We start from the raw sequence: 72,089 nt of genomic DNA, 5'->3' as shown, positions 1-72,089 counted from the left end.
ATAAACAGCTACCAGTGACAGAATAATCCTTATTGATGTGTGTCTGACTACAGGTGAGAAGACTTCAGTGTAATCAACCCCTTCCCTTTGGGTAAAGCCCTTTGCCACCAACCTTGCTTTGAATCTCTTGGGTTCAACATCAAGGATTCCATCTTTTACTTTGTAGACCCATTTACAGCCCACAACTTTCCTTCCTTCTAGTTTTTGAATCAATTTCCAGGTGCCATTTTTATATAGAGAGTCCATCTCATCTTCCATGGCCTTGATCCATTGAGCTGATTCTTTACATGCCACAGCTTCTTCATAAGTTTTTGGCTCCTCTTGATCAACCTCCTGTGCTGCTGTCAAGGCATATGCTATTAAGTCAGCATATCCCAATCTCTCTGGTGCTCTAACTTGTCTCTTCTGTCTGTCTCTGGTAAGCTGATAATCTTGTATTGAGATGTGCTCTTGAGATTGAGCACTGGTCTCATCTGAGCCTTGAGTTTCTCCAGTGTGACTTGTGTTCTTACCATCCTCAGTTTTTGATAGCTCCACCTCAAAGTGAGGTGTCTCTGCACCTGGGATTTTCTGGATTGTGCTTTGAGCAGAAGTCTGATTTTTTAGCATCTCAGACTCATTGAAAATTACATCCCTGCTTATTATGCACTTAGGTGGTTTAAAGTCTACACACCACAGCTTGTAACCCTTAGTTCCACTAGGATACCTTAGGAAGGCACATTTCAATGCCCTTGGTTCAAGCTTGCCCTGCTTGATATGTGCATAAGCAGTGCAGCAAAAAATTCTCAACTGGGTGTAGTCAGCTAATTTCCTTTACCAAACTTCATAAGATGTTTTAAGTTCTATTGCAGTTGAGGGGCATCTATTTATCAGGTAACAAGCTGTACACAAAGCTTCAGCCCATAATGTCTTTGACAGCTTTGAATGAAATAACATGCATTTAACTCTTTCCATTAGTGTTCTATTCATTCTTTCTGCCAAACCATTTTGTTGTGGTGTGCGCCTAACAGTTTTGTGTCTCTGGATTCCACTCTTTTCACACAAATCATCAAACTGTTTATTACAAAACTCAAGTCCATTATCAGTTCTAACCCTTCTGACTTTCCTATTAGTTTGAGTTTCAATCAAGGTTTTCCAGGCTTTGAATCTTTCAAAAGCCTGATCTTTGCTCATTATTGGATACACCCATACCATCCTAGAAAAGTCATCTATCATAGACAGAAAATAACAAGCTCTACCTAGAGATTCAATCTGTGCTGGTCCCCACAGATCCGAGTGAATATAATCCAAAGTACCCTTAGTATTATGCACTGCAGTTTTAAACCTGGTTCTTGAGGACTTTCCTAGGACACACTCCTCACAGAAACCAACAGTACTTATTTTATCACTCCCTAGAGCTCCCTGTTTTTCTAGTTCTTTCAGCCCACTTTCACTTACATGACCCAACCTGAAATGCCACAGTAATGTTTTATCTTGATCCTGTTTTATCACTACCCCAGCATCCCCAGTTATTGCTGTTCCCTTCAGTATGTATAAACCATGCTGCATTATACCTTTCATCAGTATCAGAGACCCTTTAATAACTTTTAAGGAGCTTGATTCAAGTATGATACAACACCCTGCCTTATCTAACATGCTTAGAGAAATTAGGTTTCTTTTAGGCTCTGGAATATGCCTTACATTATCAAGTTCTTTAATTATACCATCAGACATTTTCAATCTAACAGAGCCTATACCAATGACTTTACAGGAAGCATTGTTACCCATTAAGACTTTACCTCCTTCAAAGGGTTGATAGCTACTGAATAAGTGTTTATGGGGACACATGTGATAGGTGTATTGTGCAAATTTTATTGAATTCACAAGTGCACAAATCTATTGTAGTATAGATCAATGGTGACGAGTGTCGATCCCACGAGGAGGTGGATTTTAATTATATGTAAAATTAATTTTGTAAATGGGTGGTTGAAATTGTGGTGGAAGTGATTTAAATTATCCTAAAATTGGAATTGAGATTCTAAAATTAGAATTGCAATGGCGAGAATAAATTGAAGAGAATTCGATTGAAATGTCATACTTGGGTATCTGGATCCGTATCAACATGCATCATGGGCTAAATATTCCTTATTAATGCCAATTAAATCATGAGGGGGGAATCCACACCTCATGAACCACGCTCTAATCAATATGGTGCTAAGGGCTTATCGTGCCAAATAATAATAACCTTATACTAGAGAGCCGGTGTAACCAAGGCGGCATCTAGACAAGATTATTATTATTTGTCGACGAGAAGTCAAAACATCCACAAAAACTAGAGGGGAAGAGAAAATAAATTTACCAAATTAAGCCCATGACACATGTTGAGACTTCACATTCAACCCAAGCTTGAAAGAAAATTAGCCACTCATAATTGAACTAGGGGCAAAATAGAAATTTATTAAAATACGTAAAAAATACAAGATGGAGAGAGAATTACAAAAAATGGAGTCAAAAAATGGATTCAGAGATATCAAATTAGGGGGGGGAGGGCCCCTTTTTATAGATACATAGAGTAAATCATGGCCATCGGATTAAAAACAGTTTGGACACTCAGGATTCCGCCACGTCATCAGTCAACAGTACTCGGTTTGACCACGTGAATGAATAGTAACACGGTTTGACCCGGGTTGAACAGTAACGCGGTTTAGTTGAAAATAATCTTGTGTGATGCATGTACCGTACGCGAGATTTTTCGTCCACTAATATGTTGCCACGTCACCATCAACAGTACATAAGAATTTTAGTCCAACATGATCGTGACACCTCATCAGTCAATGCCACATCATCGGTCAATGCCACGTCATCGATCCGTCTATGTGAACAGTGTCGTGAACAGTAACGTAAACAGTACCGTACACGTGAATAGTACCGTACATGTGAATAGTGCCATTTTTCCTTTTATGCTCCTCCTAAGGTTTTCGACTATCCTGAGTTCAAAATCGATGTCCGTTTTGCCGTCTGATCTCTCTTTTATTGTGAAATGACTATAATGCCCCTAAAATACATAAAATACTTAATTAAAATAAAACGCATGTAATTAAATCACAAGAAGGTTAAATACATAAAAGTAAGGGTTGTTAGTAAGACTTGAAATGTAAAATGATGGTTTTCTCCTTTATAAATATGTATTTTCTAACATTCAACACATCTCCAAACCAGCTTATTGCTAGTCCCTAGCAAATAAAGCGAAAACAAAATTCAAATTCAAAATGATTTTTTTTTTAGAAACACTCATGTTTATTCAATCAGATTAATGATAGCAATCAAATAAAAGAATAAGCATTATCTCCAGTCTAAAGCAACATCACACCCACATCAACCATCCACATGAATCAGCCCAGTAGACTTTATTATAGCTACTTTCAAGAATGACATGTCAAACCCCAAAATCTCACTGGAAGTAGTGACACTCTCACAAAGAAATTAAAACCAATAAAAATAGTCACTCAAATGAATGGTAATTGAGAGAGAAAATAATGAAGAAGTGATATCACATGCTCTCACCAAGATGAAATAAATATGCCCTCCGCTTAGAAATAATACGATCTCAAGTCAAACAAAAATGCTAGTCAACCCAATTTATTTATCTTTTTTGTTTCTTTTATTTATTTATTTATTTTTATTATGCACCACTACATCTTTTTAGCCCATATAACTAGCTTCTACTTCAAACTATAGTTCCCTAAAATCAAGAATGACTTTTATTAGGACGTAACGTAGGCTAGGGACATGGCTAACAAAAAAGAGAAATAGGGAAAACAAAGTGTATGTTTGAGAAAAATGCAGAGAAATTTTTTTTTTTTGGAAGTTGTAAGGTAGATTTCACCTATTATTGTTATTTTTATTCTTTTGAAACAACAACTTTTGTTTTGTTTTGTTTTTTTTTGTTTTTTGCTTTTATTTGGCATAACTTCACTGAACAAAATAATTATTTACATTTTTTCAAACATAAATAGGTAATGGAACTTATAAGACATTGGGTAATACTCCAAATCGGAGTGGGTCAAGATGATAAGTTGACAAAGAAAAAGTTTTTGTTTTTTTTTTTAAGGCTCAAAAGGGTTAACTATGAATATTTAATAAAAGGGATGGCTAGAAAGGATCAAACGGATCAAAGATGGCCTTTCCATCATCTTTTAGAGCTCTAAATAATCATCCATATCTACTAGTTAGATGGGCCTCCCAATGTAGCAACACACATTTTTTTTCTTTTTCTTCTTTTTTTTATTTTACAATTTTTTTTTTTAGGGTTAACTCAAAAGAAATCTAGAGATCGTATATAAAATAATAAACTGCTAAGCTGTATAAAGAATGGGCAAAGGGTTACTCTTCAAGAAAAATGATAGGCTCAAAAACTCACTTGGCACTTATTTATGACATGTTCATTCCTTCAAGCAACTCATATTTGTCTCCGACATCAACATGTAAAGTAGCAAACATAGCGTAATATCACTTAAGACCAAAGACAATACAAATACTAAAATTTGAAATTAATCATATCATCCAATGTTAAAACAAATAACACAAATTTTTTTTTGAACAACATTCTACCCCCCAACTTATTCTAAACATGAAAGGAAAATATGCATGCAAAAATGTGAAAATGATGTAGAAAAATTAATTAGAAAAAGAAATATTTTTTTTTTAACTAAGAAGATGCGTTTCTAGAGGCACTACACTCCGTATTCAGCCATCTTCGACTCAAATATTTGAATATATTTATAAAGGAGAAATTAAAAAGAAGAAGAAAAATGAACATCAAAACTTAATAAAGAAAAAGAAAATGTCTAAAATTTTTTTTTGAATTTTTTTTTGTTGTTTTTTTTCAAGCGATGAAGATGCGTTTCTAGAGTAACTACACTCCATATTCAGTCATCTTCAACACAAAAAGTTAGCAACAGTTAGTTTCTACAATAAAAAATCAGTAAAAACTTAACCAAGATTCCACAATTGTCGACTATTCCCTCCCCACAACCAGAATGAAACATTGTCCTCAATGTTTGAAAGGAAAGAAGTAGAGTTTAGAAGACATCACCTGGCTGGTGTAACACAGAAGAAAATATTTATAGGCGGAGAGTTAAATCTAATTTGTACTTCTTACTGCGGCTACTGTTACCATCATTATTTGGACGCTCCAACACAAAGGTCCAGGGGTCTGGCTCCGGTCTATAAGCTTGTAACAGATCAAGTAGCTCATTAGCAGTGTGAGCACAAATAAAGAGTTTTTTCGCATTAGAGGGAATGAAATAGTTTTTTATTGCATGGTTAAGAAATGCGATAAAGCCATCATAAAAGTTATTGACATTTAACAAACCGATGGGTTTCTGGTGGATGTGCAGATGGGCCCAAGATGCTAGTGTGATAAGTGTCTCTAGTGTTGCAAGATCTCCTGGAAGGAAAATAAAAGCATCAGCATGATGAAGCATTTCAGTTATTCTTTCTTGCATACCTGAGACGACTAACTCTTCTCCAGTTGATGAGTCAGACGAACTGCCTAATGGTGTTAGGGCTCTTGGGATGATGCCTAACACTTGGCTGCCTCTGATAAAAGCTGCTTCAGAGACCATTTTTGATAACCCTCGGTTACCTCCTCCATACACCAAGTGTAATTTTCTCTCTGTTATACTTCGACCAAAATCGATGGCTGCCTCAACGAACTCTTTATGTTTGCCATAGGTAAATCCAGAAAGCACACAAATGTTCTTGAATTGTCTATTGGGAGTAGCTGCCATTGAGATACTTCTCAAAAAATAATTTGTGAGTGCTTGACAAAAAAAATCACATTTAAGAGTCTTGGTGATAGTGGGTCACAGTTGTGTATGAGGTAACATGTCAGTGTCAAATAACGCATAAAGCACGTAGCTCGCGAGTCAAAAAGGAAACAGTGAAAATGAAAAGCAAACAGTAATAAAATTATTAAAGACAATAATGCACACAATAAAACAATAGTGAAATAAAATAACAGTAAAGTGAAAGGATATTTACAGGTAGTTGCGATTGTGGCTCACATCTTCCTCTGGTTTTACGTCCAAAAACGGCTTGAACGCCCTCTATGGGTCGAGGATAGGCTTCTTATCCAGTTTTCTTATAAACTGGCAAACATGGTCGTTTATAGTCAGATTCCCGAGACTATATCGTGCATGCTCTTTCTGGAATAATGGCCATAACTGGAGAATCGCTTATTGCACATATCCACTGGGATGCGTTTCAAGAGACAAAAGGATATCATCCAATGACTCTTTATTCAAGCCATCCCTAATGAATTGAATCTTATCTTCCCTGTTATCAGACACCATTCCTAAAGAACATGGGTTTTTATTGCAATTCATTCTGGCACACTTATGACAAGCAACAGAAATTCTTCGAGCTCGTCGTTTTCTTGCACAATTTCCTTTACCACAACCAGGCATGTATGCAATAAATTTTGGAGATAACTCACCTGCCGATCGTACTTTAGCCTCGATTAACCAACGGATGTCAGCATGTATGTTATTCCTCATGAGCAATCGCATGCGTTCGGACCGAGCTTTATAGATTGTAAGGATGGCATTCTGAGGAAGTGAATGGAATCGCTTGTGAAGCTTCGCTAGAATCTCGTTTCTGTCCATACTTTCGCCTCAGAATATCAGTTATTATGGGAAACTGAAGTAACCGACTTGATTGTCACGGAGTACCGTTATCCGCCACGTCACCGGGATAACAAACTAAAGCAAACAAACAGAAAAATAAATTAAAACACACAAAGAAAATTAAAATCGTCCTTTTATTGAATTTACCTCAAGCTCCAACTGGATGTCGTAAACACTTCTCTCAATGTCTCTGAGTTGGCTTTCTAAACCCTCAACATAGGCTACTAACTCTGGTGGCTGTAGAGCCCAAATGCGATGTGTTTTACAAAATTGAATCTGCCTTTTGAGATGAGTTTTGACACGTTGAAGTGGTTTAAGAATGTTCAGGAGGAACAGTCTAAGTAAGGTACTCATGATTAAAAATGATAAGAGAAAACTTAATAGTTAAACAAACACACTTATGCAAAAATAATTTCAATTAGCAAAAGAATAATATAAAGAAAGAAAAAAAATCAAATCACCGAAAAAAAAATCAATTCAAATCTGGTGGGTCACTCAAATTTATTTCGGTGTCTTCTCCATGTGGTTGGTACTCTAGATATGGCTTTAATCTTTGACCATTAACTTTAAACGTGACACCGTTCTTTGGGTCCTTAATTTCAATTGCCCCATGTGGAAAAACAATATGTACAATAAATGGGCCAGACCAACGAGAGCGTAACTTACCTGGGAATAGGTGCAAGCGAGAATTGAATAAAAGCACTTTCTGACCTGGAGTGAAAGATTTTCTCATAATTTGCTTGTCATGGAAGACTTTCATTCGTTGCTTGTAAATCTTAGCATTTTCGTATGCGTCATTGCAAATTTCTTCAAGTTCTGCCAGTTGTAATCTTCTTTCTGAGTTGGCTTGTTGCATGTCAAAGTTGAATTTCTTGATTGCCCAATATCCACGATGCTCGAGTTCCGCAGGTAGGTGGCAAGCTTTTTGATACACTAGCCTGTAGGGTGACATCCCAATCGGGGTCTTGAAAGCCGTTCTATATGCCCATAATGCATCATCAAGTCTTAATGACCAATCTTTTATGTCTGGCCTCACCGTCTTTTCTAATATGTGCTTTATTTCTCAATTGGAAATCTCAACTTAGCCACTGGTTTGCGGATGATATGGGGTCGCCACTTTGTGAGTGATTGAATACTTTGTTAAAAGAGACTTGAATGTTTTGTTACAAAAGTGGGCACCGCCATCACTGATTATTGCTCGAGGGAATCTAAAGCGTGAGACAATGTTGCTTTTCAAAAATCCTATCACCACCTTGTGATCATTAGTTCTGCATGGAATTGCTTCTACCCATTTGGATACGTAGTCAACAGCAACCAATATGTATTGATGGCCAAAAGAAGGGGGAAAGGGTCCCATGAAGTCGATACCCCATACGTCAAAAATTTCAACCACTAAAATTGGATTTAGTGGCATCATGTTCCTTCTTGTAATACTTCCCATTCGTTGACACCTATCACATGAAGAACAGAAAGTGTAAGCGTCTCGAAATATAGATGGCCAATAGAAACCACATTGTAAAACTTTAGTCGCTGTTTTCTTAGCACTGAAATGGCCTCCACAAGCTTGTTCATGGCAGAATGAAAGGATATTCTGAATTTCACTTTCTGGGACACATCGTCTAACAATTTGGTCTGCACAATACTTGAACAAATACGGGTCATCCCAAAAGAAATTCTTTATCTCTGCAAAGAATTCAGCCTTGTCTTACTTGGTCCAATGCTCTGAAAGTTTACCTGTAACAAGATAATTAACGATATCAGCATACCATGGTAATACTTCCACACTCATCAATTGTTCATCTAGAAATGACTCATTCAATGGTAATGATTCTGTAATTGTGTCAAAATAGAGACGAGAGAGGTGGTCCGCCACAACATTCTCTGTGCCTTTCTTATCTTTGAATTCCAAGTCGAACTCCTGCAAAAGTAACACCCAACGAATTAGTCTAGCTTTTGCATATTTCTTTGTGAGAAGATATTTAAGAGCAGCATGATCCGTGAATACAATTATTTTACAACCAATGAGATATGATCGAAATTTTTCCAATGCAAATACTACTGCTAGCATTTCTTTTTCAGTAGTTGAATAGTTCAACTGTGCATCATTTAATGTCATACTAGCATAATAAATAACATGGAGAATTCGATCAACTCTTTGTCCTAATACTGCTCCTACTGCATAATCAGATGCATCACACATGAGCTCAAATGGTAAACTCCAGTTTGGGGCCTGAATGATGGGTGATGATGTCAACAACTGCTTTAATTTGTCAAACGCTACAAGACATGAATCATTAAAGATAAAAGGTACATCCTTGGCAAGTAAATTGCATAAGGGTCTAGAAACTTTGCTAAAATCTTTAATGAAACGTCTATAAAAACCAGCATGCCCAAGGAAAGATCTTACTTCTCTGACTGTTTTGGGTGGAGGAAGATTAGAAATGAGATCCACCTTGACTTTGTCAACCTCAATATCTTTGCTCGAAATGATGTGACCGAGAACAATATCCTGTTTTACCATAAAATGACACTTCTCCCAATTTAAGACCAAGTTCTTTTCGATACATCTCTGCAGAACTAGTGTTAAATGATGTAAACATTGATCAAATGAGTCACTAAAGACAGAAAAGTGATCCATAAAGACTTCAAGGAATCGTTCAACCATATCAGAAAAAATGCTCAATATGCATCGTTGAAATGTAGCAGGTGCATTACATAATCCAAATGGCATTTTCCTATATGCCAAAGTGCCAAAAGGGCAAGTGAAAGTGGTTTTCTCTTGATCTTTTGGTGCTATAGGAATCTGATTATATCGTGAGTAGCCATCTAGAAAGCAATAAAATTTATGGCCTGCCAATTTATCAAGTATTTGATCGATAAATGGTAAATGAAAATGGTCTTTACGTGTGACAGAATTCAACTTTCTATAATCAATGCATACACGCCATCCTGTAGTTACTCTAGTTGGTATCAATTCATTATCAGCATTCGTAACTACTGTGACTCCTGACTTTTTGGGGATAACTTGTACAGGACTGACCCATGAACTATCAGAAATTGGGTAAATGATACCTGCGTCTAATAGCTTAAGGACTTCTGTTCTAACAACTTCTTTCATATTATGATTTAACCGACGTTGCATTTCCTTAGTAGATTTAGCATTTTCATCAAGGTGAATGTAATGCATGCAGTCTACTGGATTTATACCTTTTATGTCTGCTATGGTCCATCCTAATGCTCCTTTGTGCTCTTTTAAAACATCCAACAACTTACCTTTTTGTTCGGCATTTAGGGATGATAAGATGATTACCGGTAGAGTACTTTCTTCTCCCAAAAATGCATATTCCAAAGTGTTGGGCAATGGTTTGAGCTCGAGTATTGGTGGTGATTCTGATGATGGGATGAGTTTCTTCTCTGATGGTGCTAGTTGTTCAACTCTTGACTTCCATTTATTAGTGTCCATGGATGGTGCTGAGTCAAGCAGGGCGTTGACCTCATCGACTGATCTGTCAATATCAAAATCCAAACCAAAGTGAGTTAAACATGTTTGTAAAGGATTATCACTGAGGTTTGAAAAAAAAGTGTCATCAACTATTGTTTCTATTAAATCCACATCAATAATTCCATCATCTGCATTGTGAGGTTGTTTGACAATGTTAAAGATGTTCAGCTCCATAGTTATATTGCCGAATGACAACTGCATATTTCCAGTCCTACATTGAATGTGAGCATCCGCAGTTGCCAAGAAAGGTCGGCCTAGAATAATGGGGATGTGCTTCCTTAAATCCTGTATTGGTTGAGTGTCAATTACAATGAAATCAACAGGAAAATAAAACTTGTCTACCTGGATAAGCACGTCCTCCACAATACCACGAGGTATTTTTCGTGGACTGATCTGCAAGCTGTAACACCACTGGAGTTGGGTGTAATTCTCCAAGTCCATGTTTCAAAAATACTGAGTAAGGCAACATATTTACACTAGCTCCTAAATCCAACAAAGCATTCTCAATTGTGTGGTTCCCTATGCTACATGAGATAGTGGGGGAGCCTGGGTCTTTACATTTTAGAGGAATTTTATGTTGGAGTAAAGAACTAACGTTTTCTATTAAAAATGCCTTCTTTTGAACATGAATGTTTCTCTTTTTAGTGCAAAGGTCTTTAAGAAACTTGGCATAAGATGAAACTTACTTTATAGCATCAAGTAAAGGGATGTTAACACTTACCTGTTTGAAGATTTCGAGAATCTCACCTGTGGATTTTCCCTTCTTTCCTTTAGCTAACCTTTGAGGAAATGGAGCTTTAGGAATGTATTCCCGTGGGTTGGTTTTTTCTTTCTCCTCCGGTGATGAGTCCTCAACATTTACAGGTACAATTCGATTTTCTTTTGTCACCGGCATCTCCACTTTGTTGTCTACTTCTTTTCCTTTTCGCAAGGTCATGACTGCTTTGACTTCTCCATGCTGCTGTGGTGAACTGGTACTTGCTTCATGCACTCCTTTAGGATTAGGCACTGGTTGACTTGGAAATTTGCCTTTCTCAACGGTCATTGCCAAGGTCTGAACTGAAGAAGCAAGTTGTCCCACCATCTTCTTAAGGCTTGAAACTGATTGAGCTTGTGAGTTAAAGCCTGCTCTCAACTCATTTCGTAGTCCATCAATGGTGCGGTTCTGTTGCTCAATCGTGGAGTGAGTAACATTCTTGAAATTCTGGAATGCATCCTCCCATGGTCTAGGTTGAGAGTGGTTCTGGTTTTGATTGTATGGTCTGAATGGCGGCTGAGAGGCTTGAGGAATTTGAGGAATTGGTGGAGCTGGAGCTGCTGGTCCATTCTGTTGGAATCCTTGAGACCATGAAAAATTAGGGTGGTCTCTCCATCCAGGGTTATATGTGTTGGAGTATGGGTTGTAATTCGATGGTTTTCTCATTACATCTATGGCATTGGCTTGATCTGAGCATGAGTCATGGTAATGTGGTTCTGTTGATTTAGCAGTCGATAACGATGCTATTTGTCGAGCAAGACCTTCAACCATCTCCTTGACTTCTTTGATTCCTGAAGTTGACTCTCCAATGTGAACCTCATTCACTCCTTTTATTCTTCTAGTATTCTTGAGTGATCGACTCCGTTGTTGGAAATTATCCGCTTGTCGCTGGAAGAATTCCCAAATCTCTGATGCACTTTTTGACATTAGCTCTCCTCCACTTGTTGCCATTAGCCATTCTTGGACATTCGGCAATAATCCCTCCAAAAAGTATTGGCATTGGTGCCATTTCTCGTACCCATGATGTGGACACTTCAAGAGTAGCCCATTGAATCGCTCCCATGTTTCGAAAAACTGCTCGTCTTCTCTTTGAGTAAACTCTTAGATGTCCCTGCGAATAGCATTGGTTTTATGCACTGGGAAATATTTATTCAAAAATTGTTACCATTTGTTCCCATGATGAAATGCTATTAGCAGGTAAAGTATTTAACCATGAACGAGTTATATCCTTTAAAGAAAATGGGAATAATCTGAGTTTAACATCATCGTCTGAAAAATTCTCATATTTAAAAATTTGACAAATGACATGAAAATCATTCAGATGATTATATGGGTCATCATTTTCTAGGCCATAGAATGTTGGGAGACAATTTAGCACACTAGGTTTTAGTTCAAAACTCCTAGCAGCTACATTTGGGTATCTTATGCATGATGTGCTCAAATTAGCTAAAGGACTGAAATAATCCTTAAATGGCCTCTCATGTGGTGCTTGTAAATCCATTCCAAATTTATTTTTAATGTCCCTGTGTGTGCGAAATGTTTTTTTCTAATTCAAGGTCTATAGGTTCAAGATTAGGTAATAATGACCTACGACCATGCATGCAAAACAAATAAAATAAAAATAAAGATGGGAACAAAACAAATAAAAATAAAGAAGAGGGAGAAATTACGATACTAACCTTATTGCGCTATTATAACCTTTCTATAAAAATACAAAAACAAATACGTGAAATAAATTAACTAAAAATTAAATTAATAAAATAAACAAAAATTACAAAGAAAAAAAATAAATTGAAAATTAAATTACATAATTTTAAAGAAGAAAAAAAGAAAAGAAATACTAACCTTTAAATGTAGATTCACTTTTTTTTTCTTTTTTTAATAATAAAAAAAATACAAGAAAACAAATAAAAGAGCCTATACCAATGACTTTACAGGAAGCATTGTTACCCATTAAGACTTTACCTCCTTCAAAGGGTTGATAGCTACTGAATAAGTGTTTATGGGGACACATGTGATAGGTGTATTGTGCAAATTTTATTGAACTCACAAGTGCACGAATCTATTGTAGTATAGATCAATGGTGACGAGTGTCGATCCCACGAGGAGGTGAATTTTAATTATATGTAAAATTAATTTTGTAAATGGGTGGTTGAAATTGTGGTGGAAGTGATTTAAATTATCCTAAAATTGGAATTGAGATTCTAAAATTAGAATTGCAATGGCGAGAATAAATTGAAGAGAATTCTATTGAAATGTCGTACTTGGGTATCTGGATCCATATCAACATGCATCATGGGCTAAATATTCCTTATTAATGCCAATTAAATCATGAGGGGGGAATCCACACCTCATGAACCACGCTCTAATCAATATGGTGCTAAGGGCTTATCGTGCCAAATAATAATAACCTTATACTGGAGAGCCGGTGTAACCAAGGCGGTATCTAGACAAGATTATTATTATTTGTCGACGAGAAGTCAAAACATCCACAAAAACTAGAGGGGAAGAGAAAATAAATTTACCAAATTAAGCCCATGACACATGTTGAGACTTCACATTCAATCCAAGCTTAAAAGAAAATTAGCCACTCATAATTGAACTAGGGGCAAAATAGAAATTTATTAAAATGTATAGAAAATACAAGATGGAGAGAGAATTACAGAAAATGGAGTCCAAAAATGGATTCAGAGATATCAAATTAGGGGTGGGAGGCCCCCTTTTTATAGATACATAGAGTAAATCATGGCCATCGGATTAAAAACAGTTTAGACGCTCAGGATTGCGCCACGTCATCAGTCAACAGTACGCGGTTTGACCACGCGAATGAACAGTAACACAGTTTGACCCGGGTTGAACAGTAACGCGGTTTAATTGAAAATAATCATGTGTGATGCACGTGCCGTACGCGAGATTTTTCGTCCACTGATATGCTGCCACGTTACCATCAACAGTACATAAGAATTTTAGTCCAACAGGATCGTGACACCTCATCAGTCAATGCCACATCATCGATCCGTCTATGTGAACAGTGTCGTAAACAGTAACGTAGACAGTACCGTACACGTGAATAGTACCGTACATGTGAATAGTGACATTTTTTCTTTTATGCTCTTCCTAAGGTTTTCGACTGTCCTGAGTTCAAAAGTATTGTCCGTTTTGCCGTCTGATCTCTCCTTTATTGTGAAATGACTATAATGCCCCTAAAATACATAAAATACTTAATTAAAATAAAACACATGTAATTAAATCACAAGAAGGTTAAATACATAAATGTAAGGGTTTTTAGTAAGACTTGAAATGTAAAATGACGATTTTCTCCTTTATAAATATGCATTTTTTAACACTCAACAAGGTGCAGCAAGAGTCAAGAACCCATTTACCTTCAGTTTCCATGTTTGAGGCTACCAGAACACCAGCAGAGTCATATCCCTCATCTGAATCTTCAGAAGAAACAGCAGCATTTCCATTTCTGTTATTAGCATCCTTAGGCTTAATGTTTCTCTCAGGGCAGTCCCTTTTGAAGTGACCTTCCTTGTGGCAGTGGAACCACTTTAAGGTCCTGTTCTTAGATTTTGATCTTCCTTTCTTTTTGCCTTTCCAGCCATCTCTCTTCTTTGATCCCCCTTTTACTGTCAACCCTTCACCATCTTTTGTTTCTGATTTCTTAGAGCTTTCTTTGGAACTCAAAGCTTCCTTGACATCCTGCATAGCCAGAGATTGTCTACCATACAAGAGAGTGTCAACAAAATGTTCATAAGAGGGTGGTAATGAAGATAACAGAATAATGGCTTTATCCTCATCTTCAATCTTCACATTAATGTCTTTTAGATCTAAAATGATCCTATTGAAGGCATCAATGTGAGTAGTTAAAGAGCTGCCTTCTTCCATCTGGAGTGTGTAGAGCCTTTTCTTTGTACTCAATCTTTTTGTCAAAGATTTCTTTGTGTACAAATCCTCTAGCTTCTTCCAAAGGCCTGCAACTGTTGTTTGGTCTCCCACTTCTCTAAGTACTCCATCTCCTAGACTTAGGATTATAGTGCTGTGAGCTTTGTCCATGGCTTCTTGCATGTCTTCATCTTTGATTTTGCTGATCTTTTTCAAGGTTCTTGAATCCTCCAGCACTTCTTCAATTCCCTGGTGAACCAGCAATGCTCTCATCTTCAGCCTCCAAAGATGGAAGTCATTTTCTCCTGTGAACTTCTCCACATCAAGCCTCTGTGTTGCCATTCTTGCTCACAAGATTCAGAGATGTGAGCTTTGACACCAAGTTTTTGGAATTAAGAGTGTGTAACCTTAATTCTTATACCCAAGAAATCACCACACACTGATCTTTGATAAGGCAAGAATGAAGTATCAATTTAGAAATCAGATTAAGAAACAAGGGTATTTAACTGAGACAGGAATTAAGAAAGAATAAAGCAAAATGAAATGCAAGAGGGGGTTATAGAGGTTCGGCTTGGTAGCCTACATCCTCTTAAGAAACAGAAGCCAGAGCTTTTCTTTATGCTTAAACAGATTACAAGTCTTAGAGTGAATGCTACAAGGAACGACTATTCTAAGTATAGCCCTCAAAGGCTTTATATACACCTTGGAAGGAATCCAGATATGTGAGCTGTACACCAGCTCTTGTTCTGGGTTTGTTTCAACAAACCCAGCAAACTCCCGCCAACCCCAACTGTCAGTAACAACTCTTTAAATTGAAACGGCATCAGCAGCTACTGTTTAACTTAAGTTTGATCGTGCAAGTCACGTGTGTAACTTAAGTCTTTTGTATGATGGGTGCTGGTTGTCGTTCAACAGTGTTATATGTGTGTTTGCTTTGTCGTTTCCTATCCAATTCCAGAAACGACAAAGTCATCTCCTTCTGAAGGTTCTGATTCAGGTTCACATTTAACACCCAAAGGAAAAAAAATGGTTGATACATTGTTGATTCTTGTTTCATCTACCTTTGAACACTATTTTCACATGAACTGATGGACATGAACGGAGGTAACCAAACTCATTAATATTATTTTAACATTATAAAACCTTATTAAACAACTCAACAATCATGATAACCACCTAATCCCAACCTTCCTTTTACAGCCAATGCTTTGAATAATTGAATTTCTTATCAACTAATTAATTAATTGTTGGTGGGTAAGTTCAAAATACTCGAGTCCCTCGTTTTCCGCTCCAATCGTGGGATGGAATCATGGGACTCATAGAAAAATAATACCTTTTAATAATTAATTATGAACATAAAAAAAATCAACAAGAACCGGATGCGGATAAGTGCTTTAATGGGACGTGCGATCGGGGCCACGTGTCACAGACCCACAAACCGTTTCAATTTCATAATTTTATCATCCGCCCATGGTTTTATACATTACTTCTATTTTTTGTTTTGTTTGTTTAAACTTTAAAGTCAAGGCAACTCATTTCTATCTGCGTCTATAATTAACAGTCCGGATCTGCCTCGAATATCTCTCAATTAGTCGCTTTCAAATCTTTCGAGTCCGACCAATTTTCGCTTATCTTCACAATTTGTTCATCATTCGGTGTCCAATCTCAATTGCTATCCAGTTTTGATACATTGTATTTGATTATCTTTTTAATTCTTTATCGTAATCTTTCACAAATTAGATCTGTTTTTGTATTTTAGAGGTAAAAATCTCATTTGGGTGTCGCTCAAATCTACCGATTTACACAAAAACAAACGTAACTTTAATCAATTCTTATTGTCCAAAATTGTGGGGTTGTTCCAAGATGGTGACAGTGAATTTGGGAATGCTTCATTATGTATTAGACCATGTATATGGTGCATTTATGCACAGAACAAAGATAAGCCCGCCATTTTTTTCAAGAGGGTGGGGTGGCTCAAAGCTTGAGCTTTTAGAGAGGTTGATCAAGCAATTGTTTCCTGAAATTGAAGGCCAAAACTGGCCTCCAAGTTTGATTCAGCCCATTTGGAGAACGATTTGGGAGACCCAAACTGCTGTTTTGAGAGAAGGTGTGTTTAGAACTCCTTGTGATGAGCAGTTGATGAGTGCATTGCCCCCTGAGAGTCACAATGCAAGGGTTGCTTTTCTTGCTCCTAAATGTGTCCCGCCCCAGAAGATGGCCTGTGTGGTTCATCTCGCAGGTATTGCCACGGTAAATGTTTTGTCCTTTGATGAGAATATAGAATTGGGCTCCCAAATTTGTTTCCATTGATCTTTGGATGCTTTGGATTTTAGTCCGAGAATTTGATTAGGTGTTTGTTGGATTCTATTTGAGATTTGATGTTGTTATAATTTGAATTATAGGCTTGTACATGGGTTGGGTTTTAAGTTGGTTAATTGTTGGATTTTATTTCATCAATGAGAAAATTATTGTAGTTAGCATTTATGTGGACCTTGAAAGCGTAGTTGGTTGAGTTTGGCTTTTAAATTTGTTCTAATTTTGGTGCCTAAATGGTAAACATTTGATTTTTACCATTGTTTGATGGATTTAGCTAGTTTGGACTGAACTTGTTGATGGGAAGAACTTCAACCATGTTAAGTAGAATAGTTAACATTTGTGCTAAGCTTGTTCCATGAACCGGGTTTTTCTGTCTGCTAGTTTGGCAAAAAATGCAGCAGGTTTAATGTTCCATTTTTAGTGATAGACAAGCAGTTGGGTTTGTGCACTTATACTTGCATATGCCTCAATTAAGTGCAATATTAAGGATTACATGTTAGCTATGCTTTGAAACAGGATTAGGGCCTTTTCACCTTTCTCAAGAACTGTGATTTATATGTTGGTAGTTCTCCCCAAATTTTGTTCAGGGGATGTTATCTACCGTGTGAAATATGCTTGTTTGCTTCATAACTGTGTGAATGATCAATTATTGGCTTGTTGGTCGAGTGTGTGCCTCATAAAAATGTTGTAAACGAATCAACCAACCCTGATTGACTGAATAATGTTTATGTTGCTGCTGGATTCCAGATTACTTGAGCAGTCACATCATTTGAAATTGCTTCCAGACTAACATGTGCCTTTTTCCTCATGTTTAAATTTTCCACACTCAGACTTCAGTTATGATTGTTTGTCTTTAACAAGCTTTCTAGTAATTTGGATGAATATTTAAGTTAGCCCAATGGGCACCTGGTTTGTTTTTTTTGTCCTACCGATTTTAGAAATTATTAATATTAATTACTAACCTATGGATGGTAATGTCAAACATTTTGATAAATTGAACCTTGTTTTCGTGATGAGTTTGACGATCAGCTTTAAAATTTTTGTAATTTGAGCTGTAATCTTTTTGCAGGCACTGGGGACCATACATTTGAACGTAGACTGCGTCTTGGTGGGCCATTGCTTAAGGAAAATATAGCTACCGTGGTTCTTGAGAGGTTAGGATCCATTCGATGTCCGCAGCTATTTTTGGAAGCCGGAATGTCAGATTCTCTTTTATTACTTCATTCTAATGATAAGATGCTGATCTGATGTAAACATGTAATTGCAGCCCTTTTTATGGTCAAAGGCGGCCTTTGCTGCAGCGTGGCGCGAAACTATTGTGTGTTAGTGACTTGCTTTTGTTAGGAAGAGCAACCATTGAAGAGGCACGCTGTCTTTTGCATTGGTTAGAGTGGGAGGCAGGGTTTGGCAAGATGGGTGTTTGTGGACTAAGCATGGGTAACCACTTGATCTGCATTTTTCTTTTATTAACAGTTGTTAGTACCTTTGCTACTTTGAGGTTCTTAGTTGTTTGAAACCAGCATATATTTTACCAACTTATTAGTACGCAGTTATCTCTCTCTCTCTGTGTGCAAAGTATCCACTCTTGAGGTGGAATACTGGCATTATTTATTTTGTTTACTTCCAAAATTTTTATGCTTCATGGCATCTAGGAGGAGTACATGCTGCAATGGTTGGATCACTGCACCCTACACCAGTTGCAACACTTCCTTTTCTCTCCCCACACTCTGCTGTTGTGGCATTCTGTGAGGGAATATTAAAGCATGGCACTGCATGGGAGGCACTGAGAGAGGAACTTGCAGCAAAGAAGGTTGCAATGACTCTCGAGGAGGTCAGAGAACGAATGCGGAATGTACTGTCTCTCACAGATGTCACACGCTTTCCGATCCCCAAAATTCCTAATGCTGTAATTTTCGTTGCTGCAACTGTAAGTACCGTATTTGACTATCACCATGAAGAGGTCTTGAAAATGGACTCCCAACATTTTTTTGCCCTCTTTTTTCTCTCTTTTTCTTTGATTTAGCATCAAAAGATATTTGCAATCAATCATGTGATAGGTCAACGAGCAAGCCAACTCCACCAATATAGTATTTTGATCTGATCATCTTAATCTATTCCTCTAAATAGGCTTTCCATGTCTGTAACAGTGTGAAGCTATACATAGCTATTAAAGATATAGATTTTCCAGCTTTATTTTTTCCATAAAAATAAAGACCCACTATGTGATAAGGTTTGAATTCCTGTTTTGCTGCTGAATCTGCAGTGAAAGAGAAAGAACTAAGGATCCATTTCTTTCTCGGATACAGATGGAATGGGAACCTTTATTTTTATTTTTTTAAACTCAACGAGTGACTGAGTGGACTATCTATGGCTTTTATTTCCCTTTACCCCCTGTGAATGGTATGTGACCGATGTGTTTTGTCCCCTTCCTATAATGGTATGTGAAACTAGGCTTCTCAACTCGGCTTGTTGGTACATGCCTCCATAGAGCTGCAAAATTAATAGAATTAAGTTGATTGACAACATTTCCATTTGACCATATAAATGCATTACACAGGTTTACTGGATAATTATTTTAGATGTTGAACCTATGAGCAGTTAGGAAAATGCTTGGTTGATATGTATCCTGGAAAATCATGTACTAAAGACACAAGCATAGTGCATCAATGTCTTTTTCTGGTGCTTGCTGTGTTTATTACTCATGTTTCTTAGATGTTTCCATGCCTCACTTATCCTTACCATCAAATTCTTTTACTGTTACTACACATTTTAGGATGATGGATACATACCAAAACACTCTGTTCTGGAGCTTCAGAAAGCATGGCCAGGTTCAGAGGTGAGATGGGTCACTGGTGGACATGTCTCATCTTTCCTTCTCCATAATGGTGAGTTCCGTAGAGCAATTGTTGACGGGCTTAACAGATTACCATGGAAGGAGTCTCCACAATGACAAGCGCCTCATGTGAAGAAGAGAGAGACTACATAGATTCATTTGGTACTCTCTTCTTCACTACTAACTCTCACTGAACTTGTCATTGGATTGTAGCTGATCTCTTAAAACACCGCTTGAAAAGAAAGGGTGTTTTGTGAATATTTAATTTCTCTTGTTGAAAATGTACTAGACTTTACCATCATTAATCAATTAGCAAGAATGAAAAGCATTTATTGTGCTTTGGAGAATTTGGGTCATCTTTACTTTTATCTCTCACTTTCCCTATATGGGAAAATGGCAAAAAGAAATCATGTTAAGAATACGCAACTGCAACCATGACCTTATAGTGGTTTAAGTTTGTGGAGTCCATATGAAATTTAAGTTATAGGGTCAAGTAAGTTCTTTTGGATTCTAAGAAGTGAGAACTAGAAAAAGAGATCTAGGGATGAATAATTGTAGCCTATCTTGAGCACTTGAGACTATTGGATATTCTCCAATGCCATGGTTACAAGCTCCTCCTATTGGAAAGCTGTTGTTTCCGAGTCAATGTTCTGCTTCTAGAAATCCCTACTCCGAAGATCATTTTTGCTATATGGATACCTAGTGCATAGCAATAAGCTATCTCTAGTTGACGAAAATCTAGAATACTTCCGTGGTATTATGTCGTCCCAACAATAATTCAGTTGCCACTTGCCTTATGGCCCAACAGTAACCCACGCTCTCAATCTAGGCTGTACTACCAATTCAATAAAGTCTAGTTGTGCGTACATTATATAGAGAAGTGTTAATTGTGTTGCTGTTATGTCTGTTGTTACCATGAGCGAATATGCCCATGCCATTGATGATAGAATTGTTACAAATTGCTTTTCTTATGTGGTCCAGATGGACAGTTAGTAAAATTTTGCATCAAGTGCCACTAGATGACTAAAACTGAAATGACTGTAGCGTGCGAAAGTAGGTCACTGTTGCAAAATCATTATCAAATTCAAGAAGTGTCCTGGGCTCCATCCTCCACATTTTAAAACTCTAAAATGTGAAATCGTACTAGATACATAAAAATTAATTTCATATATGCTTTTTTATTTTTTTTATTTTGAAGTAATCAGTAATTCTCGGTGTGCCAGCTTCTTATAATAAGTTTTTATTATTCGAATCATACATAGACTTCTTGTTACATTAAATAATGAACAATCAATAAAAGCTTCTTACCCATCCCCATGAAGCATCATCTTTGTGATACTTTTAAACACAGTATGCTGCTGATATTCAATTTATATATAAGCCTACAATACAAATACAATACACTGAAAGTGCAATTCCAGTCACTGTATTCACTTGCAGCTTTCGAAGGGCGCGCCACACAAGCACCTATTATGAAAATACTCCGTGTATCCAAAGCTCTGCAACTTTCCCCCCACGGGAATCGGCCCACACAACCTGTTGTAACTGACATTCAAGAATCCTAGATTCTCTAGCGAAGTAATTTGAGCAGGAATGCTCCCGAATATCTTGTTGTGATTCAAATCCAAATTTGTCAAGCTCTCTGGAAACTCAACCTTGGACAGATTAAATTCCAACAAGTTTCTTGAAACATCAATTCTCTGCGTCGTCTTGTTCAACCCGAACAAGAACGAAGCATCGCCTTCAAGCTTGTTCCTGGACAAGTCAATGGTGTTAAAATCCATGCTGCCTAAAGAGGCAGGGATTTTGCCAGAGAGCTGGTTATGTGACAAGTAAAGATCGGGTATACTCCCGGTGAATGTACCAAAAGACTCCGGGATTGAACCCGTAAGCTTGTTTCTGTCCAAATGAAGAGCGCCAAGCTTCTGCAGCTTCGAAAGTGAACCTGGGATCGTCCCAGAAAGATTGTTAAATGAAAGCTCCAAGAATGTTAAGTTGGTGAGTTGGCTGATAAAATCAGGAACCGGCCCAGAAATGTTAGTCCAGCTAATACGTAGCGTCTTCAGGTTTTTGAGCTTGGCAATGGCGGGTTGTATGGGGCCAGTGAGGCTGGGTAGCTTGTGAAACATTAGGGTTTCGAGGTAAGGAAGATCACCAACTTCGGGGGGGATCTGGCCGGGGAGATCTCCGGCGAAGATGGTGAGAGAATTGATGCGGTTAGTGGTGAGATCGCATGTGACGCAGTACCAGTCACAGCAGTCAGTTTTTGGGTTCCAAGAAGCTAGAACGTAAGGGTTGTTCAAAGATTTTTTGAATTTGAGAAGCACTTTCTTGTCATTTGGGTTGCAGAGGTCTGAGAGTGAAGGGGAAATGCAAAGGGACAAGAAGAAGAAGAGAGACAACAGTGACGTGTTGCTCATTTTTTGAAGAGTAGTGAAGCTGCAGCTTCTTGGTTTAGTTTGATGATAGAATTTTGGGAGAGAGTTTTGATAGTTATATAGTGTGTGGCAAATGCCAAGTTGCAAATTTTGTATTATTTCTTGAAGAAAAATGATGTATACTCTGACGGAAGCTTAACATTGGTCATAGATTGTCGAATGCCGAGTGTAAAGCAAATTAAGCGAAGAGCCAGCAAATATGTTGACTTTCTTGATTCATCATTATGCCGTTTAATAACATTCATACATTGATACGACACGTCGTTTTTCAAGACACTAACGCTAAGGATTTTGTTGTGTAGCTAAGTTGGGTGTCAGTTCGCCACTTCACTAGCTATTTACGGAAAACATGTGAGCTGTCTCTATTTATTGGACTTTGAAAGCGCATCTGACAATCACAATCGGTGACCTGGCTTCTAGATTTTCATTGCCCACGGAATTAGCCAACTTCAATAACTTTGAATGGTTAAATCTTTAACACGAGATGATTGTTTCACGTTCAAATTTTTTATCTTAAAAAATCATATTAAATGTTGCGATATTCATCAGTTACTTAATGAGATAATATTTTTAATTCATTTAATCTTACAAAGAATTATTAGTTACTTAATCAATGACACATCATTTACAATAAAATTTAAAATATCCATTATTACTATTAACACAAACGTGAATTGGAGTATTTATTTTATAAACCTACAGAAATTGCCGCAATCCGAACGTATGAACCCGTTCATGTACAAGCACATAAGTTTATGATTTGATGTTAAAAAGTTTCACTAATAGGATTGTAAACTAGAAAGTATCATATCATTATCAAAGAAGTATACTTTCCCCTCACCGCATAGAGCCTTCACCAAGTTGCTTCCTTTTGTTCTTGTGCCACACGACAGGTTTATATAAGGGACTCAAATGTTATAAATAAAGCTTAAATTATTGGATTCAATTGGCCAAAGTCATCTTAGATATAAATCACCATTTTTTTTTCAATCAAACCATCCTCCCTCTTATTGGTTAATATTCAGATTGTCAATTTCTCTTCTTCTAAAATTAATAAATACAATTTACAGCCTATAATTTTCATAATATTTCAAAACCTTTTTGGGACAAAAAAAAATTATTATAAGCAAAATATATAAAAAATAATAAAAAGTACTAGAAAAATATCTTATTATTAATTTTTTATTCACACTAAACCATGTATTTCTTATTTTTAGCACTTAAGTTTTTTTATTTTAATTTCTATTATATGATTTATTCAATTTATAATAAATACGAATAAAAATGTATTTGAAAATAAGGGGTAATACTGTAAAATTATATTGTCATAGTGATTATTAATTATTATGAAAATAATAAGGGGATAAGTGGTATATATTGTTTCAATAAGAGAGAAGCTGGCAATCTCTCTTTGTTAATGCTATTTAATTAAAATTTCATAAAACCCCCCTTTTATTTGTAGTTGGCATTTTCTTTAGTTGGATTAATTTATATTATTATTATTATTAAAGTCTTTGTTTTAGAGTTGATAATAAATACAATTAGCATAAACTTTGTGGGATCGATCCTTACTCACTCTATACTAATTGTTTATATCATTAGTAAAGTTTTAAATTTGGGGCACCCTAACGACAATACCGATTACAGTCATTGATACTTAAATGGAGATCATTGTAATGTCGAAAACTTTAGTCATGGCATATCTAGCACTAATCTCGCAATTATCAAATAAACATTCGCTTCAAGGAATGAAAACATATCACTAGTAAGATGAGAGCAATTATTTACATCAAAAACTTAATATTATGTTCATATATAAAGAGAAATAATGACTTCAGTTTGCTACTGCAGGAGCATAAATGAGCTAAAAAATATTTATACATGTCACATATTCTCTTTATATATATTCTTGATGATTTTCTCTTTATATGCATATAAAAGCAAGAAAGTCATATATGATCCTGTGTTCGATTTTTCGATGCTTGCATATTTCCTTTAAATTGTTTCAAAGAAACAAATTAGCCATTTGGACATTCAATTTTTGTTGTAAAAAATTTTAATATACTCGCAAGCGCACGAATCTAGAAATAGAATAATGGTAACGAGGTCGAACCCACAAGGATTGCTATAAATTGAAAGTCTAATTTAAATCTAAAATTAATATTAATCCTAGCCTAGTTGAGCAAATTGAGTTTCTAAGAAAATTAAACTAATTAAACTAAGAAAAGAATTAAAACAAAGGAGAAGTCAATAAGACAAAAATTACCAAGGTTTCAAAATCTATCACTGTTTAACTAGTAATTATCTAATTGTTAATTAATCCCCAATTTTATAGTGATAACTTGAAATCAATCTATGTCATCTCATGGATATAACAATTAAGCCCAAGTAATTAAATCTAATGTAGGTTCTTTTTTTGCTTAATAGTATGATATCTAAGCATCCCATGTAAGCATATTGAATAACAAAGAGTCAAAGTTTTCCTTAGCATTCTGTGTAAATAATTTAATGAAAGACACAGAATTAAAGATAATCATATATCAGTTTCATAGATCCAAGCATAAATTTAGTCAAATATTAATCTTAACAATCAATAATGCACGATAAAATTGGTGAAAATAATTTAATAACATCTAACTAATCATATAAAACAAGAACCATAAATATTAAAGCACATATATAGGAAATTAATAAAATAAAAAGATAATTATTTTATTAAATATTATTTCATCTTTAACCCCAATATAAAAAAATTAGCTAGACATACTTGAATTGGGAGCAACAAAAGAAATAAAATGAGCCATGGAGAATTAAATTGCTGACATTTTCTTCTCTAATGAATCCTCTGGTGGCTATTTTTGTGGCTATGTGTTGCCTTTATATAATGTTACTAACTTGCTTAATCCTTGTCGGATTCTAATTGCATTAATTCTTCACAACCTATCATAAGTTAAGGCCATCCATCGACTTAACAAAGCCCACTCACCAAGCCCTTTTAAAATTGTTTCCTTATTAAGGTTTGAAAGGAAAGCTAGCCACTCGTTTGACTTAAAAGCAAAAAGGTCGATTAATAATTTCTTCTTTTAGAGCCTGGCACAATGGCACATGCATTACAAATTGCCAAATATTTGCTTTCTAAATGCATGCCCACCGTTCATTATTTGAAGAGATTGACTTCAAATTTTGGTTTTCTTGACTTCCATTAATTTTTGGCTGCATTTTTGTCTTCTTTATTGCTTCTCAAATTAAACTTCTTCATACTCTTTTTATTCATAATCTCCAATTAATTTCTTATTTAATAAAATAATTTAATTAATTAAAAATAATAAATAAAAATAATTAGCAATTATGTAATTAAGAGTAAAATATGTATATATTATATGTTCATCTCCTTTAAAGAGAGAAAATAAATCACCATCTCTAATTCTATCCTTGAAAATTTCCACATATTGTGTTACTTTTCCTTCAAATTTTTTTCATACAAACAATTAGGCCTTATTTATATTTATTTTGTAACTCCTTTCGGGAGATATGAAGAAGTAAATTTGTATGACATACATGAACTCATAATATTTATTTAGTCCTTTGGGGACATGTAAAATATACACATATATAGAGAATCCTTCATGAAGAAGATGTTAGTGAATAATATCATAATTTTACAATAGTTCTTTAGTCATGTTTTGAAAGAAAAACTTCATTATATGTATTGCAATCCTTCGAGAATACATTCTTAATTTTCTTTCATTCTCTATTACAATATTCACACTTTAGGGGTGAAATTTAATATAAAAAATTACAAATCAAATTAACTTCTCCAGAATATCAATGGTAACAAAATAAAGTTAACAGGCAATTGCATAAGAATAAAAGTAATGGTGAATAAAGATATGAATTCATTATGCTAGAACATCAAGATGTCATGCGCATACAATATTAGATATGATCAAATAATATCTAGATGGTTAAATACATTAAGAAGAGAAAAATGCATACATTTGTATACATTACTGTCCAAAAGGATCATAAAAGGGAATTTACCATATAATTTCTTGTGGCTAGGGACTCGTGCTGATAACGTAATATAAATTTTCATTATATCCAAGATACATCTTGTAATTTCTCCCGTGTTCGTTTTACCTCAATTAATTAATTAATTAATTTCTTGATCGATTTTTGAACTTATGTCTTGATCTCTTTGGATTCACACAAGGAAGACTATATATACATATTTAATAATAATATCAGGTCCTTACCTAACAATTTAAACTTATTTTTTCAGTTACTGTGAACATTTTAAATACCTTGTCTACAATTAAAAAAAAAAATTGACTCGTAAGTTTTGAATTTTCTCAACTAAGTAGATGTATTGTGAATAGAATCAAAATATTTATGTTAAACCCAAAAATAAACTCAATACAAATGCGTACGTGGTTGAAGCCTTAACACAAGTCACTTGCAAGTCTCACTGAGTTTTCTCGAATAAGTACATGTATTTTGAAAATGCGTGAAAAACGCTTACGTGAAACCCAAACACAAACCCTTTACAAAAGTGTGGCTGAACCCTAAACAAGTCATCACATATGATGAACCAAGCAGAGTGTAAGTGTGTAACCAGTTAATTAAAACTATATTGATTCAGAACCCATTAGCACAAGTTCAAAGCGGGAAAGCAAATTTGAAATGGTGAAACTCTTACGTACGCCGGACAATTATATTCCTTAATTATGCCAACTATCTAATTTCTACAACGAGCTTTAATTCTTTATTCAGAACAATGATGCGGGGGGTAAAATTAAAGGTTAATTAAAATGGAGTACCAAGGGCAATTGATCAATTCCAAATTCATGAAAAGTAGAAAATCTTGATGAATCTTGTATGATCAAATGACACACATGCAAATGACATTAGCAATTAGACACATAGTTGATTACATAAGATTACAATATACGTAGCCATTTAATTGATCATTTCAAAACGCATAGTTGATCTGCAACTCATTGTAATTGATCATTTCAATTTTCCAGCTGCAAGCTGACAACAGTACATGTGTCTTAAAACATAAAAGTAAATATAACAGATGTGATAAAAGCTTTATACTGATGGTAAAGAACACTATAAAGAAGAATCACTTGATGGAGACCCCACAATTTACGGGCCCTAGCACAATATATAAATTAGACATCAGGAGAAACCCAATAATTTTTTTTAATTTTTTTAACTATTGACATTTTTTTTAGTTTTAGACTTATCGAGACTATATACTTATAAAGCATATATGTTATAACAAATTTTAAATATTTACGTCTAGAAATGTCCAAATCAATTTCCATTAATTTGAAAGAAAATATACTCCCATGATTGAATGAGGAGTTTTTTGTGAAAATACTCTCTCATTCGTTGATTTCTTATCCCCCCCCCCCCACACACACAGATATATATATATATGTACATGCATAAGGCAAAATTTAATGAGAAAATGATTTATGTAAAAAACTTTCACTAAATTTTTAATTTAAAATGTTAATAAATAGTATACCAGATGTTATAGTTTTAACTTTTTAGTCATAAATACAATTTTAGTGTGACATGTGTATTTATTTATTTTAAAATTTAATTTGTTATAAATGAAAATTTTGCTCTTATTAATTTCTTTCCTTATTATAATAAACTAACAATAAAAGAACTTCACCTTTTAAAACAAGCAGAGTAGAGTGAGCGAGGACCAGTCAAGCAATAGTAAGGTAAATAATGTGCTTTTTTATAAAATAGTAATGATACAGCCACAAACTCTTGTACAAACTTATTTTGTACAAACTGACGTGGCATTAATTCATTGGTTGAATGAAAATATAAATTAATAAAAACAAATCATGTGGGCTAAGTGATATTTAATTCAATCAATCTTATCATGCCACATCAGTTTGTACAAAATAAGTTTGTACAAGAGTTTGTGGCTGTATCATTACTCTTTATAAAATTACAAGTTCATACTGTAAAAGAAGATGGGTAAGGCATCAAAGCAACTTTTAATCTTTTCATCAAACAACTTTTCATCTCCTATAATTACCATTATCTCATAAGAAGTTATGACTAATCATATATCCACATAATCGTACACATTGGATTTTCAAGCGATTAGTTTGATTAATTAATGTCTCTATTTCAACTTGTTAAATGGAAGTTGAGAACACAAAGGATGACAACCTGATTATTGGACCTCACTATTATTACAAGGTTTGAGACTTATGCAATAGGCACCACTGCCAATATGAAATTCACCAAATAATATAAAAATGCAGAAATTAACAATCCTGTGATTGAAAGCCAACATTTTGCAAATTCTAACCGATATAAAAGATTAATTAACTTATAAGGGTGGAAATTCTTACTTTAAAAAAAAAAATCCTACTTGATTTTTTTTTTATCATAACTATAATACTATCAATATTTTACAAGAAATCTATATGGACTAGCCGACAAGGCAAAAGTGCGAAACCTTCCCTGTTGTTTAGTTGAAACCGGCCCCCTTCATTTAAAGCACATCCAAACCTCTATGAGCCTTAATTTTTTTGCTAATTTTATAATTTTACTCTTGGTGGTTGTTTGGCTTTGAGAATATGAATACTTTTAATTAATTAATTTAATAATTTTTTAATTATAGTTAATTGAAAAACTAAATGTAAAATATTAAAACAAGTCAGGAAATGGTAATAATTTTCCAATTAATTCAGAAAATTTCCAAAATTAATTGAAAAATAAAATACAAAATAGATCTACACATACTATGTTTTGGAGAATAATAACTGAGGGGGCATTTAATTTTTTAATAAACTTCTGGAAAAAAAATTCATTCGATCAACACATTTTATTTATTTATTATTACTGTTATCTTTTATTTATTTATTTATTTTTTATTTTACAATCACCTGATTTTGGTCCAGTTGATCAACTCACTTTTCTAGATCTGCATATAGCGCCCTTTCCTTCTAATTTTCTTAACCCTGGCAAACTGCCTTTCCGACTTCGTACGGCTGAAAGAGGATTAACAAAATCCTGCTCGTGTGCAGCCAGAAAAAAGAAAGAAAAAAATAATTTGATATTCGTCTCTTACGGCAGCAACTTCAGTACCGATCAAAACATACCCATCTTTAGTGTCAAGGCGGCCGGTACAAAACTTTCCTCACAATTTATGTTGTATAAAATCCGCCAAATTTAGTGCAATAACCTCTTATAAGCTCACTGCCGTCAGAGTTAAAAGCTTTCTCAGTATTTGGCCTTTAAGTTTAATTACCAAAAACAGCACCACAGTCCCAGATAAGAATAATAATGCTTATTATTAAAATATCAAAAACCCTAATTCAGAATTTAGCGTTTCTGCTGATGACGATGATGCATCGTCGTGTCTCTGTCTTTTCACAAGCGTTATCAAGCTCCAGGTATATAGAAATATATGTATGCATACTTTGAATTCTAAGTTTCGTACTCGACTCATTTTTATGAACCGTTTGCCTTTTTCTTATATAGGTCGGGTTGTGTGTTAACGGATCAAGTCTTCAAAATGAACTTAATCGGATTTCAAAAACTATTGATGCATCCACTAGAGATGGTTTCACACGTCTATTGCTGGGTAAATTAAGCTGCATTTTTGTCATCATTCTTAAAAATAGTAGCATTAATAGGAAATTGGAGAAATTTTAAAATACATTAGATAGAGATATCAGTATCACCGCAGCAACTAAAAGATATTATGTCATGTATATATTTGTTTGGAAATAAACCGCCATACTAGTAATAGTTATATCAATTAAATTCAACATTATCATGTCATACAATCATTAATTGGTTGTATTATCATTATGGGTTTTTCTTTTTATTTTTTAGCCTGAAAGCAATACATTAGCATAAAAATAGTGCATATATTATTATTTCCTTTTTTTTTTTAATGTGGATGTAGAGACAACGACTTATTTGCCTCAGCATTCTAATTGTTGGACATCCGGTTATTCATCTGTAAGTATATAAAATTAATTATTTTCTCTTAAATATATGAAGCCCTTATCCCAGCAAGATTTTCTGCCCGGATCTAACAAAAATAAAACCATACAAACCAAATAACGTTCACAATACATGCATATATAATCGTCTTCTGTGACTGGTGCTGGTTAGTTGAGTTCACGTATTTTTGTGAATGGAGCAGCAAGTGTTTTTGTTGAATTTTTGTTTCATTTTATTTCATCTTTCTATTCATTTACATCACTAACTAATTTCTTTTTTCATTTTCATTTCTATCTAATTCATCATTCTTTATCTTGGAGGTCGAGTTAATTATATGATATTTTTTGCAGCAGTGGTCGTTTTTTAGGATGAAAAGTGCAAAAAAACACTTCAATCAACTTTTACAAAATGAGCGGATCTTATTTTTATCATTATTTTTATTGTTAATAATGATAATATTAATAAAAAAAATAAAAATAATTAATAATAACTAAAATAATAAAGTTAATAAAATTTAATAATAATAATAATTATTATTATTAATGGTATTTAAAATAATAAAATTAATTGTGATTTGAATGAGGATAATTTGAGAAATATGAAAAAATTAGAGGGATACAAAAATAAACATATATTTCATTCTCATTCCCTTATTTTCATTCCCAATTTTCCATGGGAATGAGATTTTCATTCCTTATTCTCAAATTATGTGGGACCCACACATTTTATTTCCATTTCTAAATTACATTTTGCCAAGTAAACATGAGTTTCATTCTCATTCTTTCATTTTCATTTCTCATTCCATGAAATAAACACACCATTAAGTTTAAGTTAAACAAACAACACAGTACTGCTGGAAAATGAAACCACAACAATGCATCAAGTTAATTATCAGTTAACAGATACACACGTGGTGGTAAGCATCTTATTGGATATTGATTCATTATCTCACTATAATACTATTCATACAAATACTGTTTCATCTCAGGTCACAATCTTAGTTGCACTTAAGGGTCATTTTTTGCTGCTCTTGTCCCCAACATCTATTCCCACCGTAAATGTGAAGTGGGCCTCGAGGGTGCTTGGTTTCTTGTGTTTTCGGCCCCTTGCCCAAATACGGGTATTGAATATATATTGTGATGGTTTCTTTTTATTTTATAATTACTATTGTTATTTTTTTGTTCTAACTTGATTTTATAGAGCATGTCCATTGAAGACGAGGAGGAGGATGGGCTGATTATTGAAGGAGAGGACATCGATGATGGGAACAAGGTCAACATCGATTATCGGTGTTGTTTGGTGGGCAGGTTTCTGACAGATAAGGTGATTAATTTTACTGCTATGAAAAACACAATGGCTTCTCTTTGGCGGCCAGGAAAGGGTGTATGTATCAAGGATTTATCGCCTACGCTGTTTTTATTTCAATTTTTCCATGAGATTGATATAAATCGAGTACTGGAGTCAGGACCGTGGACTTTTGACCAGCACATTCTACTGGTTAAAAGGCTAGATGAGAACGAACTGCCGCAGAATGTGCCCCTGTTTCTTGTAGATTTCTGGATTCAAATGTACAACCTACCCGTTGGTTTCATGTATGAGAAAATTTTGAAGAATATCGGAGACTATGTTGGCATTTTCTTGGGCTCCGATGAGCATAATTTCATGGGAGTTTGGAGAACCTATATGCGCATTCGGGTATCCATTGATGTTAGGAAGCCCCTTAAGCGTAGGATGAAGATTAAAAAAGAGGGTGGCGAATGGATCTGCATAGATTTTAAATATGAACGCTTGAATATTTTCTGTTTCATCTGTGGATTACTGGGGCACACAGAGAAACAATGTCCGAAGTTGTATGATTGCCCGTCGAATGAGATTGTGAAGGTTTATGGTCACTGGCTGAAGGCGCCGAGCAGAAGGGGCCAGATGAATTCCGGGGAAAAGTGGCTGAGATCAATGATGCCGGAAGAGAATAATAATGGAAAAGGAAACATCGACAAGTTTGCTGGTGCAATGGTAGTTGATTTGGTCATTAACGCAAATTCTGGAGATAATATGCGTAACACAGGGGATTGTAGTATCCGTGCGGGGATTGAGGGGATCAATAAGGAAAGCAACAACTTGTTATTGACCAGGAGCCATTTGCATATCAATGAAAAGTCAACAATGGGAATCATTCATGATTTGGGCGGGGAAAAATTTTTTGATGAGGAACGGGAAGCTGGACTAATTGTTAATGAGTCAAAGAGAAGAAGATCTCAAGGTGGGCTTCGTAGTGCTGTGGGCTTTGAGGATATGGTAGCTTCTCAGGAGATGGATATTTCTGAGGAAGGAAAAAATGGAAAATCGGTGGGACTTGTGATCAAGGCCCACCGAGAACAATGAGTGTGTTAAGTTGGAACTGCCGTGGGCTAGGCCACCCACGGACAGTTCAAGTCTTGATTGATCTGGTCAAATGTAAAAAACCTGCTATTATTTTTCTCATGGAAACGTTATGTGGTAAAGATAAATTAGAGAGTATTAAGAGGAAGTTGGGGTTTGATGGGCTTTTTGTGGTTGATCGCGTGGGCCATAGTGGGGGGCTTGCTCTTCTTTGGGATGCCAATACAAATGTCTCTTTATTGAGTTATGCGAGGAATTTCATTGGTGTTCATGTGGTAGTAGCTGGGTTGGGGGATTGGAGACTAACTGGATTTTACGGGTTCCCTGAATCGAGTCGTCGTCGTCGTCGTCAATCTTGGGATTTACTTCGATTTCTTTCTTCTTCCTCAACTGCCCCATGGGTTTGTCTTGGGGATTTTAACGATTTATTGGCAGCAAGTGAGAAAAAAGGTAGACTTGAGCATCCTCAGTAGAAGTTGCAGGGATTTAAGAAGGCTATTTCTGATAGTGGTTTGTTGGATGTTGGGATGGAAGGATATCAATTTACTTGGGAGAGGTCCCGAGGATCAGTGGATTGGGTGGAAGAGCGGCTGGATAGAGTTCTAGCCTCAGCTGAATGACTTCATCGTTTTGCTCGGGTTAATGTTCTGAGCTTGGAGGCTTCTTGTTCTGACCACTTACCTATTTTTATGGATCCGAATCCTATTACTTCTACCAGTAGGCATAAGCGATTCCGTTTTGAGAATTTGTGGCTGCGCGAGCGGGATTGTGTTGAGGTTATTACGAATAGCTGGAACTCTTCTTTGGGCTGTTCAATCCAGCAAAAGATTTCGAGGTGTGGTGCTGACTTGTTCTAGTGGGGGGGTCATTTGGCTCGTGATTTTCGTAAACGTCTCTCTGATTGTAAATGTCTTATGGCTCTGTTAAGGGGGCGGTGTGACCAAGGTAGTGTGGAGGAATTTGTGGAGGCCAGGAATCGGTATAATGCTCTCCTCCATAGTCATGAAGTCTTCTGGAAGCAGAGAGCAAAATCACTTTGGCTTAAAGAGGGAGATAGGTATTCACGGTTTTTTCATGCTACGGCTTCAGCAAGGAAGCGTAGGAACTCTATTGAAAGATTGCGAAATAGGCAAGGAATTTGGAGCTCTAATCAGGAGGAGATTGATGGGATGATTGTAGATTACTTCAGTACGTTATTTCAGACTAAATGTTGCAGTAGTGATGAGGTTGTAAGATGTGTAGAGAAGAACATCACCGAGGATCAGAATATGATGCTCTTGGCTCCATTCACAGCTGTTGACGTTAAAGATGCCTTGTTTGGTATGCATCCGGATAAATCCCCAAGGCCTGATAGTATAAATCCTGCCTTTTATCAAAAATTTTATTAATAGTTGTTCCTTTCCCGTGGGACTTAATGATACATCTATTATTTTGATTCCAAAAAAGCAGCAGCCTGAGACCTTAGCTGATATGCGGCCCATTGCGCTGTGTAATGTACTGTACAAAATCATATCTAAAATGATTGCTAATAGAATGAGGGCAGTGCTTACTTTGGTTGTCTCTGCGGCCCAAAGTGCTTTTATTCCCGGCAGAGCAATCACCGATAATATAATTATCTCGGCTGAAATCCTCCATTTTTTGAAGAGGAAGAGGCAAGGGAAGCATGGCTGTGCGGCCCTTAAAATAGATATGTCTAAGGCATATGACCGTATCGAGTGGAAGTTTCTCCAAGCTATAATGCTAAAAATGGGGTTTGCTGAAAAATGGGTGGATATGATAATGCTTTATGTTTCAACAGTCCAATACAACGTGCTTCGTAATGGCAAGGAAGTAGGGCCGATTATACCTAGCAGAGGACTACGCCAAGGTGATCCGTTATCCCCGTACTTGTTTATTTTGTGTGCTGAAGGGTTGAGTTCCCTGATTCGAGTGAATGAAAAGGCTGGTTTGATTCATGGTGTGAAGGTTACTAGAAGTGCTCCAACAGTGTCCCATTTATTTTTTGCCGATGATTCCTTTCTGTTTTTCCGAGCAAACCAGCAGGAAGCAGTGCTAATGAGGAATATTCTAGCTTCATATAGTCGTGCTTCTGGACAAAAAGTAAATTTCAGCAAATCCTCGATTTCGTTTAGTGCTAATGTGCATGTTGATGATGCTAGTCAGGTGTGTGGGGAGTTGGCTGTTAATGTTACCTCTGATCATGGTGCTTACTTGGGGCTTCCTTCCTGCATTGGATGAAATAAAAAAGCTGTTTTCAGAGCATTCGAGACAAAGTTTGGCAGAAGTTGCAAATGTGGAATATAAGGATGTTATCTAGAGCAGGAAAAGAAGTTTTACTGAAAACAATGGCTCAAGCAATGCCTAACTATGTGATGAATGTCTACCTTCTTCCGCTTGATCTTTGCAAAGAGCTTGAGATTATGATGAATTCATTTTGGTGGGTGGGAAGCGTAATGGTGGGGGTGGAATGAATTGGATGAAGTGGGAACGCATGTGCAAACCGAAGGATTTTGGAGGGATGGGTTTCAAGCAAATTCATATTTTCAATGTTGCAATGTTGGGTAAACAGGTGTGGAAACTATTGACAAGCCCAACTTCTCTTGTTGCAAAGGTTCTTAAGGCTCGTTATTTCCCTCGATCCTCAGTCCTTGATGCTAAGTTGGGATTTAACTCGAGCTTTTTTTGGCGTTCCATAATGGCTGCGAAGGATGTGGTTATAAGGGGTAGCAGAATTCAGATTGGAAGCGGGCAGCAGGTTATTATTGGGAAAGATCCGTGGCTCCCTGACCTTGAGGATGGATTCACTACTTCTGAGCTACCTGAGGAAATTGTGATGGCTCCAGTGTGTAGCTTGATGGTGGCTGATGAGCGTCGGTGGGATTATGATGTTGTAACTAATTTATTTAATACCAGGGATAGAGATCTCATTCTGAAAATTCCCCTTAGTGTTCGTAGGGATCATGATTTGTGGCACTGGTTGGTTGATCCAGGGGGTGTGTTTTCAGTGCGTAGCTGTTATAAGCTGATGACTTATGATGCTAATAATTCTTCTTTGAGTTTTTGGAGACGTTTGTGGAAATTGGATGTGCCGAGCAAAGTGAAGAATTTCCTTTGGCGTGCTGCTACGAATGTGCTACCTACTTATGATAATCTACTTCGGCGTAGAGTTCAGGTACTGCCTCTTTGCGTTGTCTGCAATACTTGTAATGAATCTATTATTCATATATTGGTGGACTGTGGATTTGCCAAAGCTTGCTGGATTGCTTCTCCGATAGGATACATTGGTCACATTTCCTCCTTTATGGAATGGCTTGGCATTATATTTAACTGTTGTAGTAAAGAAGAGTGTGAGCTTGCAGCTATGGTTTGCTGGAGGATTTGGGTTCAGCGTAATGATAAAGTTTGGAACAGCAGGTGTGGTCGGGTTTATCAAATTCTTAACTCAGCTGGTCACCTTCTTCACCAGTGGCAATATTGGAGGAAACAGCTTCTGTTTGATGATGCAGTTGGGAGTAGTTTGAGTCATGGGGCTGTGTGTTGGGAAATACCTCATGATGGATGGGTTAAGTGAAACGTTGATGCTGCTGTGTTTTCATATCAGTCGAAGATTAGCTTTGGTTGTGTGGTTCGCAACTTTGAGGGCACTTTCTTGGCTGCAAAATGTGACTGTTTTGCTGGAAGTTTTGGGGCTAGAGAAGCAGAGGCGCTTGGTGTTAGGGAAGCTCTTAGCTGGTTGAAATGTTTGCACCTTCCTCGTGTGATAATTGAAGTGGACTATCTGCAGGTTTTTAAGGCTTTAACCGAGAATCTTTCAAGTCCCAATGGCTTTGGCCTCATAATTGAGGAATGCCGTTTCTTAGCTCATGAATTAGGAGAAGTGCAATTCTCTTTTGTCCGTCGATCTGCGAACGTTGCTGCCCATAGAGTCGCTAGGGTGGGGGGTTCTTTGTCAGGTCCTAACGAGTGGAGTGTTGTTCCACCTCGTTGGTTAATGAACAATTTGTAATTGAGTTTATTTAATGAATTTATCTTCAAAAAAAAAACTTGATTTTATAGATTTTGTTAATTTTACATTTATTTTATATGTTTTTTTGGCTTTCATGCATACAGGGAGTAAAAGTGCTCTTGAGCCCTCGGCAAGAAAATGAAATCCTGTCATATCAGGAGCTTCAAAAACAGTACCCACGTTTACGGGCTTTCAAAAAATAAATAGGCACATTTCGGGTCCCCAAAGTGGTTATTCTCATGTGCTATTTTTGATTTTGTTCTGTTCAATTTATTTAAGTTCAAAGTAATTATTTACATAGGCTGATTTTAGAAACTTAATTTTATATAAGTTCCAAGTAGTTATTCTCATAGGCTGCCGCTGATTCTACCAATCCGTTATTTCATTTAGAAATTAGAAGTAAGGCATTAGGAAGGGCGAAAAAAAGAAAGTTACTGGTTCTAGACTCTTCATTTCATTTAAGACTAAGATGTGAAAAAATTTTAAGCCATTTCTCCAATTTTATGGGATGTCAGAGACGATAATCTCCTAGGCAAACTGTATACCAAGACTTGAATTCCAAGTAACTAGCTAATCCGGTATTTATAGTTTCCATTCTAATTAAATAGGTTAAACCTGACGAGACAATTTTCTTGTGACTTTTTTATTAATGAAAACCTTGGACCTTTAAACTTTCCGTAGTTTGCCTAGCCCAACTCGTAGATACCTCGACTTTTATTTCCACTCGGAGATAACAATAAAACTTACATGAATTAGGAGTGTGGTTCAGGGCTAGATGTCTAATGGATGAGGCAGCATGAGCTACGGACACACGGCATGTATTCATTCAGCATGACATGATTACTTTTTGTCAAGGCATAAGACATGCACGTTGGTTGAGTTGCGTCACGCAGGCTTGAAGTATAACACAATTTAAGATGAGTTAAAGCAAAATTGTTTTGAATTATACTACTATATTATCTAAATAAACGAATTTGAATTGAACAATACCAAATTTAATAATATTTTGTTCTATTTTGATTGAATTGAATTGAAATTTAGTACTAATTAATGTTATATTATTTTAAATTATACATTAATTTTAAGTGATTAATCAAATTTGAATTGAATTTTTGTTATCATTTGGTGTAATATTATTTGTTAAATTTTCTAATTATTGTTGGTTTTATGTTATCTAAATGTAATAATGTTTTAAAATTATATTTCCCCCCATGACTTCAGAATGGGTATAGTTGAGGACTACTTGAGCTAATGATAGAGGCAAAAACACCTTCCAGGCAAGCCTTACTATAACCAACCTCATAGATCCCACTCGATCTTTTACATTCATGTATCATACTCTCTTGACTAGTTCATCGTAAGAAAATACTGTTAAATCTTTCCAAAGTGAGAGAAGGGGAGAAGGCGCACTAGAGCTAACATAATAGCCAACAAAAAATTTTAGTTAGCTAGGCTAAGGTGTTTTTTCTTTTTGGGGTCTGAGATCTAAATAGAATTCAATTAATCTGAATTTTGAATAGAGCTGAATGTCTGAATCTAAATGATATGTTTTTTTTTCTAAATTACTAAAAATAAATATTAAGTTGTTTATTTTGTTAACTTAAACAATCTGAAAATTAGTATTTTTACGTTTGTACACTTACAAATTATAAACGTTGACAAATAATAAGTATTTCAAAGAAAATAAATAAGATAATATATTATCATAACATAAATCATGTTACCCTTTAATATTCTAAATTAGTATATGTTAATCGATTTTATTGTAGTTTACGATTTTTTTATAAAAATATTCATAAAAAATTATAAAGATAAATAAAGCTAATTTGAAGAAAACAAAAAGATAAAAATAGTAATAGTCTTACAACTGTATTATCACGAGTTATGGAGATGGGTAATAATAATAATTATTAAATTTTATTTAGGTAAGGATGAAAATTAATTAATTAGATAGGGGTATTTTGAAGAATATCTTTTAATGATAATATTAAATTATAAAATTATTTGTAATGTGCACTCAGAAAATTACATTTTGAAGCCTTTGGGTAGAAGAGAGTAGTGGTACCTAAAAATAAAAGCTTTATTATCTATAAGAATTAGGAACAGAGCTTAAAAGTAGTAACTTTGATAAGGGAAAAGAACTACCCATTGTTGGGTTTGGAAAGCGTGACAATTCATTGTCGGAGAATAACGTAGGAACTGAAAAGATTATAACTTTATTATTGTAGGAAAAGAACTTAAAAATGGTAACGTTGACAACAGTGAAATTTTCAAAACTGTTCAAGCATGCCTAACCCTTTCAAGATTCAGCACCACTTTTACTGTGATAGGTAGATTAAATAAAAAAGACAACTTTAATTTTATGTTTTTTTTTAAAAAAAAGATCTGATCTTTTAGGGCAGATTAATTTTCTTAAGAATTAAGTGGACATAAAGTTGTTTGCTTTTACTCTCTCTACCTTGAAACGCCATAGTAACCATTAGCCTTCCGAGTGAGCTGCTTCCAGTTCTAGACTAGTGAGGAATATAATAAGCACGGTTGCCTAGTTAGCCACTTCCGGTTCCAGAGTAGTAAGGAAGATAATAAGCTTGGCCGCTAAGTAAGCATTTTTGTAGCCATGTGGTGGACATATTGAATAGGAATGCAAAGTCACTTATTATTTCTAACAATATTTCTTCTTGTCAGTTATCACCCTCTTATTTGTAATTCTTATATGAGTTTGGAGTGGTCAGCCCAATAGTTGTAGTCCCTTTTAGCTAAATCTACTAACACAACATACTATCTACTAAATGTACACCATATTATATTCAAAGTTTGGAGCCTAACTAGAGCAAAATGGATTCTGTTTTTTGGGTCACGAAATTAATTAGTGAGGTTATATGAATTTAATCCACCATGTCTAATGCCTTTACTCTTTGTTTGGGGTGGGAATTTCACCAAGCCACGTGTCATAAGAAAAGGCTCTTTCTAGATTGAAATACATTTAGGCTTAATTTGAAATTCGAGCTTAATGGTCTGCGATCCGCCTGATTCTGTTGTGTGGTTTGGAGAGTAAGGTCCAAGAGCATATTCAAGCATTGATATGGCTTAAATAAGCTCCAATTGCAACTTTAACGATGTTTGTTGTTTTGTTGAGTAATGGATTTGAACTCAAACAATAATAGCACACGCTATGAATAGTGATGTGAGAGCAGAGTATACTAATAAATAATAGAGAACTAGTAGCTTAATATTATTTTTCTAGGATTGTTGTAGTCTAGATGGATTTGAACTCAAACAATAATAGCACATGCTATGAATAGTGATGTGAGAGCAGAGTATACTAATGAATAATAGAGAACCAGTAGTTTAATATTATTTTTCTAGGATTGTTGTAGTCTAGCAATTGTAATTACGATAAATGTGAGAAAACGGAACATTTATGGGAAATGAATATGGAAGTGTGTTTAGAAATTGGTTTTAGAAATTGGAAAATGTTCTTCTTTAGACTCTTTGTTGGATTTTCTTAACTAAAATGATTGACGCCTTAAGCTTACTATTTATAGCTTTCATTTCTTCATTAACATTAATTCTTCTACATGCTTTTACATTAAATGCCGATGCATGCTGAACATTAATTCTAATGCCTGCTTTACATTAAATGCCAATGCATGCTCAACATTAATTCTAATGCATGCTTTTACATTAAATATCAATGCATGCTTAACATTAATTCTAAAGCATGCATACTTTTAGATTAAATATCATTTTAGTTTATGCCAATGTAGCAATAATATTGTTATTAGTTTTTTTTCAATCATACGTAGAACTTTGGAACAAAAATAATCATCATTTTTTAACATAAGCACATTTTTTTATGGTTACTTGTGGTAAGGGTGAGGGAGGGGAAGGAGAAGAAGTAGAAGAAGGAAGAAAAGTCAACGACTTGCATTTACCATGTGGCTCTTACTAAGTTACATTTCCAATAGTTTACGGTTAGCCAAATCAATATAAATATGAGTAACACATGCAGAAGGATGAGGTGGTGGAATCGCCTTCTAAGTTACTTATGTTTTGTTTATGTTCATGTTGGATCTACTTTCCCTATTAAAGTAAGAAAAGAAGAATTGGTCATCATCTCATAAAATGATAATATCTTTCATTTTATCTTTGTGAAATTAACAGCTCGACTTCTAGAGTACAAGCACTTAATGATGTGAGTGAGACGATAGCAGATCAGACAAACAAAGGCTTAAATTTCTTTTTTCTTTTACTCTATTCTTAATTAAATTTTACAAATGAAAGGACAATTGCATAAAGTAGTACTTCTTTACTCCAAATTAAGGTTGCATTATTATGTTAGAAATCAAAGCACAACAGTTACTCAGAGAAATACACGTACGATTGATTATCTTCATTCTTCGATGAAGTGAAAAAAAATTACATATGACATAAAAAACATTGGTTCTTCATAATGATAACTTCTGTTCTCCTTAAAGGCTTCATACTAATATTTTTGGATTTCAAATTTGCAAGTCTCAAATTTTCGACCTAAATTTCTATTCCTCCTATATTTATCGAGAAGGAAATTTAGTGGCTGACACATTTGTAAATATACGACTAAACTATTTTCGGATAATCTGGTGGGATTCTCCTCCGATCGATATTCATAAACTAATTCTCAATGACATCAAGGGAAGTCCAAACTATTGTTTTCATTAACTTGATGTATTTCTTTAATATTGCCTCATTTCTCAACTTTTTATATCTTTTAATTATGAATAAAACTGCTACCAGGGTCATTGCTTAAGTTAGTGAACTAATTAATTAATTTTAGGTATTCAAGACTTTTATGTTCTCCGCTGATTAGCATGAGATCAATGGGGACCATTCCAAGTTTGATATATTTATTTGCTTCTTAATCTAGTACACATTCAATCAATCACTCGTTTTACTGAAGAAGCGTAGGCTGGGTTAGACCATATACCTTTTGTTATTTACCACCATTATTCTTGTTGCTTGCTTACTTGCTTATATTAATTAAGCGATCGTAATTAATTATTTCTCATAAATAAGTATCAAGTGTGTGTGATTTATTATTTTTTCAAGCGTTGATTGTATATCCCTTTTACACTACAATGATTTCTTTCTCTTTTTAATTATTATATAATATTCATTCATCTATAGTTAATTGTGGGTGGGTTTATTGCGTTTAGTCCAATTATTTATTTATTTGGCCTTTATTTACATTTACATTTGAATCTTTTCTTAAATAGTTTTATTTTATGTTTTGAGAGGTATATTTAGAATCTTCGATTTGATACACTTTAAGGTACATTTTGGTATGTCACGTTGGATTGGACTATACTTAATTTTATTCGATTGAATTAGATAAGGTATAAACATATTAGTTGAGGTTAATTACAAGTCTTGACCCACCAACGTTCAACATATTAGTAAATGGTAGTTGTGTGGGTCGACTCACTAACCTATATAAAAATGAAGATTTTTTTATATTTACGAAAACATCTAAGAATATTCATCACATTTTACTTTAGCCTCCATCACATGTACTTTAATATGATTAATAGCTTAATTAAATATGATTTTTTATCATTTTAATAACCATTTATATTGGATAATATTATCAATACATATATTGTTCAGATATATAAATGCGTGCAATCTTTGTTAAATAATGAGGGAGCTAGTAATATATATTCATGTAAATCGAGTTCAATTTATATTATCGACGTGAGTTTTTGAGTCATCTCTTGTCCAGGTGACATGATTACCCTGTTATAAAATAAATTATCATGTCTTAATTATCTTCTATGTCATGTTAAGATTTCAAATTTTTGATAAGATTTTAAATGCGTCATGTTTAAATAAATCTAAATTTGGCATGAAATGAATAGCAGCCGACTCTAGCTTTAACTCATAATTACACCTAACCTTTTGAAGGTGAAATTTGAGTTTAGAGTGTGAACAACGAGACCAACAATCTTATATACATAACTACCGAAAAAAAAAAAAAAAAATTCACTTCTAAAGAGTAAAGACAAACTTTTGCATTCGCATGAGACTTTTCATAAAGCACAGGAATTTTGCTTGCGGTCCAACGCGTGTATGAAGACATGCTAATCAAGTTGTTAGAAAAATTGTAATTGGTGACATGCGTTGTTTATATAGGTGTTGCGTTGTCATAATATTTACTGAGGAAAATATCTAATATATTAGTGTTATTATCATGTACATATAAGAAGAATAGTTCTCTATTGTTCTTTTTTTAGATAAATGCAAGAATAATTCTCTATTTTTCTTAAAGTTTGAGCTTATTATTTGATTTTTTTTCTAAAAAAATATTATCTGAATCATCTATTTTATATATCTATTTTCATCGAAATCACCATAATAACATAAAATTAATTATAATAATAAACAATAAAAAAGTAGGATCTTTTAACTTAATAATGTGGGGTCTATCTCACTTTGGTGGACCAAAAAGTCCAAAGTCCAAAATAATTTACTTGATGTGTAATTATTATAAAATTTTAGACTTGGATGAAATTAACTAGAAAATATATAAAGGAAATAAGTGAAGAATCGTGAGAGCTGTAGCCATTTAACAAATTGAGAAGACGTTGGAAGAGAGAAAGACAGGTATTTTTTGGGATTTAATTTTTGATTAAACGATCGGAATGTGATTTAACTCTGATTTCTCTTAAATTGGAGGGTAAGTTCATGACATCGCCCTCTACATTTCTACTGGTGTTGATCTGTATTTTTTCTTTAAATAGCTATTATTTGAGATACCCACTTATTAGAGAAATAAATATTAAATCTATTATTATAAGCCAAAATTGTTGAGAATCTTGATGTTGTTAGCCTCTAGTGTTATCTGAAGAAGAATTTGTCATTAATATAATGGAAGTTTATATTGGACTATGGTCCCATGATTTTTTCCGATTGGGTTTTTCACATAAAAATCGGCGTCTCTTGTAGTTTATTTATTACTTTGGATTTGTTAGTTTATTTTTCTGCCTATTTGTTTGTGGTGCACATCTTATTTTAATCACACAAAGAGAGAAATAGTATTTTTTCCGCTTAATTTGCAACTGCTCTTGTGAGTCCCTTTCCCAACAGAGTGGTATCAGAGCGTCAGGTTATGTGTTTTTATTACTTGTGTGGTTGAGATGAAGGAGTCTTCGACGTTTATGATTAAATTGAAGCCATGGAATTATGGTACTTGGAAGTCTAGAATGGAAGATCCGCTCTACATGAAAGATTTACATGAACCTATTGAAGGCGATGAAGCTAAACCCACTGATTTAAATGATAAGAAATATGCTTAATTGAACCAGAAGGTCGTAGGTACTATTAGGTCATGGATTGATCAAAGTATGTACCATCATGCCGCGAAGGAATCCATAAATAATGTTCTTTAGAGAAAATTAGAAACAATTTATGAGCAGCCGACAGTACAAAATAAAGCGAATCTAATAAAAAGACTTGTTAACTTGAAATATAAGAAGGGCCACAGTATAATTGAATACACTAGTGAATTTTAGGGCTTGATTGATCAGTTGACTACTATAAAAATCATTCTAGATGATGAGTTACAATCAGTGTTATTGCTTAATTCTTTGCGAGACAGTTGGGAGACATTAGTGGTGTAAGTAAATAATTATGCGTCGAATGGTAAATTAACCTTGGATATGGTTACAGATAGACTGCAGAATGAAGAATCTCGAAGAAAGAATGCTGAAGTAGTTCTCCCTGAGTTAGTTGTACTTATTTCAGAAAACCAAGAAAGACAGGGGAGAAGTCAAAGCAGAAATTTCTGTCATCAGAATAATGATAACCCTAGAGGAAAATCTAAGTTACAGAGGAGAAGCGTCAAGTGTTTTTATTGTTAGAAAATGTGCTATGTAAAAAGGGAGTGTAGATTGTGAAAAAGAGAACATACAAAAGAAAAAGACGACAGAAAATGACAAAGAGAATACTACAACCGTAGTTGATAGTGATATAGGTATTATTTATGATGATAGCTCTATAAATCTCACTTGTCATACCAGTGATTGGGTAATTGATTCATATGCTTCACTTTATATTACTGCACATCGTGATTACTTCACATCCTATATTAATGGTGATTATGGTCCTGTTCGGATGGGAAATGAAGGGGCATCCAAGATTGTGGGCATGAGAGATATTTGCTTAGAAGCTAGTGTTGGCTGTAAGCTATTCCTTAAAAATGTCAGATATATACCAGATATTCACTTTAATTTGATCTCCACAGAAAAATTTGATGATGATGGTTAACCAATTTGATGAAAGAAAATGGAAGCTCACCAAAGGCTTTTTAGTGTTGGGTAAAGGAAAGAAAATGAACACCCTCTACGTAATAGAAGCCAGGATCAAGAAAGCAGATGTGAATGTGGCTGTAAAAGATTCTGACATTAAGACATGACATAAAAGGCTTGGTCACATTGGTGAGAAAGGGTTAAAAACTCTTGCCATAAAAGGTTTCTGCCAAGCATTGCAGGTACGTCCCTCAAAACTTATGTTCATTGTTTAACCGGAAAGACACATAGAGTATCTTTTAAAAGTTTTTCTCAATCTAGAAAGTCACATATTCTTAATTTGATTCACACTGATGTTTGCATGATGCAAAGTAGATCAATAGAAAATGCACTTTACTTTGTGACTTTTATTGATGACTATTCAAGGAAAGTGTGGGCTTTTGATTTGAAATCTAAAGGCCACGTGCTTAATATATTTAAGTTCTTCTATGCTTATATTGAGATAGGGATAGAAAGAAAATTAAAATGTGTTAGGACAGATAATGGTGGTGAGTACAGAAGACCATTTGAGTAATATTGTAGATCCCATGAAATCATACTTGAGAAGAATGTACCAAAACCCCTTAGCAGAATGGTGTTGCAGAAAGGATTAACAGAACACTTGAAGAAAAGATTAGGTGTATGCTTTCTAATGCCAAGCTTTCTAAATTATTATGGGCAGAGGCTATGCGCACTGCACTTAATTTGATTAACCTTTCTTCTTCAACTTCATTAGATGGCAATGTACCTGAAATAGTTTGGACTAGGAAAGATGTTTCTTATAAACACTTGATGATTGGGTGTAGAGTATATGTTCACATCCTTAAAAATGAGAGATCGAAACTTGATGATAAAACCAAGGAATTCATTTTCTTATGCTATGGATATGAAAAATTTGGGTATATATTATGGGATCCATTGGCAAGAAAATTAATCTGAACTAGAGATGTTGCGTTTCTTGAAGATCAAATAGTTCGTGATGAAGTGAAAAGTAATGAGTTTCAGTCATCTCTAAAGATTCATATTATTCCAATTTCAATTTCTCCACCTGTTATTCATGATGATCATGGGGGAGCTGGAGAGGATAATAATGATGGTCTAGCAGAACCAGTTGAGTAAGCTCGTTCAGAACCTCTAGCACCACTAATAGAGCCATAATTGAGAAGATTCACTAGATAACAACGACCTTCCACTAGATATCCTCCACATAAGTATGTGATGCTTACAGATGAAGGGGGGCGGAATGTTTTGAAGAAGTCATGTCTCACCAACATAAAAATGAGTGGGTTAAAGTCATGCAAGAGGAGATGAAATTCTTGAATGAGAACCATACTTATGACTTTGTAAAATTGTCTAAGGGAAAGAGGGCACTGAAGAACAAATGGGTTTATAGGTTGAAAACTGAAAATAACTTAAATAACTTACAACAGCGGCATAAGGATAAATTGGTTGTGAAAGGTTTCGATAAGAAGAAAGGTGTTGACTTTGAAGAAATATTTTCTCCTGTGGTTAATATGTCTTCTCCGAGTAGTTCTGGGATTAGCAGCTAACTTGAACTTGGAAATTGAACAGCTTGATGTAAAGATAGCTTTCTTACATAGTGGCTTAGAAGAGAAAGTATACATGGAGAAACCTAAGGGTTTAGTGTCAAAGGTAAAGAAGAATAAATATGCAAGTTGAAGAAAAGTTTGTATGGGCTGAAACGGGCACCAAGGCTGTGGTATAAGAAATTTGATTCGTTTATAGAGAATCATGGTTTTAATAAGAATATGTGCGACCATTGTGCTTTTGTGAAGAAGTTTGGTGATAATGATTTAATCATTAGTTTGCTTTATGTGAATGACATGTTGATTGTTGGCCAAGATACAAGTAAGATTAACAATCTGAAAAGAGAGCTTCGCAAGTCTTTTGCAATGAAGGACTTGGGACCGTTAAAACAAATTCTTGGCATGAAGATTTCCCGCGATAGGAAATCTGGAAAGTTATGGTTATCTTAAGAAGCATATGTTGAAAGGGTTCTTGAAAGATTTAACATGAGCAATGCAAAATCTATTGTTTGTTCTCCACTTGCGGGTCATTTCAAGCTTAGTTTCAAGAATTGTCCAACGTCCAACAAGTGAGAAAGAGAAGAAAGAGATGAGATGAGTTTCTTATGCTTCAGCAGTGGTAGTTTGATATACGTCATGGTTTGTACAAGACCAAAAATTGCTCATGCAATTGGTGTAGTCAGTCGGTTTCTTTCCAATCCGGGCAAAGAACACTGGATATCAGTGAAATGGATTCTTAAATATCTCAGAGGCACTTCTAAAACATGTTTATGCTTTTGTGGTGACAAACATGTGTTATAAGTATACACAGATGCAGATATAGTAGGAGATGTAATTTTAGAAAATCTCTATCAGGATATTTACTCACCTTTGTAGGGGGAGTAGTCTTATAGCAATGCAGGCTTCAGCAGCGTGTTGCTTTGTCTACCACAGAAGTAGAGTGTATTATAATAACTGAAAGTTGCAAAGAAACCTTATGGATGAAGAATTTTCTACTAGAGTTGGGTGTTAAACAAGACAATTGTTGTGTACTACGACAGTCAAAGTGCCATTCACTTGGCAAAGAATTCAACATATCATTCGAAATCGAAGCATATTAATGTGAGGTATCATTGGATACGAGACATGCTTGAGCAGAAACAGTTGCAGCTTGAGAAAATTCACACAACGAAGAATGAGTCAGATATGATGACAAAGTCATTGCGCAAGGAGAATCTGGACAGCTATAAACAGAGAGTGGGCTTGGTGGTGCCCTTCAGATGAGATGAAGGGGGAGATTTGTAGGGTCCATCTCACTTCGGTGGACCAAAAAGACCAAAGTCCAAAATAATTTGCTTGATGTGTAATTATTGTAAAATTTTGGAGTTCGATGAAATTAATTAGCAAATATATAAAGGAAATAAGTGAAGAATTGCGAGAGCTGTAGCCATTTCATGAATTGAGAAGACGCTGCGAGAGAGAAAGACAAAGTATTTATTTGGGTTTTCAATATTTGATTAAGCGATCGGAAGGTAATTTTAACTTTGATTTCTCACAAATTTAGAGGGCAAGTTCCTGATATCGCCCGCTACATTTCTATTAGTGTTGATCTGTACTTTATTTTCTCGATAGCTATTATTTAAAATACTCACTTGTTAGAGAAATAGATATTAGATCTATTATTGTAAGCCAAGATTGTTGAGAATCTTGATGTTGTTAGCCTCTAGTGTTATCTGGAGAAACAATTATGTTGTAATCCCATTAATATAGTGAAAGTTTATATTGGACTACGGTCTCGTGGTTTTTCTTGATTTAGGTTTTCCATGTAAAAATCGGTGTCTCTTGTGATTGATTTATTGCTTTGGATTTGTTGGTTTATTTTTTTGCCTATTTTTTTGTGGTGCACATCCTATTTTAATGTAACATCTGCACTTCGATTTTTCCTAATTAAGTGTATGATTTAATGTTTCCTTTTCGATATTAATTTTAAAATTGTCACAACATTAAATCGAGACAAATTGAGCGCGATTAAAAGTTCGGGTAGTCGGATTTTATTTTCGTCACGGGTCCAATATTAGCTTAATTTGTATTAAGCTTAAGTGCAAAAAAAGAAAAAGAAAAAAAGCTGGTTTCTATAAATGGAAAGGGGGAAGCAGATTTCCAAAAGAGGAAAGAGAGAGAAATTGACCCGTTTAGCCCGAATCCGACCCGTTTCCTTGACCCAGCTCCAGCCGCTGATTCCAACCACCTCACCGGCCAATCTTGGTACTGATCTGAAGCTTGAGCGACGCCAGTCATATCCCCGCTGTCATCGTCACCGGAAAGTAGCCAGAACGCCGGCGATTGAAGCTTGAAAGACCGCGGCTCAACCCGTTTTCTTCACAGTCAATCTCGCTGGAATTAGGTTGCACCATCGGTTGGGTTCGACTCCTCACGTCACCAGCTTTCATTTCCGACCAACCCCGCCACCTGAAACCTCCGTTTTGGCTGTGAACGACTGTCAGAAAGCTCACGGCTTTGGGAGCATGATCCGTCGCCATCGCTGCGGGTGGGAGGTCACCGTCGGCACCGTTGGACTCACCAAGGTCTGAACTATCAGATCTAAACTTCCCGTCGTCATTGACTGAAGTTCGGTCACCGTTGACTGGCAGGGGCAATTCGATAATTTCATAAAACTTTAGGGTGAATTTGTAATTTGTGGAATCAGTGGATAATTTGGTAATTTTAGGTTAGGACTGTGAGGTAATTTGAGATTTCGAGGGTAATTCAGTAATTTAAGTTATTAAAGGCATTTTGGTAATTTCGCACTCCGAGGGTAATTTCATAAATTTAAAACTTGTGATTAATTTTGTTATCCAAATTGAGGACAATTTGGTAATTTAAGATATTGAGGATGATTCGATAAATTATGATTACGATGGTAATTCGGTAGATTTCGGTGTCAGGGGCATTTTGGTAATTTTTGGACATAAGGGTAATTTTGAAATTTTATGTATCCGGGAGTTTGGTTTTGAGCTTTATTTCGTATGATTAGTCGTATTTCATGATACGGATAATAATTATGTCGTTTATTTAATTAGGATGACCCACGAGCGAGAATCAACCCGTAGACGTTGGCGATACCGAGTCTGGACATCGTCACTGTGAGTGGAATATACAAAACCTATTTTCGTAGTATATTCTGATTTTACCATACAGCAAAACATGTTTTCATAATAAGTATTTGATGCTTCGATTTAATGATTTTATCGAAAATTGATTTTTATCTCCGTGCCAATATTTATTGTTATTAAGAATGAGTTTGATGAATGATTTTATTGTCGTTTTTGAGCAAATGCATGATATTAGAATTCAATGGATTTTGAGATATGTTAAATAAAAAGGAAATGAGATTTCAGATGTGATTATATATTTATGTACATGTGTATTAAAAGTTGTTTGGAAAATCATTGGATAATATCCTTCCCCTTCAGATACAGAGATACAGATTATATGAGATGAATACAGTGATACAGATGATATGAGATGAGAGGCCTTTGGGGCCCGTCTGAACACACATAGAGGCTTTGGGCCGTGTGTTTGGGCGTTTCTGCCTTTTGGGGCTTATGTATGCAGTATGATTATTACAGAGATACAGATGTTGAGATACAAGAGGTATGAGATGACATTTTCCCGTCTATCCGTTGTAGCTCCGGGGCATGATGGTTCCCTGATTGCCCATTCGTCGAGGTCCGGATATGATGAGATCATTCCACTGGGTACTTTTTTTATGATAGTTTTTGGTATTCAGTATTTGATATTATAAGTATTATGATTTCTTTAATTTTATGCAAATTTATGTAATATAGTTATTTCAGTGCATGATTTGAATTGAATACGTTTATATAAGTTCTTATGATATTTTGATGAAATTGGTTTGAGAAAGATTTAATGTTAAATAAATTTATTTTTCAAAAACTACTATCCACTTACTGAGCTCACTAAGTTTTATACTCACCCCGTTTTTATTATATTTTTTCCCCCATAGGAGATTTGCAGGTACATCAGTCGACCCAGCAACGATAGTTAGATTTGAAATTGTGGCCACGTGATGGTGCTAGGGGTAGTTGATTTAATATTTTGATATTTGGGATATTGTGAATTGTATTTATTTGTTATATTTTGTAATTAAGGATAACCATTGTATTTTAATATTAGAATGATTTGGGTGTTATTTGTTATGTTGACTAGAAGTTGGTTATGAATGATGGTTGAATATTGAAATATTTTTGGGAGTGTTGTTTTGTAAATTGCAGGTTTGGGAATGTTATATTTATAGGGGAGACTCTGTCGAATTTTTGGTAAAATTCTTAGATATCAGAATTATTATTAATTCAATTAGGCAAGATTAGATAGACTCGTTCTGGGGATTCAGGGCGGGTCGTTTCAAGTTGGTATCAGAGCATGGTTTTAGATTCTGTAGACTTTACTATCATAAATAGAATAAGTTTAGTTATTATTAAAGTCGGAATTGATATTTTGTAGGCACCATCATGATTCGTCGTAGCAGTAGACGTGGCCGTGACCGTACTAGGCTAGTAGCTGGGTTGACTCCAGGAGATGTACATATAGGGGAAAATGATCTCGTAAACGAGAGAATAGTTGAGTCTTCAACGCACGAGGTTGTACACGTGGAACGTATTGGTTCGTTGGCATACTGATTAGCTCTACCACCTGAGTTATCCAGAATCCACGATGTATTTCATGTCCCGATGCTCCGGAAGTACGTGTATGATCCTAGTCATGTTTTATTGAGACAACCAATTGAGCTGAAAGAAGACTTGACTTATGAAGAAGAGCCCGTGGAAATACTAGAACAGAAGCACCAAGTTTTGCGTTCTAAAACTATTCCGTTAGTAAAAGTGCTGTGGATGAATCACACAAGGGAAGAGGCTACTTGGGAATGCGAAGACTTAATGCAAGCCCAATACCCTCACCTGTTCTCATTAGATGTGTAAATTTCGAGAACAAAATTTTTATAAGGGGGAAGGATTGTAACATATGCACTTCGATTTTTCTTAATTAAGTGTATGATTTAATTTTTCTTCTTCGATATTAATTTTAAAATTGTCACAACATTAAATCGAGACAAATTGAGGGTGATTAAAAGCTCGGGTAGTCGAATTTTATTTTCGTGTCGGGTCCGATATTAGCTTAATTTGTATTAAGCTTAAGTGCAAAAAAAAAATGTTGGTTTTTATAAATGGAAAGGGGGAAGTAGATTTCCAAAAGAGGAAAGAGAGAGGGGCACGTGAGAGAGAAGGAGAGAGAGAGAAATTGACCCGTTTAACCTGGATCCGACCAACTTCCTTGCCCGGCTCCAGCCGCTGATTCTGGCCACCTCACCGGCCGAGCTTGGTACCGATCTGAAGCTTGAGCGACGCTGATCATATCCCCACTGTCATCGTCACCGGAAAGTAGCCAGAACGCCGACGATCGAAGCTTAAAAGACCGCGGCTCAACCCGTTTTCTTCACCATCAATCTCACCAGAATTAGCTTGCACCACCGGTTGGGTTCGACTCCTCACATCACCAGCTTTCATTTCCGACCAACCCCGCCACCTGAAACCTCCGTTTTGGCCATGAACGACCGCCGGAAAGCTTACGGCTTTAGGAGCACGATCTGCCGCCATCGCCGCAGGTGGGAGGTCACCGCCGGCATCGTTGGACTCACCGAGGTCTGAACTATCAGATCTAAGCTTCCCGTCGTCGTTGACTGAAGTCCGGTCACCGTTGACTGGCAGGGGCAATTCGATAATTTCATAAAAATTTAGGGTGAATTTGTAATTTGTGGAATCAGTGGATAATTTGGTAATTTTAGGTTAGGACTGTGAGGTAATTGGAGATTTCGAGGGTAATTCGGTAATTTAAGTTATTAAGGGCATTGTGGCAATTTCGCACTTCGAGGCTAATTTCATAAATTCAAAACTTGTGATTAATTTTGTTATCTGAATTAAGGACAATTTGGTAATTTAAGATATTGAGGATGATTCGATAAATTATGATTCCGATGATAATTCGGTAAATTTTGGTGGCAGGGGCATTTTGGTAATTTTTGGACATAAGGGTAATTTTGAAATTTTATTGGTTTTGAGCTTTATTTTGTATTGTTAGTCGTATTTCATGATACGAATAATAATTATGTCGTTTATTTAATTAGGAGGACCTGTGAGAGAGAATCAACCCGCAGACGTTGGTGATACCGAGTCTGGACTGTTAGCTTAAAGGGCTACACATAATGTAATTTTGATGATAACAAACATGTGTCTTAAGTAAAAATAATAAATACTGTATTTCACATTTTCACTAGTTTTTTTAAGGATAATATTTATGCAAGTGAATCAAGTGAAATCAAGATTGAAGACACTCAACGGACAACGGCGACATCAAGAATATAGTTTAGAGCTCAACGAATAAATTAGTGCGATAAATTCTTGTAAAGCCGGTATGATTTAATTGATGCATGATTTAGCATTTGAGAAGCTCAAGAGATTAATTCAATTAAATACTTTTCATAAACTAAAAGTTTTATTTTTATAAAGTAAAGTATTTTGTAGATTTGAGTAATTTGGACTTAAATGCTAAGTTTTGAAATCTTTGATTTTAATAAGTATTATTATTAAATTTCAGAGTTGGACGATTTTACAAACGTTTGAAATGTTTTGGGCCATACTATAATTTATGAATTTTTTGGACTAAAGTGAAAAGTTTTGAGAACTTAAAAAAATATGGGTATTATGTTGAAAATGACCTTTTTGCGAAATAATAATATCTTTGGGGCCATATCATAATTTTAAAAAGTTTTGGAAAGGCAATTATTCTTAAGAAATTCTGAAATTGGACCTATTTGTAAAGTGTTATGACATTTTGGGCCGTCGTATAATTATAAAACATTTTGGGCCAAATTGTAATTTTAGTGAACAATATTACTGTAGCAAAATTCAAAAATAACGGTAATATCACTGTTCCTGAGCGGCTAGCCGGATAAATCAAGCGGCTAACCGCTTGGGCGTGGGAATTTGCCTATAACGGCTAGTTTTCGGGCTTTAACTATAAAAACTCAACTCAAACTTCATTCTAAGAATTAATACAAGCATAAATAAGATCATATAATATATATTGAGCTTTCATTTCACAAATCATTATTTATTGAGTCATTATTGAGCTATAATTTGTTATCTACTCTTAAAGAGAGTTTCATTATTGTGCTTTTTATTTCTCATCAAATTGTGAGTGTACAAGTGTGAGAAACACTTGGGGTGATAGGATTGGGGAGATAATCTCTTTTTGTAAAGGTCCATTGACACATTGGAAGTCAATTGTAAACATTTGAAGCCTTGGGAGGCTTGGATAGTGAAATCCTCAAGCCGGGTGAGCTTGGAGGCGTGGACGTAGGCGGGGATAGCCGAACCACGTAAAAATCCTTGTGTATGTTTTCTCTTCCCTTACTCTTTTAATATTGTGCTTGATTGAATTTATTGTTTTTTATTTGATTAAGGCAATAGATTAAATTGTTGTACGAATTGTATTGCATAAATTTTAAAATCCCAATTCACCCCCCTCTTGGATTGCATAACTTGCATTTCATGGATATCGTCACTATGAGTGGAATCTACAAAACCTATTTTCGTAGTATATTCTGATTTTACCATACAGCACAACATGATTTGATAATAAGTATTTGATGATTCGATTTAATGATTTTCTAGAAAATTGATTTTTATCTCCGTGCTGATATTTATTGTTATTAAGAATGAGTTTGATTAATGATTTTATTGTCGTTTTTGAGTAAATGCATGATATTAGAATTCAGTGGATTTGAGTTATGTTAAATAAAAAGGAAATGAGATTTCAGATGTGATTATATATTTATGTACATGTGTATAAAAAGTTGTTTGGAAAATCATTGGACAGTACCCTTCCCCTTCAGATACAGAGATACAGATTATATGAGATGAATACAGTGATACAGATGATATGAGATGAGAGGCCTTTGGGGCCCGTCTGAACACACATAGAGGCTTTGGGCCGTGTGTTTGGGCATTTCTGCCTTTTGGGGGCTTATGCATGCAGTATGATGATTACAGAGATACATATGTTGAGATACAAGAGATATGAGATGACATTTTCCCGTCTATCCGTTGTAGCTCCGGGGCATGAAGGTTCCCTGATTGCCCGTTCATCGAGGTCCGGATATGATGAGATCATTCCCCTGGGTACTTGTTTGATGATAGTTTCTGGTATTCAGTATTTGATATTATAAGTATTATGATTTCTTTGATTTTATGCAAATTTATGTAATATAGTTATTTCAGTGCATGATTTGAATTGAATATGTTTATATAAGTTCTTATGATATTTTGATGAAATTGGTTTGAGAAAGATTAAATCATTTTAAATAAATTTATTTTTCAAAAACTACTATCCACTCACTGAGCGCACTGAGTTTTATACTCACCCCGTTTTTATTATATTTTTCCCCCCACAGAAGATTTGCAGATACATCAGTCGACCCAGCAACGATAGTTAGATTTGAAATTGTGGCCACGTGATGGTGCTAGGGGTCGTAGATTTAATATTTTGATATTTGGGATATTGTGAATTGTATTTATTTGTTATATTTTGTAATTAAGGATAACCATTGTATTTTAATATTAGAATGATTTGGTTGTTATTTGGTATGTTGACTAGAAGTTGGTTATGAATGATGGTTGAATATTGAAATATTTTTAGGAGTGTTGTTTTGTAAATTGCAGGTTTGGGAATGTTATATTTATATGGGAGATTTTGTCGAACTTTTGGTAAAATTCTTAGATATAAGAATTATTATTAATTCAATTAAGCAAGATTAGATACACTCGTCCTGGGGATTCGGGGCGGATCGTTTCATTTAATCACACAAAGAGGAAAAGAAAATTATTTTCGCTTAATTTGCAGTTGCTTTTGTGAGTCCCTTTCCCAACAAATAATATTTTCGAAATATGACCCAACATATAAGTCTCAATTATAATATTGGTTTACAAGATGGACTAATCGATAGGAAAAAAGAGCAAAATCTTTTCTGATGTTTAGTTGAAACCGGCCCTCTTTATTTAAAGCACATCCAAACCTCCATGAATGTTTAATTTTCGCTAATCTTACCATTTTAAGCTTGATGGTTGTCTAATTTTGAGAATATGAAAACTTTTATTTAGTTAAGAGAAAATATCCACCGTCCACCTGTTTTTTTCAACTTTTTCAAAAATACACAATTCTTTTTTTTTTTCGCTGGAATCCACCTAAAGTTACATTTTGTTTCACTTTTCCACTTTTGTTTGGAATCCGTTAAGAAAACTAACGGAAACCTAAAAAAAATGACCATTTTACTCCCCAAAACGAAAATTTCAATTTCACCCTAAAATTTACCAAAAATAATCAGATTAAATCTAATTATTTTTTCCATCGGTTAATAAAGAAATTAATTCCACAATCATCAAATGCATGGTTTTTTTTTAAAAATATGTATGTAATTAGAATGATAAATTATAACAGTAGTATTAAAAATAGCCAAATCTCGCAAACCGTCAATTGAATTTAAGATAAGTAGAATTTTATTATTCATTGAATTATAATCTCTAGTAGTGAAGATTTTTTTGTACTTCATTAACGTACCAATAATGATATTCATTATTAAATCTGATTATTTTTGGCATTTTTTAGAGTGAAATTGTAATTTTCATTTGGGGGTAAAATGGTCATTTTTTTAAGTTTCCGTTAGTTTCCTTAACGGATTCCAAACAGAAATGGAAAAGTGAAACAAAATGTAACTTTAAGTGGATTCCAGTAAAAAAAGAAAGAGTTGTGTATTTTTTAAAAAGTTGAAAAAAACGGATGGACGGTGGATATTTTCCCTTTAGTTAATTGAATAATTTTTTTAATCATAGTTAATTGAAAAACTAAATGTAAAATAGTAGAAAAAGTAAGGAAATGGTTATGATTTTCCAATTAATTCTGAAAAATTTTCAGAATTAATTGAAAAATAAAATACAAAATAGATATACACATATTATGTTTTGAAGAATAATAAGCACTACTACAAAAATGAGTTTTACTGACACCAACTTAGTGTCAGTAATCACTTTTACTGACACTTATTAATTGTGTCAATAATGCTCAAGCCAGAACGCACTGACACTAATTTTTAGTGTCAGTGATTTTGGTGTCAGTAATTCGTGTCATTATAGTATCACAAAAATAATGACACTATAGTATTAGTATTTGATAATACTATTTTACATGTCAGTAATTCGTGTCACTATAGTATCGCCAAAACAGTAACACTATAGTGTTAGTATTTAATGATACAATTTACATGTCAATGATTTATGTGACTACAGTACTTCAGAATCAAGTGTTGTTATGCTAGTTTTGGTTAATAGGATATTTTTGTTTTAATTATATTTTCTTATTTGTTTTACAATTAAAAAAACTCAAAACCTATTACGTATACCAAATCTCGCAAAACAATTCACATAATAAATATATCAAACTCATCACTTAAATTAACATAATTCAATCACACTGTTTGGAGGAAAAAAATAATAAGTACCAAACTAAGTTTTTGACAACAAATTATTAAATTAGCTTCAATAAACATTATCCAACAAAAAAAAAGCTCAAGGTCACTCAATATCAATCTGCGGCTTCATTTTTTCCTCATCTGCAAGTACATAAAATCAATTAGTACATCAAAATATCAATTATTATAATTATAGCTCCAATAATAAATTCATAATTCTAGAAAAATCACTTACAGCTCCTGTAATCAACAAGTCCTATAAATCAATGGATTCCTATAAAGTGAAATAATTTTTCCAGTACACTTATATTTAACAATATTAACCATAGCTATAAAAACTACTAGAGGCCATGAATAGTCAACACAAAATATATTGGACTCAACAATTATATTTCTAAAAACTAAAATGGATTATATGCATCTACAACCAATATTGAAATAAAATATTAGAAACTGCATTATTACTCTTCCAATTTAATAGTCTAGAATTAAAGATATATGACAAGTGCTTTCCAGAACATCCTGTGAAAAGTATTATAATAAAAATATAATAAAAATTAGTAGAAACACTTGAAAATTAAGAAAAATTATTAGAAGCCTCTTATCCTTTTCATACCATCCAGGCTTCCAATTTAGAGATTCCCACATATAGACTGGCCATTACTCTGCCTTTTTTGTTCTCACATGAATCACTTCTCTTGGCTTCTCCACCACTCTATCATCATTTCTCTTTCTTTTTTCTCCATTCAATCCCTGCATACCAACTCCCAAAATCAGCACAAAAACTTAATAATTTTATTATGATTTTTACATTTGCACAAAATAAATGATTCAACATGAAAAAGATAGAAATAAATAACTAAATAAAAGAAAGACCAATTAACCTTATTATTTTCACTTAACAACCCAATTTCGGAAGCCTGAGGTGGAGACAAATTCATAAAACTTTCAACAGTAAGCCCCACTGCCTTCTTTCTACTTCTGTTATCATGGCTAATATTTATTTTTATATGAACATAATATATATAGAAAACAACCACATACATGCTTAATACATAGTAGCTTACCCATGTAAAGGCCAGTAAGAAAACACATACAATATTATAAAGAGCTAGATAGTTACAAGATGATATTAAAAATTTGATGTATAGTGGAAATAAGAGCTTGTTAAGAAACAATGCAAACTCCTTGACAGTATGACAACATTTATTGATCCTAATAATCAGCTTTCCAGGAATTCAACTATCAGACCTTACATTCCTAAGTTTTTTTCTGATCTTATTTCAACACAAATTCTAGCAAACTTGTACATGCATTCATGTGCAATAACACTTGTCAAATCAAATATAATCATCCTACTAAGAAGTAAAACATGCATTTGTGTGGTCAAGGACTTTAACCATTCTCTGTTAAAAAAATCAATGAAACTCTTAGTCTCTTTAGTTTGATTAAAAATTAAACAAATGAAGATTAGTACCTAGTAGAGGTTCTGTACTGCTATTGTGAAGCAGAGGAAAGAGAAAAGTTTGATAGAAAATACTGGGAGAGCGAGTGGGGGAAGGAATTGGGCTGCCAGTAGAAAGAGCCCTGTGAGGATGATGCTTCTGAACATCAAGAATTTGCAGCCCCACTAATCTTCTACTTTAAAGCTCGAGGGCTTGTTGCAAATCAGCTTGCTCCTCTATTTTTCCCCTTCACAGCATGTCCTGAGTATTATTATTGAACATTCTTGCGTTACAAAGACCAACAAAAGCCAGAAATTAAAGAAAATTCAATTTGGTATTGGAATGAAATGAATGAAAATGAGTTTTTTTTTTCTTTTGGTTTCTTAATTCTTACCAAGTGGAAGGTCAGAAGGCTCTCTTGAATCAAGCCTAGTTAGGGTTTCACAAGGAGAAAACTCCCATTTTTCAATTTGTTGCTATTGCTTCATGTAAATAAATATCAAAGTATCTTCTTTTTATTTTTTAAAATAAAAAATAAAACAAAGTTACCAGAATCAAGCATTGCAGCAGCCACAACTCTTTGAGTAGGTTCAGCTATCAACTGGACTTCGCCATTGGAGTTACGAAGTAGGACTATGCTGCCATCTACAGAGAACTGCAGAACAGCACCGGATGAGACCACGAGTCTTCGCGTCGAGCAATCCATACAATTATTTTATTTGCTAGGTTGCTGCTGTCAATGAGCCATATTCCAACCTTGAAGCCATTGCCACTGGTGTAAAATCCGAAAGCAAAATGGCCAAAAGGAGAAGGCCAAAAATTTGGAGATGAGTTTGTGTAAAGGGTGGAAATAAAAAAGAAACTCAAAAATTTTGAATAACCAGAAATGAAATTCAAAGGAAAAATGAAAAGTACAAAGATTGAAGAGAGCAAAGTGCCTGTACTAGTATGAAACTTTTCTCTCAGCAGTTTCAGTGCCTATAATGCCACTTACCCATGCCTAAAAGAAGATTGAATTACGCCTTTTACCTTGTGCGGTTGACGACAGCAAACGAAGCTGGAAGGAGAACGAAATCAGAGGCAGCAAACAAAGCAAATGGAGAATGGCTAGAAGCTGCAGCGTCGGTACGTTGGAACGGAAGTGATAGCGGTGGCGGGGAGGGTGTGGGCGTTTTGTAGCAGCGACAACATGGTCATTCTCCGTCTTTCACGGTAGAGAAGAAGAAGTCAAGCAAGGGAAGGGAAATTAGGCGGCTGCGGCGCGGGCTCTCTTGCATAATAAAGAAGGGGAATTAGGGTTTTGTTTTTTATATGTTAAGTTTTTATATAACTTTATGTCTTTAACTTAAATCTACATGGTTCAGTGGTTTGTGGCCTATATCTAGAACTTTTAGAGTTTTAGAAGTTCCAGGTTCGAGTTGAAATCAAAACAAATTATAATTATTTTTTTTAATCTCTGATACATTAGTATCAGTTATCTCTGATATTTAATTTACTGACACACTAATATCAATAATTTGTGACACCTATTTGTTAAAAGCGGAAAATGGTGCATAATTAAGTAATTACTGACACTTTTTTTAAAGTGTCAGAAGCAAAGTGTCAGAAGCAAAGTGTCAATGAAAGTCATTTTTTTAGTAGTGAAGTTGAGGATATACACACACATATGTATATGTATATTAAAGTTGCATTTAATTTTTTAATAAATTCTTGAAAAAAAATCCTCATTCGATCAAGTATCAACAATTTTATTTATTTATTTATTCATATTTATTTGTTATTAATGTTATTATTATTTTTTTCACAATAACCTGATTTTGGTCCGGTTGATCAACACACTTTTCTAGGTCTGCATATAGCGCCCTTTCCTTCTAATTTTCTTAAACCCTGGCTAGCTGCCTTTCCATCTTCATACAGCAGAAAGAGGATTAATAAAATCCCGCCTGTGTAAAGCCACCGGACAAAAATAAAAAATAAAAAAAAATTGATTTGATAGTCGTCTCATATGGCAGCAACTTCAGTACTGATCAAATCATACCCATCGTTAGTGTCAAGGCGGCCGGTACAGAACTTTCCTTGCAATTTTTGCTTCATAAAATCCGCTAAATTTAGCACAATAACCTCTTACAAGCTCGCCGCCGTCAGAGTTAAAAGTTTTCTCAATATATGGCCTTTAAGTTTAATCAACAAAAACAGCACCACAGTGAAAGCTGCTTCTGCAATTATTACTAAAACATCAAAAACCCTAATTCAGACTTTAATGCTGGTGCTGCTAATGATGATGTGTAGTCGTGTCTCTGTCTTGGCTATTCCCATGGGTGAAATGGGTGGCCGCTCCTTTTCTATATTATGGCCGCTGTTAATTGATTTGCGGCACCGTTCCTCCTTTGAATCTAAAGAAAATTTTACAAGCGTTATCAAGCTCCAGGTATGTGGAAATATATGTCTGTATACTTTGAATTCTAAGTTTCTTAATTGACTCGTTTTTACGAACCGTTTGCCTTTTTCTTATATAGGTGGGGTTGTGTGTTAATGGACCACGTCTTCAAAATGAACTTGATCGGATTTCAAAAACTGTTGATACATCCACCAGAGATGGTTTCACACGTCTATTGCGGGGTAAATTAAGCTACATTTTTAATAATGGTTTTGTTATAACTTCTTTTGATAGTTTTATAATTTAGTCCTTGGAGTTAAACATCAAATTAATAGTTTAAGATAGTTTTTGGGAATGTTTCTTATCATCATTCTTAAAAATAATAGCACTAAATTGGAGAAATTTTACGATACATTAGATAGAGATATTAGGTATCATCACAACAACAAAAAAATATTCTATCATGTGTATATTTATTTTGAAATAAATCACTATACAAGTAATAGTTATATTAAATTTAATTTTATCACCTCATACAATCAGTGGCTCTTTGTATATCACTATGATTTTTTCCTTTTATTATTTAGCCTAACGTCAATCTATCAGCATAAAATTACTGCATATATTATTATCTTTTTTTTTTTCTTTTAATGTGGATGTAGAGACAACAACTTGTTTGCTTCAGCATTCCGATTGTTGGAAATCCGGTTATTCATGTGTAAGTATGTAGAATTAATTATTTTGTCTCAAATATATAAAGCCCTTATCTCAGTAAGATTTTCTGGCCGGATTTAACAAAAATAAAACCATGCAAACCAAATAATGTTCACAATACATACATATATAATCGTTTTTCTGTGACTCTGCTGGTTAGTTGAGTACAGGTATTTTTTGTAAATGGAGCAGCAAGTATATTCGCTGGATGTTTATTTTATTTTATTTCATCTATCTATTCGATTATATCACTAACTAATTTTTTTTTTAATTTTTATTTCTATCTAATTCATCATTCCTTTTCTTGGTAGTCCGAGTTATTGGATTTAATTATGTGATATTTTTGTAGAGCCGGTTTTTTTTTAGGATGAAAAGTGCAGAAAAGCACTTCAATCAACTTCTAGAAAATGAGCGGATCTTAAAATTTAATGAAGAGGCGCTTGAGTTTAAGTTAAACGACACAGGGCTGCTGGAAAATGAAACCACGACAATGCATCAAGTTAATCATCAGTTCACGGATACACATGTGGTGGTAAGCATCTTATTGAATATTGATTCATTATCTCGCTATCATACTGGTCATACAAATACCGTTTCATCTCAGGTAACAATCTTACTTGTACTTAAAGGATCGTTTTTTGGTTTTCTTATCCTCAACGTCTATTCCCAGCGTGATGTAAAGTGGGCCTTGAGGGTGTTTGATTTCTTGTGTTCTTGGCCCTTTGTCCAAATACGGGTATTGAATATATTGTGATAGTTTCTTTTTATTTTATTATTACTATTGTTATCTTTTGTTCGGACTTGTTTTGTAGGTTTTGGTAATTTTACATTTATTTTATATGTTTCTGGCTTTCATGCATGCAGGGAATAAAAGTGCTGTGGCTCCCTCGGCAAGAAAATGAAATCCTGTCATATCAGGAGCTTCAAAAACAGTACCCACGTTTACAGGCTTTCGAAAATTAATTAGGCACATTTTTTTATTCTCAAAGTGGTTACTCTCCTGTGCTATTGTTGATTTTAGTCCGTTCATTTTATTTAAGCTCATAAGTGATTATTTATATAGGGGCTGCGCTGCTGCTGATGTTAGAAACTTAATTGAAATGAAGTTCTAAGTATTTATTCTCACCACTTATTCTAATCCGTTATTTCATTTAGAAATTAGAATCAAGGGGTGTGTGTGTGTGTGTATGGACACACACACTGGTTCTAGACTCTTCATTTCATTTAAGACGATGATATGAAGAATTTTGAACCAATTTTCTATTTGTACGTGTCATTCTTGTGTGTGGCCTTTGCTAATCTTCTCTGCATCATTCCAATTTTATGGGATGTCAGAGATGATAATGCTTGTGGACAAACTGTAATCCAAGTATTTATAGTTTCCATTAAGGAATATTTTGGTAATACTTCAGCGTTTAAAATAATTCTTATTAGTTGTACTATCGAAATAATTAGCTGTAAAGAGAATCAATTAAAAATTTAGTAAATTTTTTTTTAAATATACTATGAGTTTTAAAAGCAGTTAATAAATCTTACTGTTAAATTGCTATAAAAACGTAAATGACTGAATTGAACATAACGTTAAATAAAATTTATTTATACATATAAAATGTATTTTTACACACATATATATAAAGATATTTTTAATTGTGTGTATGTAATAATTGATAACTAAAATAAATATTAATTAATTATTAATTTTATTTTTTATTTGTTATCTCAATATAATTGGTAACAATAATAATCTCTTTAAATTTAATGATTTTATTTCTTAATTAATAATGATAATTTTAGATTCCTTATAATATATATGAGAATATATGGAATTGTCTTAAGCATAAAATTGATTTTTAAAATTAAATTTTAAAAAATTATTTCTTTCTTATTTTTCAAATCTATATTTTTATTATCAGTAAACACTAAAATCAATTTTTATTTTTTTAAAATTACTTTTAAACTTCTTAAAGGCAATTCAAAACACCCTAAACTTGGGAGACAATTTTCTTGTGACTCTTTTATTTATGAAAACTTTGGACCTTTGAATTGTCCGTAGTGTGCTAGCCCAACTCGTTGATACCTCGACTTTTGTTCTGCGTGCAAACTCTATAAAACTTATATAAATCAAGAGTGTGGTTTAGAGATGCCTAATGGATCGGCACGAGCTATGGACACGTGACATGTTTCATAGAATGCAGGACACGACACACGAGCACTCTTTGTCAAGGATACAACATGTCCGTTGGTCGAGTTGGGTCTAGATTTGTAGGGCTAGATTTGTAGGCACAACATAATTTAAGATGAGTCAAAATATAGTACGTGAAAAATTTTACAAAAAGTATGGTTCAAATTTTATAAGTAAAAGTTATTAGAATTATGCTACTATCAACTATCCAAATAAATGAATTTGAATTAAACAACATTAAATTTAATAATATTTTGTTATATTTTAATTGAATTAAATTTTTATACTGACCCGTTGATCTAGATCCAATCCAGAAACCTGCGATCGTGACCCGGCTGTATTTTCCATTTCTAGCCATTTTTCCGACCAGTCTTGGTACCAATCTGAAGCTTGAGCGACCCTGATCATACTCCTATCGTCCTAGTCGCCAGAAAATGGCCATAACGCTAGTGATTTAGCTCGAAAGAACCACGGCTCCACCCGTTTTCGTCGTCGTCGACTTCACCCAAGTTAGGTCGCGCCATCACCTTGATCTTGTTCCTCAGCTCACCCTCGTCACTTTCCGACCAACCACAACCACCAAGGACACCGTTTTGGCCGCGAACGACCGCTGGAAAGCTCATGAATTTGGGAGCTTCGATCCGCCGTTGTCGCCGCGCGTGGACGAAACTTTAATTATGATAGTAAAGTATGTTTGCGAAATAAGTTTTAAAGACCGCGATTAAATAATTTTTCTATAAATGTATTTTATCTGCGTATTGATGTTTATTATTAAAGATGTGTATGATTGATGATTTTATTACCGATTTTGAATATATGCATGATACTATTTTTAAAGAAAATGAATTAGATTCAAAGTATGTTAAATGAAAAGAAAATGAGATTTCAGATGTGATTATATGTTTATGTATATGTGTATAAAATGTTATTTGTAAAATTATTAGACAATACCCTTCCCCTCCAGATATAGTGATACATATGAGATGAGAGGCCTTTAGGCCCCATCTAAGTACACATAGAGGCTTTGGGTTGTGTACTTAGGCGTATTGTCCTTTGGGGACCAAATAGTGCATGCACAGATATGGTGAGATATGATAAGATAAATGAGATGATACTTTCCCATCTATCTGTGTAGTTTCGGAGTATGACGATACTTAGATAGTACGTCATTGCATGTTTGTTGAGGTCTAGATATGAGATATAAAGAGATATATGAGATGATACTTTCCCATCTATCCGTGTAGCTCCGGGGCATGACAGTACTTAAATAGTACGTCATTGTATGTCTATTGAGGTCCGAGTATAAGATATGAAACATATGAGATGGCATTTCCCTATCTACCCATTGCAGCTCCGGGGCATGACGGTTTCCTGATTGCCCTTCCGTCGAGGTCCGGGTATGACAAGACTATTCACCTGGGTATTCGTTTAGTGACAGTTTTCAGAATTACAGTATTTGAGATTACAATGTGTTATGATTTCTTTGATTTTTATGCAGTATTATATATAATGTTTATGTCGGTGTATGATTTATAATTAACTGAGTATGAGTTCATTTAAGTTTTTCTTATGGTATTTTGGTAAAGAAATTCACTAGAATGATATAATTTATTTTGCAATAAGTTTATTTTTAAAAGCTACTATCCACTCACTAAGTTTTTATGCTCACCCCATTTTTATTGTATTTTTCCCCCCAAAGGAGACTTGTGGTCCATCAGTCGACCCAGCAATATTAGTTAGATTTGATGTTATGGCCACGTAATGGTGCTAGGAATTATAGATATTTTATTGGGATATTTCGAATTGTATAATTTTATTGTAATATGTGATTAAGGATAACTTATTGTATTTTGACATTATAATGTTTGGGTGATATTTGGTATGTTGATTGAGGAAGTTGTCGTGGAAATTGGTTGAATATTGAATTATTTTTTGGGGTATTATTTTTGGGGGCGTTAATTTCTTATGGTATTTCGATAAACTAGAGTACAACCATAATGCAATATTTCTATCTTGTAATAATTAGCACTTTCAAAGACAAGCTTGGAATCTTGTTCCTTTCGCCACTGACAAGAAAGGTTTTCTTAAACAATAGAAGGTTCTCGGGTATATTCCTTTCTCCATTGTAAAATTGTAAAATTGTGAACAAGAATCGGATACTTCATTCAACATTAGAGTAAGGAGAATCTAGTTAAGAGCATTCATTTTACTTACGTGTAATATTTCACAATACACAGAAAATTACCTGGTTAGTGTTTAACACACAAAACAAAATAACAACCCTTCCAATTCGCAATCAGTTTTCCCTTAAAAAAGCAGTCAGAGCTGATGCATTCTCCAAGCTCTCAGACCAAGAAAAGCACTTTGAATATGATTTGAAGCATAGTTTGGAATGTTGTACGTATACGTGCAACAGGACTTCTTCTTGCCACATTTTAGGCAGACTGATTGAAAAAAGTAACTCAAGAAGGTGAATTCCAAGAACAACATAAATTTTGAGCTATTTCCATTACGAGAATGTGATGCAGATGAACAAGTTAGTTTAATTACATATCAAGCTAGCCATTCAGAAAATAATTCAATTTCAAACGTGATGATTATCGCTTTGAGAAAGTCTAACCAGGAATTCTACAATTTTGAGAACAATCGAAAACTGGAAAATATCCAAGCTGGGAAAATTTGGGCTGCGCATCTTCAGGCAAATGTTAGCAGAAGTTACCGCTATGTTCTAATTGTTAAAACCAATACCAATTAGTCCAAGTGAGACAAGATGGTATTTTTCAGGCTTGCCTGTTGGATGTGGCTACTTTGATCTAAATCCAGTGGTACATGATTTGGTAAGTCCAATGATTTTTTCCATAAATGCTCCCTTGTTCATAAAGGGACACATGATCAGTTTGAGATTTACCCCAAAATAGGTGAAATTTAGGCACTTTACAAAAATTGGAATTGCGACAAATGGGCCAACAATCCTCAAAAACTAAAAGGATGTAAATTTGATTTCGTTGAAGTGCTGTCTGATTTTTCAAAAACATCTAGTGCAGATATTGTATGTTTGGAGAAGGTTGAGACTTATTCGGTTAACTTATAAGAAATATTGGATACATAATATATACTAGAAGAACATGACATAGGTATAAGATTTAAGTATGGGTTTGAGAAATGTCAAAAAAATATTAATTGACCTGAATTAGAGAACTTTTGTTAAAACGTTATGTGTGTTGTGAAATTCGAGGGTGAGATTAAAATGTTCTGTATGTTAAGTGATAATATCATATAACTTCTTTTCTTTGGTCCAATATCTTTGTTGAATGTGTCAGTTGTTTGAGAAAAATCATTTTTTTTATTAAAAAAAACTTTCAGAATCGATCTCATACAAAATATATAAGAATTTGTAATCTAGAAATCGTACCTTGAAAATCTAAGAAGACGAACAATTTTTATTTTTTTCGCTGAAGTGATTTAGGCTCCCAAGTCACGATCTGTCACCACTACTCCTGTTAAATCACGATCCGCTACCAAATAATCTTTCAGGCTATGACTCAAGTTTGATTTGCACTTGACGTGTGGGCGCCTTTATCACCACTACAACAACTAACAAGAGAAAATTTTCCTCTCAATTTTAGAGAGAAAAATTCTTTTTCTCTGATTTGTATATTGCGGCTCTGTCATTTTTTCTTTAGAGAAAATAAACTTTTTTATATCTCCTTTTAGTGAAAACCCTAGGCTCCAAATAATAAAAATAAAAAGTCACGATACTTGTTTTTTCTATAGGGGCCCACCTAGTAAAATAACATAAGACCCTTTACACACAAGCATATTAAATGGAGTCTCCCACTAAATGATATATTTAGACTTTTGAACAAAATAGCTAGTTATCTTGCTTATTAATCCAGTAGTGGTGCAGTCAATTACATGAGCTAACCCGGGGATCATTTGGGAACATACAATAGTGGCTAGAACAATTAAGCCTATAATTAAATAAGCCTAATTATTTAATTTTAACTCTACTCCACTATAAGATTGGAACTGACCTCCATAATTGTATGTTCGAATAATAATTTGTCCCAAGCCACATTGATTTCTTTACTGCTCAATCATTTATACCACATTGGTAATTAATTCGATATCTCAATTGTCCAATCAATTTAATTACATCTTGTTCGTTGATACTTGTTGGTTTTCTCTAATGATCATTTTCAACATACTAAATATGTTGACACACTTTGGCCAGAGAATTCTATGATCAAGTGTCGAAAACCCATCAAGAGATGTGTTGTACAAATTCTATATTGTTAATCTATAAATCTAATACTCATAATTATTCCCACTAAGATACCAGGTAATCTTAACTACAAGTGTGTGTCGTGCCCATTGGTAACTCAAATGGAATAACAATTACAATCATTAAATTATAACTAACTCAAGATTAAGATTACAGTAAAATCAATGCCTATGAGATTTAATAAGTCTGACAGTCATTTCAAAGTTAATTAAATCTCATATGTGATCCAGCTCAATGTAGTCAAACTACATCAGTAAATTCATAGATAATTAAGACAAATCATTTAATGAATTTACTACAGTCTAAACATAAATAGAGCGGTCAACTATATTTATCAACTGCGAACTTAATTTATTTAATCATAAGATAACTTGTATTTATGTCTTCTGTGAATACATATAATGATCACATAAATACATATAATATGATCAAACGCACCTTATTCAATAGATTTATACAATTAAAAATATCTCAAATATTTTATTAATCAGAAAATAAATTAATATACTTTAAAAGAGCATATAATCCCAACGTCAGTGAAAGCTAAGACACTCCCAGTGAAAAATTGAAATTTCAGTGACCTTCTTTAACTCACCCAGGAATCGTGTTGGTAAAAGTTCACCATAATTTGATGCTTATCGTGTCAAGTGAATATTGATATTGCCAGATGCAACATAATCGCAAGGCTTGTTCTTGTCTCCTTGTGAAAGTTTCATATGGAAATTTAGGGGGAATAATCAATAGTTAGTGTAATAATGGGTGGGGTGATTTGATGAGAGTTATTTGAACTCATCAAACCACTTTTTACTCCCAATTACTCGACACACCCTTTGCTTGGATTTAAAAGTTATAATTTTACTTTCTACACATATTGTACCAAAACGAGATTTTACTTTCTACACATATTGTACCAAAACGAGCCCCCTTATAACATGTAACTTCAAAATAATTATGTTATTTTCTATGAACACCCACCAAAATCATTTAAAATCATTCGTGTTGGCTAATAGTCTACAAAGCTTTGAATTTCGCAGCAAATAAGCATTGATGTCAAATCAAAACAATTAAGCGGGCATTGATGTTTAATGTTCGTGGTCAAAGTTTCTTAGTCCTGCTTTTATTGTTTTTGGGAAAAAATTTATCCATTGAAATATTTTATAACAAATATCCATTGAGAGAGAAACAATCAAACAAATAAGCGAGTTGGAAAGTATAACATATATGATGAAGAAACTATTGTCATTCATACACAGGATTTGGTGAAGAAACTATTGTCATACATATACAATATATGTACATCCCGAGCTATCAAATGAAATTAAAACGAAGACTTGTGTTAAACATTTCCACTAATTGAAAAAAGATAACTCTAATTGAGTTTTTTCCTTTGCACATATTCTAAATCGAATTCTATTTGTAAATGACAAATTAATAAGATGGGTAGAGGAAGTAAAATTGCTTTAGTTAAACTTAATATTAATTCTGCCTCTAAAAGAGTATATTATTTTGTCCTTAATGGTAAATTGCTTGACAGGTCACAGGTATTTCAAAAATATAAAATTTAATAAAAAAAATAAGGAGCTCAAAAAGTAATTTAGTGAGTTTAAATAGTTTCATCCTATATTAACGAGTAGAAACTAAAAAGAAAGTGTTTTTTTCTACAACAAAGATGTCCCATGTTAAAAATTATTACTAGTTGCTCACCACTACAAAGCATTCCAGCGGAGAGAAATGACCTTGGAGCACATACGTAGTGCCATAACTCTGCTTGTAGTAATCAGAATACAGAAATGTCTCAAAGTTGATGGCAAAATGTGTGCACTTGATGGCATTCTTGCACCCTTTCCAAGTGCTCTTGGGTAAGACGGATTCCTGAAGTCAAATTTCAGAGAAGTAATAATACCTCCGATTTCTGTTAACCCATCCGAAAACGTTCACAAACAACAGGATGGAATAACCGTAAAATCAACATGATGGAATAACCCAACCAATTTGGTAACATTCCTTTTTACCGCGGAATCGGGGAAGCGCAGACAAGATTTCTTCAGCACTGAGAATAACAGAAAATCTCAACGCCTTGAAACAGCTTATACTCGGCATCCATTTGCAAAAAGCAGATTGTTTACAATTAGATGCTTGAAATCAATCCCTATTGGTACTAATGAGGAAAGCCAGAGCTAAAATCCACGGATGCCTGTTGCTCAAAGTTCCTACGAGAAATTGGATGGTCTTAGGAAACCCACTAAAATAAAAATAAATAAATAGCAATAAAAATCCCATTTAAAAAAGATGGATATTCATCACAAGGAAGAAGTGAAACAAAAAATCGTTTCCTCAATTATCTCCACAGCCAAAGTATAAGGAAGGACAATATTAGCTTTACCTACGTCAACTTGGTTGCCGATTCCTGAAATTTAATAAGCCAAAAAGTTTGAAAACAGTCTCATCCCAGAATTCTAAAGAATTATGAAGTTCGAAGCAATGGCTGAGTACATTGCCAAAAAATTTTCGCTTTTAGTATGAAGATACACTATCCAAAAACTCCATAAAACTTTATTTCTGATCTTTCATGTGTTCTCGTTTCTTTTTTCAGCTGGGGTAATAAGTAGAAACCTCATCAAGGAAACTCATTGCCATAACCTACTAATGAAGCCCTTTCTGTATTTCTTCATCCTATTCTCAAGGGATGGGAAATCAATAAAATTGTCGGCAAGGTCAAGAACAATTGGATTCCGAGGTATTGATTGGAATGCTGGGGGGAAGGCTTCAATTCGTGCAGCACCTTTCACATTTGAATCACCAACAGCCGACTCATACACATCTAGTCTTTCAAGAAGAAATTTACCCACCCGAAAAGACTTAGCAGAAGTGAGTCAACCCGATGCAAGGATACATGATAATATACTCCAATATAAGCACAATTTCTCATGCCCATAACTTAGCCAAATTTGGCTTAGGAGGAAAAACTAGTGCTATCTGGTTAGACTCAATACTAGCAGAAATCCAATCTGTATTTGATGTGTTGTGAAGGAATGAAAGGTTTACTTTCCAATAAAAAAAAATCCTATTTTTTGCAATGGAAAAAAAAGAGCGGATTTGACTCGGCACAACCAAAACAATACATTTAAAAAGGGTTTTGTTTAGTTGGCTTTGTTTGAAAAATCATACCAAATAGAACCAAAAACTAATTAGTAATTCATTTTATTAATAAGTTACTTATTTCTAATTGAATTAATTTTCTAAATATAAACCCATTTACTATAGGTCGAATCGGGCATAATAATGAATTCGGTCTCACTATCCGTAAAACTTGGTTAACGTTTACTAAATGGGTTTATTTTTGGCAATGCCATGTTCAAACTATTGAATCAAACATGATTTTTATTTTGGGTAATTATCAGAAACCTCCCTTGAGGTTTAGCGTATTCTCAGTTTGATAGATTGTATCAATATATTCTCAACCACCTCCCCTACGTTTGTAGACTGTTTTGTATAAGTTGATTTGGTGAGGGCAAAATGGTAATAGAACTCTTTAATATAAAAAAAATCAAACAAAAGTGAAAATATCACATTGGGATGATGGCAATATGATAATAGAATTCTTTAATGATAAGAAAATTCAAACAAAAGTGAAGATACCACTTTGGGTTTTGGAATTGATGTGAAAATTTTTTAATATACATTGTGTAAAATTGGAAGCAAGAGTAACCAACAGACATTATCACTAAAATTAAAAAAAAAACGAAAATGGACACCTTCTTTCTCCAACCAAAGCTACGAAAAACAAATCCTCGTTCGTCTTCTCTGCAATGATTTAACAGAAAAATTGTGCCACGATTTGGAGATAATGATGA

The 72,089-nt window shown here is 34.4% G+C and overlaps 3 protein-coding genes and 1 non-coding gene across 4 annotated transcripts; 2 read left to right on the top strand and 2 right to left on the bottom strand.

The window, feature by feature from the left end:
- The first annotated feature begins 16,303 nt into the window (after nucleotides 1-16,303).
- On the top strand, nucleotides 16,304-20,496 carry LOC18044272 (protein ABHD18). Its single transcript, XM_006436989.2, has 5 exons — nucleotides 16,304-17,054; nucleotides 18,201-18,285; nucleotides 18,399-18,568; nucleotides 18,784-19,058; nucleotides 19,905-20,496. Exons 1-5 carry the CDS (start codon nucleotides 16,679-16,681, stop codon nucleotides 20,079-20,081), a joined length of 1,083 nt encoding a protein of 360 aa, XP_006437052.1. The 5' UTR covers nucleotides 16,304-16,678; the 3' UTR covers nucleotides 20,082-20,496.
- A 695-nt stretch (nucleotides 20,497-21,191) lies between these two features.
- Nucleotides 21,192-22,479, bottom strand: LOC18044271 (polygalacturonase inhibitor). Its single transcript, XM_006436988.2, has one exon. The coding sequence runs from the start codon at nucleotides 22,382-22,384 to the stop codon at nucleotides 21,395-21,397; it is 990 nt and encodes a 329-aa protein (XP_006437051.1). The 5' UTR covers nucleotides 22,385-22,479; the 3' UTR covers nucleotides 21,192-21,394.
- A 9,124-nt stretch (nucleotides 22,480-31,603) lies between these two features.
- Nucleotides 31,604-32,782, top strand: LOC112099128. The gene has a single exon (XM_024186233.1). The coding sequence runs from the start codon at nucleotides 31,604-31,606 to the stop codon at nucleotides 32,780-32,782; it is 1,179 nt and encodes a 392-aa protein (XP_024042001.1).
- A 30,227-nt stretch (nucleotides 32,783-63,009) lies between these two features.
- LOC112099419 lies at nucleotides 63,010-63,113 on the bottom strand. Its single transcript, XR_002906223.1, has one exon. It is a non-coding gene; the product is annotated as a U6 spliceosomal RNA (small nuclear RNA).
- Nucleotides 63,114-72,089: the final 8,976 nt, after the last annotated feature.

Source organism: Citrus clementina, unplaced genomic scaffold (assembly GCF_000493195.1).
Source record: "Citrus clementina cultivar Clemenules unplaced genomic scaffold, Citrus_clementina_v1.0 scaffold_4, whole genome shotgun sequence".
Classification (NCBI taxonomy): Eukaryota; Viridiplantae; Streptophyta; class Magnoliopsida; order Sapindales; family Rutaceae; genus Citrus; species Citrus x clementina.
This window is presented reverse-complemented; position numbering and strand designations above follow the sequence as displayed.

Coding starts and splice junctions, on each gene's coding strand:
- LOC18044272 (XM_006436989.2), top strand. CDS start 16,679: ATGGTGACAGTGAATTTGGGAATGCTTCATTATGTATTAGACCATGTA. Junction 18,569..18,783: donor TGTTTGTGGACTAAGCATGG/GTAACCACTTGA, acceptor CATGGCATCTAG/GAGGAGTACATGCTGCAATG. Junction 19,059..19,904: donor TAATTTTCGTTGCTGCAACT/GTAAGTACCGTA, acceptor TACACATTTTAG/GATGATGGATACATACCAAA.
- LOC18044271 (XM_006436988.2), bottom strand. CDS start 22,384: ATGAGCAACACGTCACTGTTGTCTCTCTTCTTCTTCTTGTCCCTTTGC.
- LOC112099128 (XM_024186233.1), top strand. CDS start 31,604: ATGTCCATTGAAGACGAGGAGGAGGATGGGCTGATTATTGAAGGAGAG.